At 38.5% G+C, this 72,089-nt stretch overlaps 1 protein-coding gene across 2 annotated transcripts; it reads left to right on the forward strand.

Annotated features, from left to right (window-relative positions):
* The first annotated feature begins 1,078 nt into the window (after nt 1-1,078).
* On the forward strand, nt 1,079-57,241 carry ST8SIA4 (ST8 alpha-N-acetyl-neuraminide alpha-2,8-sialyltransferase 4). 2 transcript variants are annotated; one of them, XM_064736394.1, is made up of 5 exons: nt 1,079-1,540; nt 6,008-6,139; nt 15,044-15,301; nt 29,435-29,728; nt 52,531-57,241. In XM_064736394.1, the coding sequence occupies exons 1-5, from the start codon at nt 1,428-1,430 to the stop codon at nt 52,811-52,813; spliced, it is 1,080 nt and encodes a 359-aa protein (XP_064592464.1). In that variant the 5' UTR covers nt 1,079-1,427; the 3' UTR covers nt 52,814-57,241. The 2 variants fall into 2 exon arrangements, with proteins under 2 accessions (XP_064592464.1, XP_064592465.1); XM_064736395.1 differs by lacking the exons at nt 1,079-1,540; nt 6,008-6,139 and adding an exon at nt 8,234-8,337.
* The last annotated feature ends 14,848 nt before the right edge of the window (nt 57,242-72,089 follow it).

Genomic DNA, 72,089 nt, shown 5'->3' on the forward strand with positions numbered 1-72,089 from the left:
TCGTGCCTGTGAGGGAGAACTCTCCTAGAAAGGAAGAATGTATACTTCCAAATTTCTCTGCATCTGCCTGTGAAATGTCTGTTACGGATCAGTTCTGGACACAAGATAGCAGACCAAATAGCCCCAGGGAAGGTTCTGTCATCCCATGAGCTCTTGCTTGTAATTTAAGCTGGAAAAGAGAAGTCACACTAAATTTACCATCAAAGCCTTCCTGGATCCCTGTGGGAGGTGTGTCATATTGGCCTTACTTGTTCCGTAAGAGCAAACTTAAGGGCTGTGGGCAGTCACACAGAATCAGCATAGTTCCAGTTCACTCACTTTGAAAAAGGCAAAACACTACTGAGAAAAGCTGATTTAGCCAATAATTTAATCTTCATGTGATGTGGAATTATCCATCTCAAAGGTTTGGGGGTTTTTGTTTCGTTTACGGGTTTCGTGGGTGGGGTTCTTGGGGGTTTTTTTGCGTTTTTGGTTTTTTTTTTTTTTTTTTTTTTTTTTTCTCCTGCATTTCAGAGAAACTGCCACAGCAGAAATTAGGAAAATAACGGCCGTGTTGAGGCGGTGTGGATGAAACAAGACCCTGGAGAGCGCGGCATGGGCGGTGGATTTGGCCGGACTCCAAGCCGGTCTATGCGGGGGCCACGTCGCTTCCCTTCTGCATTCCCGCCTTCTCCTGCGGCTTTGGAACAGCAAGACCGGGAAAAACCCCCAGTGCCTTGCTCGAGCCACAATCAACCATATCGGGAGCGAGGGGGAAAAAAAATAACCATTGACGAAAATCCCTCATCTTTCTCTGAAGTGTGTTCCTTTTCTGCGGCACAGCAATGGGCAGTCCTTCGCTCTCACTTTCAGACACCTAGCTGGCAACACAGACACAATGGACATGACCCAGGCGAGGAGCGCAAGCCTGCCTCAAACCCGGTGGAGCCGCCCACAGAGCACTCCCACCTCCTCTCGCCCACTCTGGCGCCGCCCGCGTCCTCAGCTCTCCTCCACGCTCCAAGGCCCCACCCGCTCTGTCCGCATTGGCCACGCTTCGCCCGCCCCCACCCCCGCCCCGGCGAGGGCGGCACCGGCCGCGCCTTCGGCCGAGGGGCGCTGCAGCGGATCTGGGTGGGCCGGGGAGCCGCGGAGCGGTCGTCGGCTCGGGCTTGTTCTTCCAGCGCCCAGGGACTCGTCTCCCCGGCCGAGGCGAGCTTGCAAGCCCAGCTGCCTGGCAGGGCGAAAGAGAGACAAACTAAACGCCAAAGAACCTCCAGCCTCTGCTTCTGCCTGGTTTTATTTTATCTCCTGTAATTATTTCGGAAAAAAATAACCAAAAAATACATCGCCGTGTTTTTAACAATTCGTGCCGCGTGTGCAGCTGTTTCCTGCACACCCCTGATAAACAAAGGAAAAGGGGGAGGGGGCCACGTTTCGCAGAAGACATGCGTTCTGTCAGGAAGAGGTGGACTGTGTGCACCATAAGTCTCCTCCTCATCTTCTATAAGACGAAGGAAATAACACGGACCGAGGAGCGCCAGGAGGCAGCTCTCGCCGGGTAACTGCGGGGCGCCGTGACGGGAGGGCGATCCGAGAGGGTGGCTGAGCCGTGTGGATTGTCAGGTGCTCCGGAGCTACTCAGGCTGTGACCCGCAGCTTGCGATACCTGCGCAGCTCGGCGCTCTCGCTGACGGGCGCTGCCGGAGGGCCCGGATGCCGCTGCGGGACGAGTGGGGAGTGGGGCTAGCTGCCGAGCCTCGGCGGCCGAGGGTGGGTGCGAGTGCACGGGAAAGGACAGGAGCTGCCCTGCTTCGGAAGTTGCGTCCCAGCGCCGTAACGGGGAACTCCTGGGAAGTTTCACCGATCCGCGGCTGCCCCGGGACGGCCCGAGGTGGCGGCGGCGGTCGGTGGAGCTCGTTGTGCCTCGGTTTCTTGCCTTTCGCAGCCAGGCGTGGTGGGATGCAGGTCTGCTTCCGGCTTTGGTGTTTGCCTGGAAGCTTTGCTTAACGTGGCTTTTTCTTAAGGATTCTTGCTCTGAGAAAAGTGTAGCTCTCTTAGCTCTCGAGCTTCCTCCACTGGAAAGTCTGGTCCCTCGCTGAGACCATTAGTTACATACTCTTTCCCTTTGCTGCCTGTGGTTGACTCAAAATGAAGCGCGAAGAGTTCCTTGCCATTTTTATCTTTGCACATCAGCTTTCTCTTTATGTATGTGAATTCATCCTGCATTCCTCATTTTTCTCCCATCTTGCAGCTGTTCTGTGGAGATGCTAGGTTTTCAGCCAAGTTGGTTTTTCCATGGTGATGTATAAGATTTTGGTTTCTCTGAGCAATGCATGAATTTATTGGTCTTTTAATGTAATCGATAAAAGCTAAGTAGGAACTCATACTTTCTGTTTGTTAGTGCATGTCGACTGTGGGTCGAATTCTTTCACAGTAGATTTTTGTCCTCTTGTGTAAGCCCTTGCCTTAATTTAAGGAGGAGGCATAAGGGGGTTGTAAGTACCCGTACAGGCCTGGGGGAAGCTGAGGCAATTACAACCTACTTGACCCCCGGAGTTAAAGACGAAGGACATCCCTCTTTCTCAGGCAGTCTGGTGAGGGAGGAGGACACAGGCAGCTGGGCTGGGCAGCTGTCGCCCCGGCACATGCTGAGGGCAGGGACTGTCCGCACCTATGTGTGCAATATTTGCTTCCTTTTTTATTCAAGATTTTTACAGCTTTCTGGTATCTCTTCCTCCTGTTCAGCCTGAGTGTAACCCGGTTTCTACCACAAACCTATCTGTATTCTTAGGAGATGAACAGAAGTTTAAAATTTGGGGTTACAGCTATGTGAAAACAGATGTGAAAATGAATGTGTGAGGTAGAATTGCCATTGATACCCGTGTTTCTTAGTATGTGCTTCTTCCTCTCAGACTAGAAGGAACTGATGAAATTGTTCAGAAATCACTTTATATAAGTTCGCAATGAAAAAACTGCTTTCGGCTCACTGCACATAGTTTGACACAACTTAAAACCTTACTTAAATGAACTGTTGTTTTAATATTAAATGGAAGGAAACAAGCGTGTTTAGTTATAAATACACATGTTCCTAACAAACACTTTAAAATACAGCTATAATACACTTCTGACTAGTCATTGTGATATCTATTTCTTTATCAGGGAGACTTCTTGTGCTGTATGGTACTACTCACTTTCACTATGGAAATATTTTTTCTCTTCACAGCCTGTTGTCCCATTCATTACTGTATGAAGCAAAAAAAATAGCCTAAAAATGTATTGCTCATCACTGCTGCCTCTATTGATGTTACACTTTCTCCTGAATTAGGGGTTTGGGATGTTGGGTTATTTTTGACTGGTCATGTGAGCAAGCAAAGTCAGTTTTCCATGGGTTATTTTACTTTCAGAAGTTATGGATGTACAAGGTGGCCTATTTTATGGTTATTAGTGGCAGCAGACAACTCAAAATGGACTGGCTATATACAATTCCAAGTTACATGAGAACTTCTAAACCAGCTGTGCACTTTCATAGAGAAGTGTGCTAGGACAATTACTGTGAAGTGCACCCTACTTCACATAGACAGTAATGTCCCTTTCAAGGTTAAGCAAGTAATGAAACATGCATGTTATGCGCAGAGTAGTGTTGCTTAGACAGTGTCATCTTCTACTGAAATGGAATACACTTGAAGTCAGTTACTTTATTTGATGAACTATCTTCATGAGAAGAGAGTCTTGTTATATAGGTCTGATTGGTCACCAACACAAGGTAATCCAAAGTGAAGGCTGACACTGTCAGTTGTAAGTTGCTGCCACAGTGTGGCAGTTCTTTCAATTATATCAGAGAGGATTTGCAATGATTCTAGAAGATACAAAATAATCCACATTACTTTCGTTTATTTACACAATAAAGAATTACCTGGAGAAAGTTTGGATTTTTATGTATTAGTTTATTTAATATTGCTTTAAGTGAAAATTAATCTAATAAAAGGGAGAGGATCATCTAAATGAGCCCAACTGTATTCATAGTAATAACTTTAACACAAAGTGCTTAGGATCTTCTTTCATAAGAACATAATTTAACATTTTTTCAGTGTACAATCTGTGTAATTCACTGCAGTTGTAAATTGTGACTATGGAAATCAGCCATGTATCGATGCTATGGTTTAAGTGTTGGCAGTGCATTTTGTTACTAAGTTTTGTCACTTGTTTCACTGTTCAAGTGTGTACTAAATAATATTTAATCTAGAATAAACTAGAGACATCTCTGAAGTGTTCTTAGACTGAGAGCTTTACCTGGATGTAATTTGGTCATTTGCCTTTAGATGCATGCACTCAATGCATGTAGAAAATATATGCAGGAATATATATGTAATTAATATTATTACAACGATTTTGGAAAAGTTTTAGAGAATAAAAAATGTTAATATAGCAAAAGGTATTGGTTGGATACTGGCTATTGGATTTAGGGACTTCTGCAGCATCTTCCCATGCATTCAAGTTCGCAGGATTTGGGTAATTTGCATACAGGTCATGAACCTAAAGTTGTAGGTTTTTGGTAGATGGCAGCCTTACCTCTGCACCAGTGTGATGTCTGGGCTGCAGGGTGTTGGCATGAGGGTGAGGGAGAAAGGGAGCTGCAAGTAATGCAGGATGGTTTTGGTGAGGAGTATGGTAATAGTTTGTTAGTTAATGGGGCTTTTGCAATGACAGCACATTTTCAGAAATTGCTGCATATTACCAGTTTTGTTAATTTAGCTTAATTAGTGTCCTGTTATCCTTAATTAATTTTCTATTGCTTGTGTTTAGTCTGTTGTGTATTTTACTACGTATTATTGCTTTATATACAGCCAGTAATGTTGCTGTGTTTCTTACTAAGGGCTCTGATACCATTGTTATCAAAGCTTACAGCCGCAGAAAAACAAGTATCAGCAATTCTGGAAAGCTTTCAGGCTCACATCTTTACCGTTTTGTTCATTGAAGGGACTGGGTCAGATATTCTGTTTCCAAGTTATTGTTATTGGCAGTATTTCAGAGCATGCTTATTTAACAGAAAAACAGATTTCTATGTATCATTGTCCTGTGCACACCTGAGTTACAAGACATTTTTTTGTGTCCTGTGAGCACCTGAGTTACAAGACATTTTTTTGTGGTGGACTTTTGCCTCCAACAACTTTGATATATTTGTGGTGAACGGCCATGTTTAAACTCAACTGAACATTGCTCTGGCATCTAAAAGACTGTGGATGATACACTATAGATGATAATGGAAAGATGTGGAGATAAAAATGAGTTTTAGTTGTAACACCTTAAGTTGTGCTTGTAGTGTTTGGCTTCTTTGCCTCATTTATGTTATCCTTTTGGCTAATATCACTGCAGCTTGTGCTAGCTCACCAGGTGTTCAGTGGTCATCACTCAAAGCTTACTGTACTTATTTCTTTTAAGGTTACCTTGCCAAAAAATTACAATCATATGACTGATGGACAGGATAAGACAATTGGAATGTTTTGGATGTGTGCAAGCAAAAGTTTCATGAAATGTTAGGAAAATTTTGTATTTTGTATGTCCTTAAGCTCCAGAATTCCATACTTAAAAATCTTTAGCGTTTTTAAGCAGAAGGCCAAAAATATCTGTTAAACCAGTATTGCAGATTATGAGCTGGGCAAAGGCTTGAAATGTAATACTTGATTCTTAGTTTAGTACTAGAAATTTGGAACCTAGAAGTGCAGAATCTGCCTTACAATCATAATGAAGTTTTGTCCAGATTCACAATTTGGAGTTTATTGTAGTTCTTGTTATGGCTATTCCATTACAAGTATAAACAAATTTAAGCTCCTAATTTGCGTATTCAGCTATTACAGAAACTGTGTCATAGATTTTTTTCTGTTACAGTTTATTTTCTTTAGAAAGCTAAGAGATAGTTGCTTATTTTTTTGTGAATAAAAGGATATATTGCTGGGGCTTGGGATGTAAATTACTTAAGCTGGAGTTATCCTTGATGTAATTGTGTGCTTTCTCTATTGCATTGCAGGGATGGTGTACTGAGTGTGAGTAGATCAATCATCAATAGCTCTGATAAGATAATTCAAAAGGGTGGCTCCTCAATTTTCCAACATGCTGCAGAAGGTTGGAAAATCAATTCTTCTTTGGTAATGGAAATAAGGTGAGTTTCCTAAATAAAAAAGCAATTCATTTCACCTTGCCTATGATTATTTTAATTTATGTTGCTTTATGATTCCCTTGCTCTATAAAACAGTAATTTGATTTACATTTGCAAGTGGATGTTTTTAAAGTGTATCTATTTAGGTTTCAGTGTTAAATGCAACTGTATGACATTAGGCTTCAAAGTAAAGTCATCCTTCATAAGAATTAATAAAATGTTTTCGCCTGGCTGTGACTGTAAGACCTGTGTAATCAATCTCTATTATTCATGTCCATATTTAAGCTGGTTGTCTAGAACTCTTCCACAGTCAGTGGTGAGAAACTGGTGCTTTTAGGACATGATTTTCTCTTATGCTAAATGTTTGATATAGAACAGGTGAAAGTATCTTAAGCATACCAGCTTTTCTCCCTTGACTACAGAGGGAGCTTAGGCAAACAGCTGGGGTGCTGTCTGGAGTCAGTAGCTGGGCCATCAAGTGTTGTGAGTCCACTTGTGGCTGTGGCTGGTCCACATCACAGGGTCAGACACTGACAATAGCTGTGTCTTAAGCCGTTTCCTTTATTGATATGAGGCCAAAAAGAGCCTTAGGCTTATGCTGAGGGGGCAGCCCAGTAGCAGAGTTGAACTGTTTGATAGTTCTGATGTGTCTTTACAGTGGATCTCTGCACCTTGGGGCCTCAGAGAGTAGCAAGATGCCTCTGTGTGTGTCATGTTGTATCTTCCCCATCTTCATCAGGAAGATGGCCCATGAGAGAAACACATGATCATGGATTGGCATTGAGGAGTTCTAGGAGTGCCACATGCTATGAAAAATGAGGGAAAGTAACTATTTTTAACAACAATTGCATAGTAGATTAGACCTGATTTCTGAATATTAAGATTTTAAATAGTAATGTGTTCCAATTAAAATGTAGTTTCTATTTCCCTTTCTACTTTTATTTTTTTTTTATTTTTAATTTTTTTTAAATTAAAGGACAGTTTAGAAACCCCTAAATCATGCATTGTTTTCATGTATAAAAGCATGGCTTCTCTGAATGAGAAATATAAGAATTTTTTAAATGACTGCTATTTTATGTCTAATTCTAAAACATGCAGAAGATAAAGGTAGCTCAGAAATGTATGTATCATAAGTTATGGGTCCAAAAGTTGGGAAAAAACAGTTTTTTCTACTCGTGAAGTACGCTGATTTGGAAATGATTGACGATAAGTAGAGACAATTATTCTCAGTCATTTTACTGAAAATTTGAGTATCATATTTCAGAACCATTTAAAACCGATACGCTTTACTGCTCAAGCCAAACAATAAGCAAGAAAAAGTATTACAATAACCTTTTGGTTAAAATCAAGGGAGAAAATTAAGCTTGGGTTCTGCCAATTTTCCACCTGTTCCAAATGCAAAATATGTTATTCAGACAATGAAGTAAAACAGTGGAGAATGCTTTAGTATGTTTTCATCCTGTTAATACATGTATATCATTTCATGTGTAGTAATTTCAATCTACTAGATTAATGAGATTCAAAATCTCATTTTTTTCTTAATCAAATCAAAATCTCCTTAATCAAATCAAAATCTCTATTTTTTTCTTAATTGTTTCCAGAGAGGGAAATCTCTCTTATTTAATAAATCACTACTGTGTACTTAAGAGCCACTTTTATATGTGGGGTTTTAAAATACCGTGCAGAGAAGGGGGTCTTTTTTGTCTCATTAGTATAGTGAAGAAAGCAGTGTATCTTGTACACTGGCTTAAGTACTAGAAGTAGAGGTTCCACTGTAATTCTTCCATTGTAAGAGTGTACCATAGAGGGCATAAAGCCGAGATTATTTAGAAGTCCACATTGCCAGTCTTGTTTTCAGAGGAAATGGCTACCTTAATGAACTCTGGGGCAGACATAGAAGGTAGGTGTGAACCAGAAAATTATTTTAGATTAATGTGACTTAGGGTCAAAAGTTGACATGAACTCTATGAAAGGAGTCAGTGCTACCCACCAGGCATAATCTTTCCAGCAATCCTCTTTGCTGACATGTATAGCACATTCAGTTATGGTTCTCAGTAGTGAGAGAGGGATATCAGGCATGCTTTTCACTGAGGAAGTTGCATGCAACCCCTTGTGATGTATTTCAGTCTGATGTTGACTAAATTATGTACATTCTCTCACTTTTTCAGGTGGTTTGCTATGCACCTTTCTTCCATGTTACAGTAAGAAGCATTTTAGCTGTAGTTTTACACTTACACACCTTTGAGGACTAACTTTAAAAGTGTCTAGCAAAGTCGTACAGTATTCTTGTGGTTTAACTAACTGCTTAGCCCTCCATAATATGTTGCATGCACTGTGTAGACTATGAAGATGATTCATTGTGTATAATTGCAGCTGTTAACATGAAGAGTGGTTGGTGGTCTTGTGGTGTGATCATAGGAAGTAACAGTAAGAGATAAATAAAAAGCAAGTTAGTGCCTATTGAGTAATGTATAAAATGTTATCAGTTCTAAGTAGTGGAGACATAATTTGTGAAGCCATTAGTGTGCATCATAAAGATATTTCATAAAACTTAGAATCATCCACGAATGACAGATGTTTTTGTGTCTTACTTCAGCTTGCCACCCACATTAGCAATTTTCAAATGTAGAAAGTATTTTTTTGCTTTGTTCAAGGACAATTGGTCAGTGATGTGTCAAATCATGTTGATTGGTATCTAGAATATTGTACTTTGCTATTGCTTTCTTGACTTAGTGGTCATCGTCTCTCACCATTTTATTTTTGCTCAAGTTAGTGATGTGTCTGTCAGCCTCAAAGGCCTTAGGAATTCTTGGCAAAGCCAAGCTCAGATAGGAGTCAATGAGTGGTAAATCTTCTTCATCAGGACCCCATGGAAGGATGGAAAGCTTTCAGTGGGTTTCTGGTGCTCTGGAACTTTACAGCCAGAAAAGGCAGTCTGTGGAGTGTAGCAGCCTTCTTGGGAAGGCACCAGCCTTTTGGAGATACTAAGCAGGCTTAAGAAGAAAGTGCTAGACTTTCTGTGATTGAGGTGAAAATTATGGGTATTACTGATTAGTATTACTATTTACTTGGGGCTGTGTGAAATGTTCTGCCTTTACAGTGATTGATTTAGTAGGAGACTGGTTTTTGCAACTGATGTTGCTTTCTCATTGCTGGCAACTTCTTTGAAGAAGAATTGATCATTCCTGTGACAAAGGGATGAAAGGGAAGAAGACTGCTTTCTTGGCTCCCTTTTCTTTCTGTGTTATTTCAGTCATGAAGAGGAGTCCAACATCTGCTAAGGTTTTATGTCTTATGTCCTTTCTACTCTCTGTAGCAATGTGAAAGTTTTCCTCATGCTTATAGAAATAAGGAGACTTCATTTGTAATGAAGGCTATAGTTTCAGAAAGTAGGAATGTGTCTGCAATGGTACAAACCTGTTTGAAAAGGCCTTCCACACAGGACTGATGACAGCACATCTGTGACCTGTGTGAAATGAACTACAATTTCCTGTCTGCGACTTTTTTCTACTTACTTTTAAGTAAATATGGTAGTTTATGCTGAAAGGAGCAAAATAAGGTTATGAATTGCAGGAAGGCAAATTTTTGAATTACTACATTGGCAATGTATTTATCTCTACAATGTAACAGAGACTATTTCCTGTCCAAAAAGTGTGACAATTTGTATGATGTCAGCAGCATCTAAAAAAAAAAAAAGCATCTTCCTCCTTCAAAAGGTTCCAATTATTATCAATTTTTGTCTTACAAGTTAGTGTGAAACAGCTCTGATAAGTCCCTGAAGTGCTAGCAGTAAATACAGAGCCAGCAAAGGAGCACTACAATTGCTATGTAGTAAATACAACTCAGCAATGGAGCACTACAATTGCTCTGAAGCTTTTGGAGCAATGTTCCGAAGCCATTTGCACTGTTTCTTTCTGATTGTTTTTGTGTCAAAGACATAGAATCCAGGGTTCTCTGGTCTGGTTTAGTCATATTAATCCTCAGGAGATTTTTGCTTGCCAATCTATCTTACTCTACCTTGCTTATCTGCTTCAAAAGCTGGTGTATGGACAACCTTCCTTTTGCATGCCCACTCTCTTGAATTAAAGTGTTTCTGTTTGTGTGACATCCATCAGCTGGGAATTCTTTAAAGCCCTTCCAGGGTTATTTGCAGCTAGGTATGTTTTTAACAAATCCAAATTAGTGGTTGAACTAGATGATCTTTCAAGTCCTCTTCCAACACAAACTATCCTATGATTCTAAAGACTGCTTTTCTTGAAGAGCTTTTCTTGAAACCCTTTCAGACTCAAGTAAAACCTAGCACAGGTGCTGTGGTCCTCACTGCTTCCTCAAGAAACCAGCAGGAGCTGGAACTCTAGTCATGTAAGAGTAAGCTGTGACCACAGAGTTTGTTCTTTCATGTTGTTTTTAATTAAAATAATTTACCTGGCAAAAAAATCATGTTTTATCTAGGTTGCAATCCCTGGTGATTCTAAAGGCTGAGCGCCACCTTCTACTTTCCAGCTGTGGAGTGCAAAGCAGAGTTAGGATTTGATAGATTGAAAAGTGGGGTTGTTCATGAAGGCCTGTCAGAGACAGTCTGCAGGAAATCAAGAGGAGGGAGTAGAAATCTACAGCATAAAAGTTTTTAAAAAAAAGTTGAGTGGTTTTTTATTCCCAGGTAAATGAAGGATATTGCTAAGAATAAGGTGTAGGCCTAAGCAAGACATAAGGAACAAGAGCAGCCTCAGCTTCTGTGGAAAAGATCTGAGGAATACTATGCTTCCAGTAAGGCCAGGGAAGCACTGACAGAGGTGCCTGGGGAGGTTGTCAAGTCCCCACCACACGGGATTATTAGGAACATATTAGATAAACATGGGCTTGGGGACATGTAGGCAAAGGCATATCTTCAGTGGGCACAGAGAGGATCAAGTCCATCTCTGTTCCATAATGTGATTGCTGGTGAAACTTCCTGGGCACTTAGGATGCACTCTAGAGGCTTCTCCTCACACCTGGGGGGGTCTACTCAAGTCCAGGCGCAATGAATTATGGCACTGCCTTCCTTTACAAAAGTGACTTTCCCCAGAAAAATCATTGACAGTCATATTTCCATTTTCTTAAGAATGTCTAAAAATATACATGGTTTTGTAATCTTCAAATTGTCTAGTGGTCTATTTTCTTTTGTTCATTCACACAGTTCTGTGGCAGGTGAAGAACAGTTTGAGATTGTATAATAGTTTTGTGGTACAAAGACAACAATACAAAATGAAACTAGAAAAATGTGTGAAATGAGAAAAATGCCATCGTGCTGCCCCAGAGCAGTACATAGTCTTAACATATGGAAAGCAGTTCAGAGATATTACTGTTGCATGAACTCATCAGAGAACCCGGAGTTTCTGTTGGTACTTAAATGTTATGGAGATCTCTTTCTGCTTATCAAAGAAAAACCGTAGGTCAGTCACAGATTATGACACTGTGGTTTTTTGAGTCGTGTAAACATGTTCCAAGCAGCTGCTTTACTGTAATTAGGGGTGAGTCACATCAGTCTCACCTGACCACAAAATGGCTCAGGTCACACCCTGACACAGTTTTATTTGTCATAAAAAAACTTGAAAACCACCTTAAATGAAACTGTTTACACAGTTTAGCTTAAGGCTGCAGAACATTGTTTCTTCAAGGTTTGCTAAAAACACTGCTCTTTTTTCCCTTACAGTTGAGCTTACTTTTGAGTTTAGTATGCAGTTTGAGGTAGATTAGTGCTTACTTGTGAAAATCGGAAGTACTGTTATTACCATGGTATCAGTGAGTCAGTAGCACAGAGGAACTTAAAATAATAGCATGGACTCTGCATTATTTATCATATTACTGTCAGTATCAGAAGATACATGGATACAGTCAGATGAATCAATAAAAAATATTTTAATGTTAACATGATTTAATGTTAACATAATGACAGCCTCAGATAAGAAAATATTTTTGAATATGTGAGAAGATACTAAGATTAGACATTTCTGACTATCTCAGCATTTTATTGAAAAATAAATTCTGTAGACATTTTGGAAATTTTGGCTGTGTTAAATGAGTGGTTGATTATCTGATTCTAATTCAGGTCTACATGAAAATCTTTGGAGGACTTTTATAAGCATATAGATAAATGAGTTTTGAATGTAAGCACCCAAATGAATAATGGAAGCCAATGTGCTTTTACTTTTTTGACACTGTTTGCGTAACTTCAGTGCCTTCCTCTTTTAAAAATAATACAGAAGATACTGCATTCATGCGCAAATGTTGTTATTTTTTTGCTAGCATGGGCAGTTTAAGGCCAATTTTTTATAGATAACAGGAACTAAAGCAAATCTTCTGGTGATCATGTGACTTTTTGTAGTTGGAAATCTAGTTCCTGTGAATTGCAGTTAATTTTTTGAGGTTTTGACATTCATCAGTGGTTATCCCTTCTCACATCAAAGTTGATGTAAAATGAGTTTCTTGATAGCTTGGCCGATGATGTTTGTAGGTTTTGATGGAATCATATTATCTTTTACAGCTCCAGCGGTAGTAGACCTCTTCCTATGTGATGAATAATTGCAGTAATTTTTAATACTTCTAGATTAGGCAATTCTTTCTTTCCTTTTCTTTTTTGTTTTGTATCAGTTGATCTATCTGTTGCAGAGCGCCCACAAAGTTAAGCTGTCAAAACCAAGGAGATTTAAAGTCCATTCAATTTAAAGGCCAAATTGGAGTCTTCATCTTCCTTTTTACAGAAATACCTTGCCTGGCCTTAGCAAAGGCTAAACTAAGGATTTTAAGATTGTTTATCCTGCTTTTCTGAGTCCCTCATATGCCTCAGCATGTTGCCTTTACTGTGAGGCTGCTTGCTTCATGTGTGACAGCTGTAACAGCCCAACATATTCCAGATATTCTTTCCTTTTTTTTTTTTTTGGCCAAGTTTAGGAAATGAGAGGAATTACTTAAAAACACTTTATATTATGTTTCACTTTTCCTATGGCTTTTAAGATCTGAATCCATGCAAGATTCAGACATACTCTTCTTTCTTGAGGCAGCAACACAAGAGCTGGCTAGTGAGTATGGGTGTTTCTATTGTTCATCTCTTTTAATTTGTGGGGGATTGTTTCACCTTTATGGCTGTGACTAAGTGTTACAACTGCTAGCATAACATTTCTAGTCATCTTTTCCTGATTGGTTGTGCTCTATGGAAGTTTTTCTTTAGAAGCTTAATATGTAAAAAACATTCTTTTAGTTAACAAAATATCAATTTTTTTTTTAAATTCCACCTTACCTACTGACAACAGTGAAAAATACTAAGTTTTTGTTTTTCTTCTTATCTTCGTAGATGCAGAGGTTTCTAGTAGAAAATATGTACTAAACACCCTGACTGTTTCAGCACTCCTTGTCTTTTCCATAAGAGGGTTGTACTTGGTTCAGATGTGATTTTTCTTCACAAACATACCTGCTTCACAGGTGGACACAAGCTTGTAAAGCTTCACTCATGTCTTAGTTTGAAAAGACAGGTGTCTGTTAAGGAAGGCAGGAGCTTCTCTTGAAATGCAAAATGTAAACCCCCTCCCTCTGAATTATTATAATTTTGAAATTAAGGAGCTCTTAGGCAAAGATATGGGAATAGGAATAACAGTTCTTTATTAGGAAAAGTAAAAATAAAGATGCAGTAATAAAAAATAGCACTGACAGAGTCAGAATACAACTTGACACCCTGTGGGTCAGGGTGGTGGTAGCAGTCTGATTAAATGGTGGCTGCAGTCCTCCCAAAGTGACAGATGTATTTCTGTTGAAACAATGACTCTGTAGAAAGGGTGTAGGTTTTCTCTGAAGGTACAGTGGTGTTGTAGATGGGTCTGGTCTTTTTCTGGGAATCTAGCAGGAAAAGGCTGATCTTCTTGGATTCTAGTGGGAAAAAGCTGCCTGTGGTGTTCTAAATGGCAGATTATATCCAGGTAGGAATGCTTGGCTCCTCCCCCTGGATGGAGCATCTCACAGTGGGATGATGTAATTTTATCAGTCATGCTGTGAGACTCAATGGCCCATTAACAGAAGATATATCCCCAGAGGGAGGATTGGTTGTTGAAGAGATAAAGAAAATCATCCCACCTGGTTTTAACAGATAGCAATTGAAAACACATCTCTGGCCACATCTTGCATTTGCAACCTAAGACAGCTGACTTGCAATCCTGAGCCATCAGTAGCTCCTCCATCTCTGGCCTAGGAATTTTTTCAGCTTTTTATGTCAAGGGCGTACTGAAGACTGCCCTACTCTGCCAGTTAAGCGTCAGTCATTGCATACATTAGTCATAACTTTGCAGTCATTATGTATCTATTTTGAATCTATGTTTTGAACATGTGCCAATTTTTAGACCCTTATTTCTACCGTTCTATTGGGGACAGAATCGAAGCTTTGGACAGAGTTTATTAGACAATCTCTCCCACTGAGTTACGAGGTATAGAACTTGTTTTCTAAATCCCTTGCATGTTAAACCCCTTCTCAGAGAGGAGTCAAGGTGTGATTTTAAATTTGTTTTTATGAAAACAAACTGCCACAGTTCTTTTTAAAAATGTCTTAATTCCAAAATTTTGTGAATTGTGAAGATAGTCAAACACAGTATGCCTTCAAATTTTCAGTTATCTTTCCTTCATCTCTTTTGTCTTTGTGCGTAGAAGGCATTAAGCACTCGTTCTGTAGTATTTGTGTGTTACATTGTAACCACAGTGTTAACTCCATCCTAAAAGCTTTGCTCTAACTCAATCCTAGAGCATGGGAAATTACCCTGGCAGGACTGACACTGTTTGCCCTCTGCTTTATGATGTATGGTTTGTGCAGTCTATACTGCTGCTAGATAAAATTCCATTTGAGCAGGGAGTGTTGGGTTTTGTCTCTACATTTTTCTGTCAATGCAGGAAGAATATTCTCCAGTTCTTGGATGCCGAAAGAGATGTCTCAGTGGTCAAAAGCAGCTTCAAGCCTGGAGATGTAATTCATTATGTACTGGATAGACATCGCACTCTAAATATTTCTCAGGATTTGCACAGCCTTCTCCCTGAAGTTTCCCCAATGAAAAATCGCCGATTTAAAACCTGTGCAGTTGTTGGGAATTCTGGCGTCCTTCTGAAGAGTGGTTGTGGAAAAGAGATTGACGGCCATGACTTTGTAATAAGGTAAGTTTTTATCTGCTGTTGAAGATGCAGGGTACTATGTTTCTTGCAGAAAATCTGGGAGAAATGTTTTAATCTGACATACATATTACTGGCATTAGCTAAATTAATCTGAAACATTATCCACCAACATGTGGTTCCCCAAATTTAAATTCATGCTTATATTATTGATAAGAAGATTATTGTGAAAATAAAACAAGGGAGAGAGGTTTGCATTACTTAATTTTGGTTTTTGCTGTGCTTATTCCAGACAAAATGATTCTTACAGAGGTCTTGGTTGAAGAAATGCAAAATGGTTTCTTTTTAAGAATACTCTTTTTTAGCTTTTGGTCAGCATAGATGGCCTTTTGTAAATTACTGCATTACTTTTGAGTAGCATGTAGTAAAATTTCAGTGTAGTATATTGACGTTAAACGAGGATGCCCCTGAGGTAGTGGGAAGTCACCCTAATATATTCCTTCACATTGGTTTAAGAATCTATTCTTGCAGTTTGGAGGAAAATGATATGTTTCTCTTTTTATTTGTTCTTCAGACACACAGAGTAGAGGGCCTTTGGATTTCATGTATCATGTCAAAGCTGGCCTCATTTGACATGTTGGCATTATGTAGAAAATGCTGAGCAAGAGATGGGTACTTCTGCTTTTGAAGCAGAAGTTTCAATTGATTTGGTTTGAGAAGGGTGAAAGGACAGAAAAAAAAAAAAAAAGGAAGACTGTGACAGAAAGCCATATAGAAATATATTAGTCATTACAAGTTATTTGCTTTTTCCTTTTTTCACCTTAAAGAGTGATGAGGACAATAAATAGTGAAAGGACATGGAAAAGAAAAATAATGGTTTTGCAGTACATAAATAAAATAATATACATGAGTTTTATATTTAATTTGAAAGTTATTTTAACAAGTTGCAACTGAAGTAATAACACACTTCTCTTTCATTTTCCTTGTTAGTCATACTTGTACCACTAGTTATTGAAATTAGCATCCTTACTTACTGCAGAGGAAATCTAAAATTAATTATCATGGTTTTAAACTGCATGTAGCCTATGGCATGCTTTTGTATTTTCTCTGGGATTAAGTGTGATTCATTTAACAGGATGTCGTGGTTTTGGACAAATTTAGGAGGAAGTGCTCTGAAAGGAAATGTTCCGTATCCTTTATACTGAAGAGTAGGTTTTAGCAACTTTTTTTTCACGAGTTCTTACAGGTTTGAAAGTATTTTTCTTGGAGAAAGTGAAAAAATTGTTTATTTAACAAGCAAGTTGTTTACAGGTATGGAAAGAATGAATAATGTTAAATAATAAAACTTTTTGCTGCTTGAAATAAACAGGGCCAGGAGACTTCTTCTCCTTTTTAATGCCTTTATTAAAAGTGATCAGCTCAGGATTGGGCGGCTTGGCAGGGCTGCAGTCCCCATCGCGTCTCCCAGGGCGACTCAGAGGAGGAGGATATGCGCAGCTCTGTCCACTAGGGGCAGAGCCGGGGAATCCAGGCCTCGTGGGAGCCTTTAGGGCATGGTGTCCCCTGTCAGATCTTACTTTCCCTGGCTCTGTCCCGCCTGGTGCCGGCGTCGGGACGACTCTCTGCTCAGGGCGAGAGGGGCTCTACATCTCTGCAGGCTCAGCAATCGGCTCCTCATGTCCAGACATCACTTTAGTCTCTCAATTCTTATTTGGCTCGTTGTTTTTGGGGTTTTCTCTGTGGGTTTGGAGTCAGGGTCCCACAAAGCATTCTGGTCTTTGGAGTCACTTTGCATAACCCCCCCACCCTCTCAGGTGTCTTCCCTATGTTGGAAGAGCGCACTGCCTCGGGGAAGGGCCATCACCCCACCCAGCCAGGCCTTTTACTAATACAAAAGAGGAGATAAGCTACAACGACCCGTGATTCCCATGACAAAACACCAAGAACCCTGGCAGAGACAGAGACCTGGCTGCGTCCCTGTAACTCTTTCTCACAAAAAAAATTTTAACCGAATTTTTGTTCATAACACTGCTTTGAAGAGATTCAGAATTTTTTCTGTAGTGTGGTTCAGTCTTTTACTGAGTCTGGAGCTGGTCTCTGGACCAGCATGCAATGTCGGGGGGGCCCTGGACAATGTTTTGCTTTTTGGATTGGAGAAAAGCTGCATAGTTCTAGAAGACAAAGCTACTGATCAGGAAAATCTTCTGCTTCAATTAACAAATGAAAAGCTAACTTAAAAAGGAAAGAAACTACTCCATCTGTTTTTCTCTAGAGAGAAAAAGCCACTAGTTGAGAAAAAGCAAGAGTCTTATCTCTGTGTTTTAAAACACAGGTGGCAAAAAAATGTTATCACTTCTCTTTCCTCTTTCTCTCTCTCTGGGTTTAGCTTAAAGCTATAGGATGCATTTTTGGGCACAAAGCAGGCGAACAAATCACGCCAGGACACAAGACTACAGAAAAAATTAGATGCTAAATTTTCTAGATTTAAATTTTCATAGGGAAGGCAAGATACATACTTCATTTTAAATCATGTGCTGAATTTCTTTGCAGTCATCCCTATGCTCTTCTGCACATTTTAACTAGCCATGAAGCTAGGTGATGATATCTGATAGGAGGTTTTAACTAGTTCAATTACATGGAGGAAAGATAATATTCTAGAGACTTGGTGGAGCTTAATAAAATCAGTAGGAAGTTACTGTTGCTAATCAGGAGTTTAGACTGGTGAGAGAGGCGCATGTTCTGTAAAGATGATGAGGAAATGGAACAGGTTGCCCGAGGAAGCTCTGCATGTCCCATCCCTGGGCGTGTTCAGGGCCACTTGGTCTAGTGAAAGTTCTCCGTGACGATGGTGGAGGATTTAGAACTAGATAATCTTTAAGGCCCCCTTTCAACCTAAACCATTCTATGATTCCATGAAACATCTCTCATATGGTGTATGACAACTAAGTGGTCTGTATAACAACTAGTGAGTCTGACAATATTCTGATTAATAATCTCTGATGTTTTGAGAATAACGTGCTTGGCCCTCCTGCCTATAGGGAGTTTAAATGCCGTGGGTTTTTTTTAATTTACAAATGAAATTTAAGATTTTTTAGAATTTACATATTATAATTTAAACTATGGGATATTTATTTATTTACATCTCAATGGATGTATAGTTATATAGCATCTGTTTAAATAACAAGGAATTTGTTTGTAACTGAAGTTAAAGTAAAAAACAAATCAGTCATCAGAGTTAGTTTCCTACATTCCTCATCTTCCCTTTAGAAAAATTGTACATCACTTGGTATGTAATCACATGGTGTAATTATGAAATTCTGGAGTGCTTCATAAACCCTTACCAGTATTGCTGTTAGGACTCTGGTATTAAAATGTACCATGACAGTCTGGTAATCTTTTTACTTTTATCTGATCTCTCTAGAAGTAAAATGTCCTCACTTATGTGTTGCCTGATGGTATACTTGAAAGGAGTTTCTGAATGGATCCAAATGTATAGGCTGGTGAAGTTTTGTAGAATCTTCTGATACTAAGTGCCTTATGTCTATGTGCTATGACAAGTATGTCATACTATTCTGGTTAAATATATTCCATTGATTTTGATTGTATTTTATTGGAGGGGGGAGGGGGGTGAAATCTGAAGGAAAATTTTGTCTCTGAGAGTTGTTTCTTAGAGGAGCAGTTCTTAGGTTAGAGTTAACACCAACATTACCATTAATTTAATAATCAAACTGAGAGTGAAAGTCTGTGACAATGAAGAGGACACAACAGATATCCAACAATATTTTCACTATTGATTAACTCAAGATCCTATACATGGAGTGAAAGTGTTAATAATAATGGACAAACATGCAGAAATTTCACAAGTTTAGTGAAGTCATGCCTATTTTGACAGTAGAAAATATGGTCCGTCAAATTAAAATCGGAAGAGAGGAGACTCTGTTTGTAAAAGAATCCCAAACTGTGATGACTGTGAACTGTTTTCTGATTCCCATATACTTTTCCTTTTTATCTCTCATGTCTTTATACTCCATAAGGAGCTATTGATCTGTGTGTCCCTGCTACTCTCTTCTAGTGCTGTCATGGTTTGAGCCTGGCACAGAGCCAGTGCCCCCCATGAAAATGCCCTCACCCTGGTGTCTGCTGTGAGATGTGACCAGGAATAAGCAAAACAGGCTTTAGCTTAAACATAAAGAACACTTTATTACCTAAACTACAGGAAAATAGGGAAAAACTATAAGGAAAAGAAGGAAAAAAAAATTGAAAACCTTACAAAAACCACTTTCCTCCTCCCCACTACCTGACTTTCCCAATCCGATACATTCTCCCAAATCACCAACTGCCCAGCCTTGGCACCACACTTTAGTATACTCAAACTGCAGTTCATGAAGAGGAAAGGAGTCCTTCTTGTTCCATAGGCTTCCCCTGGAAACACACTGAAACCTCGTGTGCTTCCCTGTCACTTCGGCACCGCCCGGAAAAAAGTCCTTTTGCCACTTGTGACATCTTCCTTCCATGCCCAGTGCTCTCACCACTGACGCATGGACCAGAGCTGCTTTTAGGGTTGTCTTTCAAGGATGCCTTGTCTCACTCCAAAAAGGCACAGTCTCTGCTTTGGGACATCTGTCCCCCCCATATTTTTCCAACCCCCTGGGGCCGGGGGGTCCTCACGATGAACCCTCCTGGTTCTGAGCCACTGCTTCCCCCTAAGTGCAGTCTCTGTGTCACAGGAACAACTGAGTCCATGGCCACAAGAAAAGTCCAGCCAAAAGGCCACTCCAAATCATCTCTCCCCATTCAATCATCTCCACGTTCTTCGGGTCAGGTCCTTGTCTCATCTCATCTCTCATCTCCCTTCTTATTCAGCTTCGAGGAGGATTAGCATTTTTGCAAGGCCCCAGTCATGAAAGAAAGGGGTTAAAACTTTCAGTCTCTGTCTGTCCCGGAGCGGCACTCCCACACACGCTGCCGCTCCGGCTGGGCACTCTTCCCCCCCCCCTTCTCCTCCTGGGCCGGCTGCTATCACATTCGGTGTCGCCGGCTCTCTCTCTCTCCCTCCTGGGGGGGGGGGGGGGGAATGGCTGCCTGAGGGCTGACTCCCTGGGATCTTCCACCCTTCCATCCTCGAAGCCTCCTCACCTCCCATCTCTGTCCAGGCCCAGGGCCTACCACGTGGCTGCCCCTCCCCCGCCCAGCAGCAGCGGCTGGACGGGGGGGGAGATCTGACCTCTTCGCCGCGACGTCCCAAGAGAGCCTCCCAAGGCCAAAGCCCTGCTTTTAACCACTGTGTATTCTCGGAGGTGTGTCCAAACCCCACTGGCTACACCAGCTGCCAGTTTCAAACTCAAAACCTTCATTGGTTTGACCACAGCTTCCCAGAATTCCCACTTCTTCCTGGTCAAACCACCACAAGTGCCGAGCTTCAGTGTCCTGCATTTTGATCTATAACCAGACACAGTCTGAAGCACTCCAAAATATCTGATTACCTGAATAAGTACATCTTGTTCCCATATTTATGCACTTTCTCATGCTGAAATTACCAGCCCAGGGGTGAGTTAACTGTTGCATCTTACAGAGCAGATGAACTTCTTATAATAAGTGGTATATTTTGAAATGCAGTGGTTATGTAGGAGTTTCTGAGAAATGAAGCTGTATTTTGGGCCAGTGGAAAATAACAATGCCAAGTATTGCCAAGTAATAATTTGGAATTACTTTTGGAAACCAATATGTACCAAACAGTTCAGCTTTGGGTTCAGAATTTGAACAATATCAAAAATCAGAGTAAGTAGTTATATATATATATTTTTAAATAATTTGATTGGACGTTAGTGACGAGACCTACACAAAAGCAGAGGCCAAGTTCAGTTTTGGAGTAATTTGGTTAAAACCAACCAGTCAAACAAACCCTAGTAAATGTATTGTGTTTTTTTTCTTGTGGTAACCCCACTTCTAGAAAAGTCCCTTTCATTTCAGTTGGACAGTATGGAGAAGAGGCCTGTTGAGTGAAACTTTTTCAGTAGATTAGGGCTGCTTTGACAAGGAACAGCCTTGAGAAGATATTAGTTCCTTCTTTCTTTGGATTGAAGTGCCTAGTTTATATGTTACAACTCTGCTTTTCTCACCGTAGTTTTTCCTGGTGGCTCTGCCAGCATTTAGGAACCAAATGGATGTTTTTGCCATCACTAGTGATAAAATTTTACTGGGCAAATGCAGCTCTATTTTTCCAGAATACTTTGACTTTTGTTTTTTAACTTTACCATCCATGTGATAAGTGAAGTTGACATGAAAAAGCTTGTAGTCCTTTTTTTTTTTTCCTTTTGAGAGGAAAGAATACATCCTTTAACAGATGTCTTGGTTTGCCCTGTACATAAGTGAGGATAATCTGATTTGACTTTCTCCCTAGTGTATTGATTTTTGTGGGCTATAGGTGAATATTTCTGTGATATGCAGAAGCAAGCATCGTATATGGTACAAGCAGAAGACTGCAGATAGGGTCTGGCAGAAGAAATTAGTAGTAGCTTCATTAATGTATGTTGTTCTTTCAGACCCTAGGAAAAAAAGCATCATAAATTTGTCAGAATAAAGGTATTAAGAATATTAATTTGCCTATATCCTGGAACTTGGTTTTTGTAATTCATATCAGCTTTTATCTTCAATTTTTTTTTTTAGTACACCTTGCTTGGACCATGGCCATCATGCCAAGTAGAGTTTGGACCCAGCAGATCTGTTGAAAACAAAGTTGCCAATTTAACACATATCTTTTAAAGCATGAGTCTTCCTCTAAAAATAACATCTGAATACATCATGACTAGATCATTAGAACTTTTTCAGAACTCAAATGTGGCAGCTCTATTTTTGCCTTCTGTTTCTTCCTTGAACTTGTCACACTACATTGAAAAATTAAATTAAAGCAGAGGAAAGCCATCATCTTCCAATGTTCTCACTCAGGGATTTGAGTGTCTTAGAAAAGGGGAGCTCTGGTGGAGTTGTTCCAGTCAGCCAGGTGTGAGTGGTCTCCACCTCAGGAGAGCCTTGGAGAAGGCTTGACTCATTGTAGCCACATTTTAAGATTATTGTGTTTTTTTATTTTTTAAAAGATGTTAGTCCTTAAGTAGGTGATTTAGGAGGATATTTAAGGACAGAAGTCTAGAATGCTCAAGAAATACCAGTAGAAAGTGACTTCTCTACAACTATATACAAATGATCATGGGTTCTAAAGAGGCTGCTTGAATAATTACATATCCTATAAGCATTCAAATGTAGAGGCAGACAGGATTAGTCTGAATCTTCCTTGAATCTTCTTGTAACTATTCTGAGAAAAAAGGATACTAATTTTTTTAAGTCACCTACTCCTATTGTTGATAATACATAGCTTTTCATTTATTAGTTTTCTAAACGGTTGGAAACTCAGGAGCACTGTGCTGGTTCCCCCCCCCCCCCCCCCCACTGATTGTTTTGTAAGAGGTGAAAAGGTTCAGAAGAGTCTTAATCTAAATAGGTGAAAAGGTTCAGAAGAGTCTTAATCTAAATATCTGGCTTTTTAGCTGTTCTCCATTTTGGAAAGTTCAAACTGCTGCTGCTTTCTGTATTCTATTTTAACAGCCCCCAAGTGCTTATGCAAAACAATGAAAATCATAGTTTTTTTCTGAATTTATTGCAAGGGTAATAATTTTTAACCCTTTCTGTCCTGATAATGTTGTAATTTTTTTTTTAAATTTTTTGTATCAGAGTTGTATCAATTATGTGGATCTTCATAATTGCCCTACAGAATATGCTCTTTGTAGATAGTAATGTGTGATGGCATTTTCACATAAAAAGGCTAAGGCACAGGTGTTCATGATACTGCTAAGTTCCGTTTCGTAGTTTTTCATGCAGTAAAATATTATTTTTAATATTTCACTGGTGTAGTTTTTGTAGGATTTTTTAAATAATTTTTTTATACACGCAAAAAACTTTTAGTGATAGAAATTTATTGCTTTATTTTCTTGTCAAAGGAATAGTATTGGGAAGAACAGCAAATCTAATCCATGTGTAATTTTGCAGCAGGACACACAATAAAGATGTAAATAATGTGTTTTGCAGCTCTTTCTAAAATGCCTTCTGAAGTGGAGTGTTCTTCTGACACTCCACTTTCTGTGTCAGTTGATAACTTGGATTTCAGTCACTGATGTTCAGGGAGATGCTCGGAAGAATGAATTTGTTGATTAGCAGCTGAAGTTCTAATCTGGGCAGCAGGAATTAATGAAGTTTTTTTGCAGGTCATGTTACAAAAACCATCTTCATACTGAAGTCATAGATTAAGTATTTTTGTGAACTTGTGTTGTGAAAGGGTGTATCAGGTTAATATTTTATATGGCACATACTAAAACCCCCTCATGATTGTTGTATGTGAATAGAATCTGCCCTTCTTTACCTTAGCCTCTAACCTTGCAGTTCTCATGAAACATCCTCTGTCGTACCATGGATAAGAACAGAGATGAAATGGGTATGTTAGAGGATTCACTATTTATTTCAGATTCCTATGGTTAATTTGAAGCAATTTTAGTTTTTGTCAGTAGCCACAGAAGTATGCAGAACATGTGAGAATCATACACTTACTAATAATTGTATTTGTTGGGGGAAATAGGAAATTGGTGCATGTTGTTTTTTGTAAATTCCACTTTTTTTGGGCTTGTGTGAAAGTTACCACAGCACTGCTGCACGCCTTTATTTAGAGAACTGTGTCAAAAGATGTGCTATATGCACCCAAATATTAGGGCAGTGTGCTTCTTGCATGTAGATTGAGTGTAGTCCAGCTGTGAGGTTCTCTTCAGTCTTGAACTCTTTTTTTCCTCTTCTGCTTGCTCAAGCCCTTAATTTTTCTTTCATGTCCAATTATTTCCCAAAAATGGCATGAACCACTGAACTCAAGATTACTATTTTGATTCGTACAAGAATTTGGATATGAATCTTGCAGACTACTCAGGAAGGAGTATATGTTATTGACACTTGTCTTGTGTAATGCCTTATGTTTCAGAAAGGTTTAATACATCTGCCAGCAACAATCTGATTTTCATTTTTTGTCTACTCGGAACGTATGTGTTTATTTCTGTGCAAGGGATATTTTTGGCTTAGGTCTACAAAGAGAAGATATTAATGAAACAAAGCATTGGTATAAAGCACTTCTCCCCATTGCTTTATAGTGTTTTAAAGTACTTATTTCAACTTGTAATCCTCAAGTCCACAAATTGTTAGAGGATTAAGAAGTCTACAGATTCATGGCCATTTCTTGCATTATTCCACTGTAGGTAAAGTATTCTTGTGGTTCTCAATGTCAGATGAAATGGAAATGTTAGCCATTTTACTCAATGAAATTTTAGTGGCTTTTATTTGAAACTAACTTGAAATATGGCCTATGAATACTATGTGCTGGACCTTTGTATTGATATAAATGATCTATATACTTATTAATGACAAAGCAAGTTGAACTGAATCTCTGAAGAATAACTGACTTCTCATTTGAGCATATTTTTATGATTTTGATTGCATTATTTTCTTGAGCTGTGCTTTCTAAAAGACTGTGATGTTATGGATGTTTGGGCCATAAAGATGTCACAGTAAACCCAGGGACGATCACCCACTTTGGTGAAAGTGTGGTATAGGAGCACCTACTCCCTTCTTCCTTTTTTTTTCATGGCATACAAGTTCAGCCATTAGCAGTTTTTTCTCCACTTTTTTTACTTAACTTATCCTACTGTAACTAATATATTCTGCAGGTGTTTGTGGAAGAAGCATACAATCACAGACTTTTTGGTCTGTGTGTCTTAGTATCTCAGTTGTTTTATGCATGCTCAAATACTACATAATATTTCAAACATGATCTAATTTTTCTTTTTTATCCCAGAGCTCTTTTTAGTGATAGCATTGCAGTGCATTTTTCAGTTGAAAATCTTCTGTTATCACACTGAAAGCTCATGTGTGGGAACTCCTGTATTTTCACGGGGAATGCTTTATAGGTGTATTTGCCTTTTAGTGGTATGGTTGTACACAGTATTTTTGTGAGTTAGGTGCCTCTGTAAGCATAGGAATTTCTTAAATAATATAATTGATGCTTAATACTACACTTAGAATAGCCACCTTGTTGAAATAGCTGTGCAGAGGTTTTGTCTATGGTCTGGTCTGATGTCATGGGAAGAGCAGGCACTACTGCATTAATTTGAGGTACGATGGATATTAGTGCCTATAATACTAGCAATCACATGAATTATGAATGTTTCCCATACATTTAGGTCTTTTTCTAACTCCCTCTCTAAAATGTATCAATCTTTATCTCATTAGACCATTTTCTAAATACTTCTGCCGTAGATAGTGCTTAGAAGATGTAAGGTGTCCTAGGGTGATGCTTGTATCCCCAATCATGTGTTCTGTTTATGCTGGATATTATATTCTGTGCCTTCAAGACTGGCTCTGAAGAGTGAAGGTTTGTTTTGTTTTTTTGTCAGCCTGCTCACTCCCCCAGCAGTCGGCGGGACACAGAGACAGGGGCAATATATAGGGCAGCTTTTGCTTATTGCTTTGCTTTCGCTTTGCTCTTGCTCCTGCTTTGCTCTTGCTTTTGCTTCTGCTCATTAGTTAGTTTAGCTAAGCAGTCCAGATTTTTCTCTGGACTGTTTTTCTTTCCCTTTCTTGGAACCACTCAAGCTTGCTCTGGACTGGGACCTGGGAAACGCCGAGAGTTTGTGGCTGCAGCAGCCACCCCAGTGCTGGAGGGACTAATAACAGAGCAGCCACTCCCAGGGGAGACTTTCTGAATTTGTCATCTTTTTCAGAGTGATGAGAGAGTGTTGTCATCTGGTGTTGTTTCTTTTGTGCGCTGGGGGGTGTTTTGCCTGTTAAATAAACAGGTTCTTTCTACTTGTCTCTGAGGAATCCTTCCCAAACTGGCTGGGAGGAGGGGCTGTGTGGGTTTGTTTCCTGGATGGGCCCTCTTTGGAGATTTTCTTCCAAGTTTGCCCTGAACTGGGACATAAGGGAACAAATAATAACTAATTATTTGCTGGTTTTGTGCAAGGGAAAGAAGTAGTAGGTAGAGCTTCTGATTAAATGCCTTTATACTGAAAAAAATACCCATGAGATTCTTTGTTTCAAATGCTATACTGTTTTTATGGGAACAACTAGCAAAGGAACCCACGAAAACCATTATTTTAGACAATTATTTTTTCTGGCAGAATACTCATCCCACCTTTTTTGTCTGAAAACGGTCAGGAGATCTAGGAGATTTACAAACCTTTTTATAATGTGATATATTATCAATACTGAAATTTTTAGCTATTTGCTTAATTAAGTCAATCTTCAGTGCTCAATCTGAGTCTTTGTTACTGTTCTTTTATTCTCAGTAAAAGTAACATAGCAAGTGTGTCTTGCTCAGCTTTCACCTGTTGCCTGCTTACTTGCATGCTAACATAAGGACAGCACAGAGATTGTTTTTAGAATGAATGGAAAATGATGGTATGTTGCAAGGAGTTTGTGCAGATGCATTCATATGTTACATGGTACTAATAATGTGGCATATGAGAAAGAGCAAATGCAGTAAATTACAATCTTTTATATATTCTTCCTTAAAAAACCTCAGTAAAAGTATGATTTCTTATATGGTGAGTAAATCCCTAGGCATGTAATGCTTTTGGTGCAGAAACACTTTCACTACCTCATCTCTGTTGTGATTATATTTACCATCTGTGCCTTATGACAAATTAGCTAGAATTAAAAAAATACAACAAGGGAAGAATATTGCTTTGATTATTTAAAAGTTGTTCAGTTAATAGGTTTCTTCATTTTACTTAAAGGAAATTCATTTCACTTAAAAAACATTAATATATGTATGTTTGCCTCTTCATGTGAAGTTTTCTTGAAAGAATCATGAGAATTCATGGGAGGTCATTGACATCTTCTAATAAAATGAATTTAAAAATTCCAACAGCAGTATGAAACTATGGCATAGTGTAAAGATGTATTAGAGGCTAAGATAAAAGTTCCAAAACAGGTAAAAGCTATATGCATACACTCATGTCTATATACAAATACACAATAGCCAGTTTTATTAACCGTGAAGCATATAAGAAGTATAGGGATAAACTTTTTAGCCCAGTCTGTTGCACCAGGACAAGGTGCAATAATTTTAAAGTGAAGGAACATAGATTCAGACTAGTTATAAGCAAGAAATTTTACTCTAAGCATGGTAAAGAGTTTGCAGTTCTATTGTTACTGAGTGTATTTGGATTGCTCAATATTTTCTGAAGTCATACTTGAAAAGTGAGTGTGGTAAGTTACAAATTTATATTGCTTCCACTGTCCACCTTTCTAAAATACACATTTGAGTTACTGATGTAGCAGTAATTACATACAATGTATGCATATGGCTTTTTAGACATGGTGATGTTGGTACCTACATGGTCTGTTTCCTAAAGTTGGACTCAGAGAGAACAGGATTTGCAATGTCAAGATCTGTCTTACATTTTTCATATGTTATATGTGACTACTAAAACAAACCCACTATACAAATCCCTCATTTGTTGTGCAATCTGCCCTTAAAAGAGGTATTTTCAAGAGCAGCGGTAATTCAGTCAGTTTGATCGGTTGGTTTTAAGTACTTGGTTTGATTATTTTATCACATTTATTTTTAGATTTTAAAAAACTTTTAACAGTAGCAGGTTGTAAGTTCATTTATTAAGGTTTTCAGAAGAAATTTACAAAGCCAGTGTTAAATTCAGTGGGAGTTTTTCTTATGCCCTAACAATTTTCTAGAAAATACAACTCTTAGCAGTCTGAAATGTATGCAGATGGTTTATGGAATAGATATATAAAGATAATGAAGAATGTAAATCTATTTCCTTAGCCTACATCTGCCCACATGTTATCAGAAACCTTGAATTCTTTATCTCCTAGGAATAGTCTTTATATAGTTGCTTTATAGTCTTCAGAACATCTTTCTGAAGAATGTAGGACCACTTCTTAACCTGATAATTACATAATGAAAATTTGTTTGCTGGGTAATTAGTATTATCAGACAGCACTAGGTCATCAGTTGGTGTTAAGTAATGCTGACTTATTTTAGTGTCATTGGACATCTGGCATTAGAAGAAACTAGTTTATAAAAAATTGCAAAATTAATGTAATACTGTTTATATTAGGATTGTGATAATGTGCACATGTTTTGGAGGAGCCTGTTCCAACATTGCTTCTTACCATTCTTTGCCGCAAACAGAGCAGTCTGTTAAGTTATTAAAATATTGTTATGTTAGGGTATATTTTTGGGGCATACCAGCTACAGGCTAATTCATTGAGGGTATTGTGGAAATGATTTGTTTCTGACACAGTATATTGGTTGCTGAAGTCACAGCTAATTTCTGAATTTTGTCACCTGCATTCAACACGTATGTGGGATTACATATATATGTATTTATTTAATTGAGGTAAAAATCTGCTGAACCAAAGGCATAATGAGAACTTTTCAACCCCAGGAAAAACGCACAATGCTAGTGAAAAATTAAAGAAGATTTGAAAATGAGATATGAATGAAAAACTGACAGTTCAATACTTCATTCCAAAAATTGCAGTTCTAAGTCAAATAAAAATACTAAATTTCTAAACATCTTCCCAACTGCAGTGATAATACCAAAACCAAAAGTACCAAAAATACATTTAAAGATGGGGTAAAGGTTGTTTGTAAATAATATATAAATAGTGTGTTGTAAATAAAGTAAAATAAAAATGCATGGACTAAATTGTTTTAAATATGCCTTATTTTGTTAGCATGGCTTTCTTTGTGTGAGAGCTGTTGGCAACAGGATGATAAACAAATAATGAAAGATAATAGGTTTAAGAAAGCATATTACTCACAAGTGCTGCTTTAGATGTTGATGCATTCTAGAGCATAATGATATGGTTTCCAGATGATTCCAAAGAGGAGTATTTTTTTGTCACAGCATTCTGTACACTTAATGTTTTTAAAAATTTGTCTGATCCTTGTCCAACTTGAATAAAATACTATGTATTACCACACCTTCTATATTGGTATTTGTTTCTCACATTGAATTGAATTGGGCTTTCATGTTCCTTTTTAGATTTCCCTTCATGCACACATTTTTCTGAGTTAATATTTCATATTTGTTTTCATTTTTTCATTAATTTCTTCCTCTTCAGGTGCAATCTAGCTCCTGTGGTGGAGTATGCTGCCGATGTGGGAACTAAATCTGATTTTATTACCATGAACCCATCAGTTGTACAAAGAGCTTTTGGAGGCTTTCGGAATGAGAGTGACAGAGAAAAATTTGTGCATAGACTGTCCATGCTGAATGACAGTGTCCTTTGGATCCCAGCTTTCATGGTCAAAGGTGGAGAGAAGCATGTGGAATGGGTTAATGCATTAATCCTTAAGAATAAATTGAAAGTGCGAACTGCCTATCCATCACTGAGACTTATTCATGCTGTCAGAGGGTAAGTGTATGGAAAAGACTGGTCTGTCCTCAGCACAATGAAATCATAACTAGAATTCCTAGCGGCAGAAAAAAAAGATGAATGTCAAAAGGAGTATGGTATTTCTCATATTGATGTAATGGATTGCATTTATGGCAGGTTTGGTTGGTAATAAATGCTGGCCACTCGTTTAGCCAGCTCTACTGCAAACGACTGAAATGCATTTGTGCAATAACTTTTCCAATTGCACAAAGTATCATCATTTTGTGATAAACTAATCTTAAAAATAGTCTGAATTCAGTGCATAATGAAAGTGCTACATGTCTTCTTTGGGAAACAATTGTGAAGATAAAAAATACAATCTAAACAGCATCAGGGTAAGGAAGCAACCCTGTAAATAATGAAGCTTGGCAGATTTGAAAGTACTGAGTTCCTTCATAAAGTATCTAGGATTTGGAGCAATCTTTCTCCTTTTGAATTTGGCAAGATGCTTTGGCAATTCAAAAACATTGATAAGAATCAGTGAAGATGCTAATGAAACCACTTATTAGAAAAAAGATGTATCCATGCTTTAAGCGGCTATTTTTCTTTTTAACCCCATAATTAAAAAAAACTGTCAGATGAAGTCTCCAATGTCTTTGTAACTACTATGTGTAGGTCTTTGCCTAAAAGTATATTGTTCTATGGCTGAAAATTATTCAAAAGATGATGATAATGCAATGTGTTTGTACATCAAAATATGGCAGTAGGGTAACATTCAACTTGAGTTCCTTGAAATGTGCTGTTTGTGGGGTGTAGGAATTTGCCTTAAAGTACTTGTAAGTACTTGTATACATAAAGTAAAGCCTATTGGCTTGTACACCAGTTACTAATTGTGTAGCTGTTCTTACTGTTACAGCAGCAGAGATAAATCTAGAAGGGATATTTGAACTGTTATCCCAGTGTAGTATGAGTGTAAAGCTTAGGCATAAATTATTCTTCAGGATATTTTGCTATGTCTCATAGATTAACTGCTGCATTCCCTCTGTGATGCACTTCTGGCACTGGAAAAAAAACTCTATTGCCTGTGAAATTAAGGAATCCTTCAGAAAACTGTTACATTATTACTGAGTTACTCCATTTCATTAGACATTTAGACTTTAGCTATTTATGGGCCATGATTGTGTTGAATTTTCAAGTATTCAAAGTGTCTTTAGTACATAGTTATGGTCATTTGTATGTGTATATAAACCTGTCTGAGATTGCTTCCAGTTTATAAACAACATTTTTAATTTCCATCTGCTAAAATCTGGGTAAAATTATCCAATGTGAATGCTAATTCAGAATGTCCAGTCTTTAACTGGCCAAATTCAAGGTCCTTTAGGGGCCGTTGTCTTAAAAAAGTATTAGTACCTACATTGTCTCTCTGAATGAGGCAACAAAAGGTTTGCCATCTGAATTGCTGAAAATTTGGATTAAGTGTATTTTAGTTTATACCTAGCAGTGTCATCTGATATGACTACACAGATTTGTGCAATTGTTGAATCTAGGGTTTACACTCACAGTAAATTTAAATTGATATCAAGAGCTCCTTGATTTAATGAACCTAAAATTGTATTAAAATATGGAGATATGGTGAATTTTGGGTGAAACCTTTTCATATCTAATAATCAATAAGATTAATTATTTCAACCTGACATGTTAAATACAAATAGAGAACATCCTATGCTGAACAGTGCCGGCTCAAGGTTTGAAAAGTGTTGTCCGTATTCCTTTTAATATGCATCAAACTGTCAAATTTTTCCTTCATTAACCTTTAAAGCATATGGTGTTAGGCACTTTCTAAGGGCAGAAGACAAATTTTCTTTGACTTCTGATCTAAGGAGGCCAAATTCTTTATTTCTAATGCAGTATAAAGTTATATTAGAGTTTTGTCTAGTAACAGGTCAGTTTGGCTACAATCACAGCCCTGCACTGAAATTTTTGCTCCTGTTCTTCCTTCTCTTTTAATCAAAGAAACGTTATGAGCTGTACATAGTGTTCTATAGTTGCTATTGATCAGGTAGTCTCTATTGATCAGTTGACTGCATTCTGAGATAATTTTTTAAACTTTTTTCTGTCTATTATGCACTTTTTGGATTAAAAAGAAGGTAGTGTGGTATTGGAAAAAGAAGCTACTGTTTTGCTGATTTAATGCTTTATAAAGCTGCTTTGAGTGATGGATGCTCCTCTAGAATCTGAGAAGGATTTTAGGTTTTAAAACCAGATTATATACATACAAGGTCCAGCACGATAACTATTTTTGAAATTAGTAGTATCATAAATGGCCATTGTATTCAGATATTTTTTTTCTTCAGTAGATTTAGTTCAAGTGGTTACCTGTGATCATTTCTCTCTATTTTGCTTTTTCACTTTTTGATCAGTAAGTTTCGAATATGAGATTTTGAGAGTGATCTGGGAGCCATTGCATGATTTTTTTCCCAAAGTGTTTCTAAAAGTTAGTTTATAGAACTTTTAATGTCACTGTGCACATATTGACCAAATAAATGAGGCAGTCAATACGTGATGGAGTTCAAGATGAAACTAAGATCTTTAAACTAACATCTTAACTGATTAAAAACATTTACTTGCTCTCTAATGTCACTGCCAGGAAGTTTAATTATAAAGTAATTATAATGAACAAACCACATAACTTCTTTTTATTGACTTCAATGACTAATTTTGGAAACTTTATTAAGAAGGCTGAGATTTAATGCTGAATGGTTTCATTAGGATTATTTGTAGTAATATTTTCCAAATTAAATTATACTCTGTGAGGTGTGGAAAGTGTCTGTATAGAGGCTTGTCTCAGTAGCAGAGCTGTAATTGAATGTGGATTAAATAGTAGGCAAACAGGAACTGAGGCTGCTGGGGTTAGATCATACTTCTACTGGTGGCAGACAACCAAACTCAAAAGCAGGATCAGCAGGATATTTTGCTATGGATCCGACCTCATGGATGTGTGGAGGGATTAGAAGGATTCCTGACACTGAACATGTAGTTGGTACATTAAGCAGAGGTCAGTTAACTCCCAGAGCCTTGCACAGCTTTTTTTTTTTTTGTGCTTCTGCTGGTGAATATTTGAAGACGTCTGTTGAAGAGGCTGAACACCACCACCCCTTGCCCTGACAAGCAATACAGATTCAAAATGCACTCGTTTTCTGTGAAGTTTTTTCTTGTATTTCCTCTCCTAAATCCACAAAACAGAAGTTCTCACGCTCATCTTGATGTGTAAGAATGTTTTCTTGGCTGCTCTTCCAAGTGGAGCCAGTAGGGAACTGTATATTTAGAACTATTAGTCATTCACCAGCAATATCACTGAAACTGCTTCACATTAGATTCCTTCTCATCATTCGGGTATGGAACAATTGTGTGGACATCCTGTGGGATTTGCCTGCGCTCTATTTATTTCCTCCTTGATTTTGCCTGTGAAAGAGCAGTATTATTCTGCATTAAACATGGCAGAACTCCCACTGAAATCTCTGAGTTTTGTCTCTATGAGGAGTATGCTGTACCGATTTATGGTCACTTCACAGTGCAGGATCTCCTTTTCTTATTAGTCAAAACAAACAGCTGTTCTTTGGATGTAGTCACCTTTTGCATATCATTACCACATCTTCAGAGTTCTTTACTCTGGGAGTTACAGAAAAAATGCTTTCAGAAACTGAAACGTGCAGAAATCGAGTAGTTTTCCAGCAGCTCTGTACTGAGAAACAGCTGCTGTGAGCAATCTATAAATACTTCTGTTTATTTTCTTCTTCCTAACAGACTTCCCTTCCTAACAGACTTTTCAGTTAACTGCTAAAATGTATTTATTAAGAAAAGATGTTTTGAAATACATGGATGAATAAATCACCTGAGGAAAAAAAAAGGCCTTTACACTAAAAGCAGAATTCTAAATATAAAATGACTGTGTCTTTTGCATCATATATATAAATATTCAAAATATTGGGAAAAAAATTCACACTAGCTACTCTTCAGTGGAATATGATCCTGTTTTTTATATATGTGGATGTTAAAAAGAAGCGTTTTACACTCTAAGTGCCCTTGTGTCCTAGCCTAAGGTGTCCTTTGTTTAAGTTATACAAACAAATAGGAAGCCAGTTAGTTTGGATTTTAAGAACCTAATGTATTGTATAATGTTGGTAATCCCAATATGCTGTCCTATGCAGAGAGCAGGAAGTGATGTTCCTGTTCTTGAACTGGCGACATTCCAGGGTTGACTTTTCAGTCTATCACCTGCTTTCCAGACAGCAACACCTTGCGTCTCTTAAAGATATTCCCTAATCTTGTTTTAAAGTTTCACAGGATTCCTTTTATTTCCTTTGCACAAGTTCTTCTGTTTTATCACATTTCTGAAAGATTTAGCAAGGTCTGTCAATATCTTACTTTTTGAGAGTTTTCACTGGAGGCAAGCACAGTTGAAGTAGAGAACATGAAAGCAGAACTGACAGTACATTAAACTGTTTTTCTGTATTTTTCACTTCCTGGTCCATTCCACCAGGTAAACCAAGATAAGTTTATCATGGTAATAGGAGTATTTCTATCCAATTTTTAAATTCTTATTTACCTTTTGACAATACACTCCTGTAAGTTTTTGTTTTTGGAGAGCAGTTTCATCTCTTACTGAGGCAACTGTTTTGTTCCTTATCAGCAATGTTTATATACCTAACACTTATAAAACTTACTCCTCCCAGATTGAATTTCAGGTTTCAACTAGTGGAGAGCAACAGAATTAGTCATAGGAAGGAATAGGAATGAAATTTTCTGTTTCCAAGTTTTGTTGTTTAGGTTATCTACCATGAGCAATAGTACTCTAACTAATGCTAATGACTCACAGGAGCTAAGCAGGGGGTAACAAATTGTTATTCACACAGAGTATCTGCAAATTTATATTTATTTGAAAACTATTTTGGAACTTACTATATTATTTTTTGGTGTTAGGTTGTTTTTATTTATTTTCCCTTACATAAAACTTGTGTTTCTGAAAACAATAAAATGTGTGATAACTCCCATATGATCATGTCATACTCCTGTAAAAAACCTGTAGCTGTGCAATGGAGAATCAAACTAAAAACATTTTTCGTAGTCTGTTTTTGATGAACCAGTAACAGGACGAGAATCTACAGAGAATTATGTTGGCCATATAGTATTAATAGAATTGAGAATAGCTTCTCTTGGGATTTTTTTTTGACACATGAGATGAATTTTCTGTAAATTCTGGCTAGAACATGTATGCATAAGAAAATTACTAGGTATCCTTCCTTCTTTTTTTAAAACGGTGTTTCCAAGATAAGGCAATAATAAAAATTCTGCTTTATTTTGATTGTAATGTCTTCCAAGTGTTTTTAAAGATGTGTGCACTTAGTTTTATCCTTACTGATTTTCTGTGATGAGGAGAGGTTGTATTAAGCATCCTGCCAGTAACAGATTTCTTCAAATGTTTAGTTAACTACTGACGTGATGTGGAAATAAGCGGACAAAGCTATAGCTATATACACTATATCATTTGGCCTTTTGCTTCTGTCACTTCAAGTCATTGGGCTGTTAACATGAGAAGTGCTTCAATGAAATAATACACTGGCACAAATGTAAACGGTGGTGTCAGCATAGGAACGAGCAGTTTGGCTTAGTGTCTTCTGTAGCCTTGCTTTTTAATGATATAAGTTCCTTCAAGAATGTTTGAATGGTTTTGTTTGAATTCTCTAAATTCTTGATGGTATACAGGGAGAGTTTTAAGTGTTTCAGATCAGAAGCACTGAGAAGTATGTGAGGATGTTTTGTCTGGAATTACTGTGTGCGAAGACTAATGGCTACTACCTTCTTCCTGAACATTTGTACCAAAATGTAGGTGATGTGTGTTCTTTTTGTGGGTAAAAAGTTGTTAATAACACACCAGTGTTTTGGCTGCACCTGAATGGCACTTGCACAGCCTCAAAACTTCCCTGTTACTAAAGGAAATGCCATGCAGTCCAGCGTCATGCTCAGCAAGCAATCCAACTGTGGTAGCAGAATAAGAAGGTGAGGGGTGGTTCTTTCATTCACCTAGTAAGCTGTCTTTATCTTGATTCCTGACTTTACTTGGTTTTGCTCTTCCTGTTGTTTTACCCCCCACTGAGGAGTGGGGAGGGGAGTGAGAGCATCTGGGCAGTGTCAGGCCCCCATATGAGGGAAGGAATTTTTTTATTTGATACACAAGTCATGTACAGGCTTTTCAGAGGCTAAGGGAAGCCTGTCAGCCTGTTTCAGTTTACATCAAAGAATTAGAACGTGAGAAGAAGGGTGAGCATTGGTTCTGTTTCACACCCTTGTGAGGGTTAGGTCAGTGCTGACATGCATGGTGTGGTGTTTTAAGAACAGAACACGTTTTTAAGAAAATAACTGATTCTTTAGGTGATGTCTGGATTGTGCTCCTTTGCTGTTGGAAGGCTCACTGTAGTTGAGGTAGATGCTAGTAATGCATGTGTTTTGGATGGAATGAGATTTGAAGTTTCTTACCAGTACTCATTTCCTTCCCATTCTAGACAGAAGTGTCTGTCCCTCTTTATTGTGCCTTGTGTGTCTCTTTCAGCAGAAGTTGCTCCTGTGAATCCTGTTCTTAGGTATTACGCTTATTCTTATCCTCATTTGTAGCCATGAGGGCCTATCTATACATGCTTGGGAGGTTAGTGCTATTTGGATTCACATTAGGATCCAATACTATAACACTGCTGTATTGAGGTCCTTTTCTGAGCTCTGTCCTTCTGTCTTCAACAGATGAAAGGCCATAAGAAAAATTAGGAAAATAATAGTTACTTCTGTAATGTGTAAAAGAGAATTACTTTTATTTCTAACTTTTTAAAGCAATATTTTTAATAGAAATATTATAATTTCTATATTTCATGAGCACTGCAGAAACAGCTTATTGATGTTTTCTGGTCTATATTTAGTGGAAGCAAGTGTCATAATTTGCACTTTTGTATCATATCTTTAGTGAAGTAGTCAAAGAAAATGGACTTAGCAAAAGTTCCTGCTAGAACTTGCTTTTTCATTTCACATTTATTTGTACTTTATTGTCTACCTCTGGGATACAGGGGACTTTCCAAAAAAATGAGTAATCATTTTCTTTTGCAAGAAAAGAAGACCCATAAAAGAATTTGAGATAGGGCCGTACTGAAAACAAGTACAGCCCCTGGTTTCAAAACATTTTGGAGGCTTACAAAGTTGTTTCCTTTTTTTTTTCATTTTAGTATATGTGTAGGCACACTCACTTGCAGAATTGGCAGAGGGGAAGTAAATGGGTGTTTCACAGTCATACTGAAACCAACAGGTGTCACAGCTTATGCTTGTATCAAATTATTTAGTCTCAGATGAAATGTTATATACAGATGGGCTAACGGGGCCATAAAAAGATTCGTGTGTGGCACGAACTTTACAGGTGAGGCCTTGCCTTTTTCACCTTTTAGTCTATAATGGATGGAGCATTGAAACACAATAGGAAAAAGGTGGTTTACATGAGCTCTTAATGACAAGAAGATTTCAGAAAATAATCTCAGTGATATCTTCCTTTGGAAAGCTAGCAGTCATTTAAAAATCACTGCAGAGAAATCCTGAGGTCTGATAAAGACAATGTCGAAGAGAGAAGCCCTCCCTCCATGCTGCAGTATGTTCTCATCTCTAAAAGGCATCCAATGGACGCTGTGTTGGGTGTGTGAACCCTTGGAGGCACAGCTGTGCTGTTGAAAGATGAGTAACAAGCAGATAGGACAGCTCTGCCTGCTGCAGGAGTATTGCTGCATGCTGGTACTGGAAACAAAATACAGGCCTGATCCATAGAGCACTGGTGGCAATTGGGGTTTCTGCTGCTTACAAGGGGTTTGTCGAGAGTTTCCAGAGAAGAGTTTATTTGCTGTAGTTGGTGGGTTTCCCCCAGGGGTGTTTCACAGTGGAAGCAGATCCAGAGGGATGATGCTTGCTGGACCTGGAGTCTATTAGAAAATGAACTGAATAAATTCAGGAGAGAGAGAACAGGTTTGAGAACATATGGATAGAGGAAGATTTGATTCATGCATGTGTTAATGTCAGCTCTCTGAAGATGTTAGTAGCAAGCATCTTTTCCAAATGAATTTGTTAAAAAACCAGTAGGCTTCTCACAAGCAAGGATAATACATAAAGACTGGTGAGGAGCACAAAATTATGCCTCAGATCTCCTTGTTTTAACTAATGAGATTGCTAAGCCGTCATTGCTATTTTGGTATGATGATCATTCTCTGAAGCAGAGGTGAAAGAGAACAGGAAATCTGTCTTTCTGGTTTTGTTTTCAAATTCTATAAATTTGTTCATAATATGCAAAGCAAGTTCCGGGCACAGAATATCTGGGGAATGTGCCAATGTGTAAACACATTTTGTTTCTATAGCATTAATGACTTAAAGTTGAGTAGCTTGAATTCACTAGCTTGAAGTTGAGTAGCTTGAATTCAGTAGATCTCGCTTCAAATGACTGTTGGTTACATGGTTGATGGTAACTTAGTAAAGCCACTGACAATATACAAAGATAGCATTGTAAGTAGTAGTAAGACAGCTAAGATTTTGTTTAAAGGCTTTAATCCATTATGTGATAACTTTTTCCTTTTAAAATCATTCTAAATACATTTGCACAACTTTTTTTTTTCCTATTTCTGAATTTGCTTTTTTTAAATCTTTCAGTCTAGTGAAGTGGGTATATGGTTCAGGATTCCTTTTCTTCTTTATTTGATATATAACAGCAGTAATAAAGTGCAAAACAATAGGTACCTACCTACAGTGTGCCTCTATTGATGCAGTGCAGATTTGAAGTGCATAAAACCCACATAAAGAAAATAAAGCAAGTTGTACAATACAGAGGACATGTTTCTATTTTTTTTTTTAATACTAGACAATTATGCAAAGTCTTTTGTCATTTTTCTCTTTACTCCTCTTGTATATAGTCGGAAGAGAAAATGATGCAGAAGGCTGTCAGATCAGAAAGCAAGCTAAAGACAGAAAATCTTTGGGGAGTAAAAACATTCATTAATCTTCCTACTTTTGAAATTTCTCCTTGGAAGTTACTGCTTGTAAAATCAGTAATGGGATCTGAAGCCTTACACATAGGTGTGATATTTGTTTCTGATGGAATGTACAAGTGACTAAAACCAATTTTTTCCTTTGTATATTGCATGTTCTTGTGAAACCAGTTGATGGGTTTGACAGAACTCCCATCACATCCCATAGCTATTTAACAGGCATTTTGGTTGGTATTGTTTGCAATGAGCTAGAATTCAAAAGGATGTGAACAGTGAGCATTCATTCATTCTTTAAAGACAGAGGTCCTTTGGTGTCTGGACTCCTGTATTGTTTAGGTGTGCTTTTCGTATTTAATGGATTTTGTAAGGCAGTCTGCCACTTTGAGTTCCACTTAAGTTGTGATGCAGCAAATTGTTTCTGTTCAAACATGCTTCAACACACGCTTGTGGATGGTTCAGGGAATGTTTTTGACTGGTCAAAGGTTTTGTCTAACCTTTGGAGGTAAAGGAGTAACTTCTGCCTCCTCCATTTACTGAAGTAGTATACTTCTATTTATACAAAGCCTGCCTCAATCAGTTGGTTAATTCAATGAGAACCATGGGGCTTATGATGATGTCTCATTTCTGAGACAAATTTAAGAGAGGACACACTGTAATGAGTTGTCTCCTCTAAAGAGTTTCAACAATGCCCCTGCACCAGTATAAAATTAATACTAGAGGAAAGTGAAAAAAAAAACCAAGCAGTGGTGTATTAATAACAAAATCCCTCCAATGCAATGAAGAAAAACAACACTGAACCATCAGAACTCGTGTTCTGCCCCACACTCACAGAGGAATAAAAACCCAAAAATGCCTGAAAAATGGGGAAAATATTGGAGAAATACCTCTTCCCTACACATGGTTCAAGGTAGCACCAGCTTTCATTCTGAGGGAAGTGGAGCTTCCATGAGGAGTTTCAGCAGGTGGCAAAAACCTGGTGGTTCTCTGGTATTGACCTCTATACAGCAGTCACGGCAGGCAAAAAAACTGGTCCAGGCAAAAAAACTGGTGCTTTCTCTCCCTTGACTCCCTGAGGCATGAGGCTGGAACAGGGCAGCCCTGCTCCTGTCAGTCCCACTGTTCTCAGACCTGCAGCTGTTGAGTTCACCTCAGGGCAGATGAAAGATTTCTACTGCAGCTTCTTCAAGCCAGGAAAGGGAAAATCTTTTGCCTGCACCAACAAAACCGAGCTAGCCAGCAGAAACAAACCTCACAGAGACATGGAACATGTGTGCAATGAGTCCTTGAAATTGCCCACCAAAACCCCCATAAGCTCCCCTCTCCCCAGCCCTGCAGTCCCTGGCCTTAAAGATACAGCAATCAATTTTGGGCATAAAGCAGAGGATCATCATAAATTGCTCCAATACAGAAAGTAAAATCAGTAGCTTTTATATCTGATTTTTTTTTTCTGGTTCATTTCACTGATCAAATTTAAGGTCCTGTAATGCATATTTTCTGTAATAATCTCTAAATAGGAGACTTCTGTTAAATTAAACTAATATTATAATTATTAAATTATTTTTTATTTAATCAAAACAAACCATATTTTATTCTATATAACTGAAGTTATATAGAGCTTCAATATATTTGATATATATTTATATATAGAGAGAACTTCAGGAACTTCAAAATGTCTAACAAGTAGCGTAGCAATGAACATGTGGTTTTACTGTATCCAGACCTGGTGTTAGACATTATTCAGTTCATCTCTAAAAGGCAGTTTGGCACAAGCTGAAAGCAGTTTAAAACTGTTTCTAGTCCTGTGAGCAAAGAGCATCCTGAACATATTCTCAAATTTTTAGGCTGCACTTATCAACATTACTTTCAGTATCAGTGCCATTAATGAAATACTTTCAGATGAGGGCAGAGTACTTATCCTGGGATCATCTTTGTTTTGTAACCCTACTTAAAGTGGAGTTGTTTTCTTTTGCCTACATTTATAACTGTTTTGTTAGGATTGGGCCCAGAATGGAAATTCAACACAACTTTTCCTACCTTCTTTTTCCTACCTTCTTTTCTTTTTCCTACAAGCTTTTTCTTGTTTTAGGGTAGATTGAACAGGTGATGTAAGTGGTGATATTTTTTAGAAAATGGGCTTTCAAGAATACAGACCTGTGGAATGGATGTTCTAGGCAACAGATAAATTATTCTGAAGCGATCAAAGGCAGAATTTAACAAATTGAGTGAGTGCTTCCCTTATTATCTTCCTGATTCCCTACTATGCATTGTGGATACTGCATTTTATTCCTGTTCTTCATATATTAGAATATGTACCCTAACCCTAACCCTAACCCTAAAAATTTTATGGGGGGGGGGGGCGGGTTAGGGTTAACCCGCCCTTCTGAATGTGACTGGTCATGCATGTCTTGTCTGAACAGTCTTTTCAGAACTATTTGCATTGTTTTGAAAAGAGAGAAAATTAGTTAGATAGGATTTTTTCTGTTACAGAAATATATTAATTGTCCATTAGTATAAAAACAGATATTCACTCACTAAGAAAGACTGGATCTAATGGTGAAAGGTAGAATTAAGGCATGTTACTAATTTTAATTACAGTCCTCAGTCATATTCTGTTAATATTTTCATAGGAAAAATGCTAATCAATTTTAAGTTGTTCTAATGTCTTCATAAAATATGAAGAATTAATGCTTTATATTATTCATTTTATGTCATAAAATGTTTAAAATTAATGTAAGTTTTTGAAGTCCATATTTTATGAATTTAGTCCGAAGTTACCTGTGTGTTTCAAAGCATCTAGCAATGTCACTCTGGTACAGATTGCTGTTATAACTTTGCACTAAGGTTTGCATAGTTCTTTTTTAGTCTACCATCCTTAAACTGAATTTGTTGTTTTGAATAGCTTTGCTCTGACTGAAAGTTTTTCTATGTTCTTAATTTGACGTGGCTTACCCAGACAAGCTTTCACGAATACAGTTGAAGAATTTTAACTCTGCAAGAAACAGACGCATTCTTTTTACAAACCAAATTCCTCTTTCATTCCATTTGCCTATCTTTGGCATGGGGGATAGATTTTTAGTGGTAATTTTTAATGGAATATAACATAATTTTTGTTATGCCCTCGCCAACTCCCAGAAAAAGTCAGAACAGCAGGACACATTTTGACAAAGCACAGAAGTTCAAGATTAGTATGGACATTTGGTTTTACATACCCAGCAACACTGGTTCTGCATAACCAAGTCACTGTGCAGAACATGAGTCAAATTCACTTCTTGGTACCTTTGCTGACCTAAGCCATTATCAAGGTTTCCTGTCAAGGGACTGCTTCAATGGTCTTTTTGAGGCTTGAATAGCTATTCTGAGTATAGTAAGGGTGCTTTCAGGAAGGGAATAAGGCCAGTAGAAAATAGGCTGTTTATTTATCATACTGCCTGATCTCTGCCTATTAGAATTGCCCCTGTGGGTCAGATGGGTTATACTCTTGGGTTCAGATTTCTCAATTTAGCTCCAGAAGAGGTCACAGAGTGGGCTTGTGTTACTGTCATTCAGCTTGAGGATGGCTGCTAATAACAACCTTCCTGATGCCACAGAAAAAATCCCTGCCACATCCATCACAGCTGCTCTGGATCAACCTCTAGGTCCATAAAATTTGCCATTAGTAGGGAACAGCAACCATGTGCCACACCTAGGTGAAAAAGGAGCCCTAGAAAATGAGTGGAGTGCAAAGTAATTCTAGCAGTTGTTACCACTCACAGCCAAACTTTTTCTTCAGTGGAAGAGTCTGCTTCTAAAACAGACCCAGCGCAACATGAGTGAAAATAAAAGCTTAGGCTATAAATTTCCTAAAACCTGAAAATATCCCTTTCCTGTGACTGCCTTCTCATGTTGCTGTTAGGAAATGCTGGAGCTTTTCTGTACAGTACACATTTGGGGGATTTTGCCTGACACTTTTTCCTACTTTCAAGCTTATCCCTCCCACCTTTTCATAAGTTTCTGTTTGTGGAATGGTGGTAGGTAATCCTTTTTTACTGAGGAGAAAATTAGGTTTTTAAGGTAAAAAAGATACTGTTGTGCCATCTTCAATCTCAGTATGAATCATCCCTTAGCTTCATTGTTTCTGTTTAATCCAAACTAATACCAGTACCCGTTCTAGAGAAGAAAATAAATATTTCAACCTATACAAGAGAGAAAAAAGCCACTGACACCCTCTGAAACCATTTGTAGCCCTATTTATTTAAAATACAGTTCTATTAATTTCTTAGAATTTTCTCAGGTTTCTATTCTAAGGATTGGGCCTGGTGTGCTTTCTAGATTGGCAATCCCACACAACTTTCCCATACAAGGTTTTTTCTTTTGTAGCTGAGCTTTATAATTACAGACATGGGTAAGTAGTTTATCTTCTGATGTTTCATGCAGAAGGAATGAAACAAAGGAGAAAGGAGGACTGTAAAATTATGGCAAATAGCTGCTTAGATTTGCTATTCAACCTAATGGTTCTATGTCTTGCTAGTTTATCAGATACTCTTTTGTGTTTTATCATTGCTAGTGTATGTTCCATACAGATATTGTATGTCACTTAGATTTGACTGTTTATCTTAGATTTGACTGTACCATCTAAAAACATCTCCTGACATTTCAAGTCCTCATAAAGTCATGCATCCTTCTTGATCACCATTTTTACATCTACCAGTCACACTGTTCAAATGTTCTCCAATGTTTTTAAGGTTTTAAAACATTAAAAACCTTTTAAACCTTAGTCCTTAATATTTCCATAATTTTAAATGGTTCCATGGAACAAGATAAAAATATTCAAAATAATAAATAGTTGGTAAAACTATTAGAACTGTAAAGGGAATTTTAAAAAGCCCAGAAGTGCTAGCAGTTTTTAACAAATGTGGAACAAAAAGTAGTTTATTTGATGCAGGTTCAGTCTGTATTAAACAAAACCAGGTTGATTTTAAATTACACACTGGCACATTGACTTTCATTTTATAATTATGAAGGTAATTCATTAATTTATAATGTCTGTGTGGGGAGTAAAAGAAAAAATTGTTGCAACACTGCAAGTTTATGACTGTTGGATTCTATTTTATGGCTACAAATTGAATTTAGAAAATGTCTTTTGAGTGATTAGGATTTCTTAATCTGAAGGAAACATTAACATTTCTTCATATGTATATGAGCTGGAAATACACACTCACAGCCCAGAAAGCCAGTTGTATCCTTGGCTGCTTCAAAAGGAGCATGGCCAGCAAGTCGAGGGAGTTCATTCTGTCCAATTTTGCTCTGCTGAAACCCCACCTGGAGTCTTGCATCTAGTTCTGGAGTCTTCAACAGAAAGCAGACAGGGACCTGCTGCAGTGGGTATAAAGCAGGGACACAGAAATGATCATAGGGCTGGAGCATCCCTCCTCTGAGGAAGGGCAGAAAGAGATGGGCTTGCTGAGCCTTGAGAAGAGAGCACTCCAGGGACACCTTACTTTGGCCCTCCAGTACTTGAAGGGAGCCTACAAGAAAGCTGGAAAGGGAGAGACTTTTTACCGATCTCTCCACCACAGCGTAAAGAACAGTGGTTTTGAGGTAAAAGAAGGTAGGTTTGGATTAGACAGGAGGCAGAAATGTTTTATCATGAGGGTGTTAAGACTTGTTGTTCAGGGAGGTTGTGGCTGTTCCATCACTGTAATTGCTGAAGGCCAGGTTGGATGGAGCTTTGAGCAACCTGGTCTAGTGAAGTATGTCCATGCCCAGAACAGGGGAAGAGCACTAATTGATCTTTAAAGGTCTCACCCAACTGAATCAATTCTGTGATTCTCTAATTCATAGAATTCTGTATTTTGCTCCATTATCTGCACAGTAGGCATATGTTATTGTCCAAGTATGTCACAGAAATAAGATAGCCATGGAACACCTCACTGGAAGATCTGTCTCTTTCCATCATATTCCAGTGAGGAGCTCATCGGTCAGAAAGGAAAATCTTTTCTCCAGAAGTTTCTCTCTTAGAGTATATTCTAAAATATGCTCTAGATCTGTTTTCCTGCACCTTTGCTATATGTCTGTGTGCACATCTAGTGCAACTGTAATCTCAAATTAGTTATGGATGAGTTCTTCTAAAGCTATGTTTCACACTTGAAAATGGTTTTGTGAGTTGAGTGAGCAGCACTTCTTAGCAGAGGCATGTACTGTGCTAGAGTGTCAGTTGATGACTTTCATGACTCTGAAGCAAGGGTAGACAATTCAGTCTCTACGCAGTAGAAAACTAACCATATTTACTGGCAAAGGTTCAGGTCTGTTTTTAATCTAAATGGATTCCTTAAATAATTTTTAAATAATTATTAATAATAATAATTAAATAAATTATTATAGGGCTTAAATAATTTTTAAAACATATTGATGGATATTCTTGGCAAGTTTCATAGAAATATAAGTCAGTAGCCTTTACTTTCCCTTGTTGTCCTGTAGTGTGATATATTCAGCTCAAAACAGTTTCTAACATTTCTATCTACTAAAGAGGCAGATCAGGACAGAATTTGACATTTTGGTAGAGCTTTGGTGGAGTTTCAGATCTTCATAAAGTGCATTATTGCTTTTAATGAAAGAGTTTTTCTATGTATGCTCTTTGAAAATATTGTACACTGAAAACTTTCAAGTAGATATTGTGCACTCAGCAATGCTTTTGTGCTGGCTGTCATATTTTCTGTATTGTTGTTCACACTTTAATTCTTTCACACTTTAGATTTCTTGTGTGCAGCATTCTGCACAAAGCATATCTCAGTAAGAAAAAGAAAAATAGTGCATTTTTAATTAAAATGTTCACATAAATTGAGAGGGTAAATTGAAGAGTTGTTCCTGTCATTGGTGTGATTAATCTCACTGAAGACAAGAAAGTGCAAGGAAAGGATTTGTTCTTTGAATTTGAGGAAGATACGTGCCCTAAAACTTTCTTTATCAAACAGATGTTGGATTCAAGAACAAAAAAGTGGGTTTTTAAGAGATCCTTTCTAGTCTGTAGTCCTACCAGTGCCAGGTGTCAACACAGAAACATAGAAGAAACGTTAGAAACAGAGGAAAAATTACCCTGTGATATATGCATCACCAGCAGCTGAGCAAACCTTTGAGGTGTTTCATCTGCACCACTGGGTTTATGAAATTGACAAGTTGTGGGTTTTTTAGTCAGTTGGTCAATGGCATCCAAACATCCTATTGCCTGGAATTCCCAGTTCAGTGTTGTATTGTGTAAAAAGTACTTTCATCTGTTTATTTCACACCTTATTTCAGACCTAATAAATGTTTTTACTGAGTCAGTTACTTTTTATGTTACAGTGCTTGTGTTAAAGTAGTAATTAAATTCCTATTTGCCACCTTCACCACTTCATAATTTTGGAGTGTTTTGCTTCTTCCCATCTGATTGTCTCTTTTTCCAGCTATTCTCTCCTCATAAAGAAGTTACTTTATTCTTCTAATAGCATATCTTGCTTTACTCTGTATCTTGTCCTGTTCTGAAGTATTTTTTGAAGTGTAATCAAGACAATATACATCTTCTAACTTCTCACACAGACACTCTTGAATAACACTGAAATGTTTTGTCATCTTTCAAAATCTTTTTTCCCCTAGCTTCCTATTGATGTTAATATTTTAACTTCACAAATATGATTTCTCAGAAAGCTCTTTTTAAAAATATTCTCTCTGTCTGGAAAAGGAACAGAATTTCAGTGACAGCCAGGTATATTAAGTATGTTTGCTTGGAGATCAGCTTGGATATCTCAAGAAACAGAGCTCAGTACATAGTCTTTTGAACTCTTCAGAGTTTAGGTATATATATTTCCTCAGATTCACCCCTGTCCAGAACAAGGAATTCAAAATCCATTGAAATATAAACAACCAGATTCTGAATGACTTTGTGCTATGACATCTTATGGAATTTGTAAATAGGGCAAATAAAGATGCTAAGTACACTAAATTATCTGGTATTTGAATGTAACCCATCATATCTGATTTTCTGTGTCTGAGACAACACTTCACTCTGAGTACAGCCATGAGAAAGCACATCTCATGTTTTTAGTCACAATTCATCTATTCCACAGTAACAGGATAAACAATTGTAATTTGAATTCCCCATATATATTTCCATTGATATAATGTAATGATGATTGGAATCAATTGTTTCATGTATGTCATTGTAATAGAGTCTCCTCAGAACATCATTTTAACATTAACTATTTTTAAAACAGATGTCTGTGGGTTTATGTGTTTATTTTAATTTAATTTTTGTCAATAGCTGCAAGAAATCATTGTCAGCTATTAACATGCTATTCAATTGACATTCCTCCGGCAGTCATGCTGATAGTAGAACATTCCATTTTCATAAATATGAGGATATCTTGCTAGATATAGGTGAAAGTCTGGTGGATTTGACTGTATATTTAACTATAGGTGATATTTTAATCTGGTAGAAACAGGTTTAGTATTTTTAAAGGCCAAAATATTGAAGTTCCGTAAACTCAAATGGATCAAAGTGATCTTTTAATGGTGCTTATGGTTGTAAATAATTTATTTATATCATATTCACCAGGGCAGACTTTCACTTGTTTAATTGCTTTTTTTAAATGTAGACAGAGTTTCCCATTTCAAGCACCTTTGAGCCTCTTAAAGCACAAAAAGTATTTGCCAACTGAAGCAAGCTAAACAGTGAGCTGTTTAGAGGTGGTTGGGCTGGTGTCACGATACACTAGTACAGACAGGGGTCATGATGGTTTGTTAATTGATCTCAGAGTGGAGAAACAACACAGAGGGGATTTCAATATTAATCAAGACAAATACATCTTTTATTGAATGACCACAGCAAATGTGATAGAGGGATTTAGAAAGGAAAAAAAGAGATGAGAGAGGGAGAGACCGGGGGGAACGGGTGTAGCTACCAATGCAGGGACGAAATCCTTTGATGGTTTGACGCAGGGAGAATTGTTACATCAGTGAGAAACTCAAAGTGCAGGTTAATTTAGAGATCTATTATAATCTTTTGCTGGCGGAGGAAACAGATATTGAAATCATGAAGGGATAACAGATACAATAAAGAATAAGTCTATTGAAATTGCTGAGGGGGAACAGGTATTGAGAACAGATACAGATAGTCCATGTTCTCAGCGGTGAGCGAGACCCACTGTTTTCTTGGTCCAGAGAACACACCTGAGCTCACTTCGCTCAGGCCAGTACCACCCCTTCACCGTGTTAGGATTACAGGGGTCTCAGTCCTTGGGAGGGGGCCTCAGTTTCTATCCATCACAGTGGTTGTGAAGCAGATGAAGGGTTTTCTCTGAGGGACCACCAAAATTACCCCTGAAAGTCATTTGGCCAAGAGGTGGGGAAATTCCTAGGCCATTGTCATGAAACAGGTGCAAGCTCCTTGACAGGCCCTGCTAGAAGCAGTAAACCATGGTGGCACTGTAAACACAGCTGTGAACAATCACTTGGCCGGGCATCCACCTCAACTAGGCCAGAACTCTGAATAGGGTCTTCAGTGGTCCCAGTCTCTGTTCTTGTGACAGTCATGAGGCAAAAATGAGGGAAACTTCAGACTATCTCTTTCAGCTGGAGCACAGGCCCAGCCAGCAGTGGCTGAGGAGCCCTCCTTGGAGAAAGACGTTGGACTGAGATCTGTGAGATGTCTGCTGACATTCCTTCCAATACAAATAATGTCATGATACTTCTAAAGATCATTATTACTAAGAAGTTTAGGTTTTGAACCAATGCCTCAATTTAAAAAATCTATTCTTTAGATAATTTTTAAGTCTTCTTGTAGTATCTTAGTGGAGACAAATAAGGATCTTTGACAAATAATACATTTTTACATACAAAATTGTAAAACATGTATTTTATTTATGGTGTGGAACTGCGTATAGGTACTATGTTTCATTAAGGTAGTAATAAAAAGGAGGGTAAAAACATGCATGTTTAAAGCATCAAAAAGTATTTTTTTCATCTGAAATATAATGCTGGCAGAAATCCGTTATTGACAGTATTTCTTTCTGGTAGTAGCAGAAATACTAAAAATGTCTTTGATTATTTTCATTTTTTAATGTAAAATGCAGTGAAACATGCAAGAGATCATTGTTCAGATTTTAAAAACATGTGAAATCTATTTGAAATGTGTATGCTCTGTAAAAAGAATGGATTGTAGAAGACAGATGCATATTGGACTGTGTGAAAGTGTTCTTGGATGTGTGGCCATGACTCACTACCTAATATGTCTGAAGTGGGTAAGAAGTTTTGAAGGCAGAGATGCTTAGGTTTGGGATGAGGAGCTGAGGTGAAAATAGACAGAATGATAGTAGGAGCAAAAGGACTTTTTACAGGAACCAGTACCTGCTCAAATACCCTTTCTGTTCATGGAAGAGGCATTTTTAGTAGTCCTCTGCTGTCAGCAGAGTAACCCTTACTGTTACAGTGTATTATGGGGCTTTTTAGTTACCTGTTGCAAACATGGTATTTATTAACAGCAATTTTATAAAATGCAAGTACATGGACCTAAGTACAGATCTGACCTTCCTTTCATTGCAGATGGTTCAGCATACTCTCTGTTTGTGCTGTTTTTCACTTACCCTAGAGATTCTTTTAACTTTTGAGCATAAATTGAAATTCATGGTATCTTGCCAGTGTCTTTACTATATTACCATCAGCCATATATTTTAAAGTAATTTGAAGTGAGATCTCTTTAAATTCAAGCTACTCAACTTCAAGTCACAGGAATTATAGGATTAAAGAGTGTTTATGCATTGGCACATTCACTAATCTTCAATAAATTCAGGCTTCAGGCCCCACAAAAGAGTTGTTTTAGCATGAGACATCAAGAAAATGAGTAGTGGTGCACTGTGTGGCCAGTTACAGACTTCATAGTGATGACTGCTTTTTCACATGGTGAGATCCATCCAGTCCTGTCAGTTAAGCTGATGCTGTGTCCACCTGAAAAATCAGGAATTGGTCATGGTTGAAAATCTAGAGATATGAGAAACAATTCAATTCTATAGTTAGTTGCTTCCTTCATGATGTAATCTTAGTTAAACAGAAAATGAGTGCCTCTGAGAAAAGTATATGGGGAGAATATCTTTATGCTTTAAACTAAAGCTGTAATAAAACTCCAGAAACTAAAAACAGGTACTAAGATGCTTATCGCTTAAAGCATCTGTAGCATCGATCACCCCTAATCAGCCTTAACTCAGAGGTTAGAATAGGTACCTGAGCGACTGAAAAGTTGGCACATATCTTTCAGATCAAAAAGACTACTGGATTGTGTCACCACTTGATAATTCTATGCATTCAAGGAGACATTGGGAGCCAGGAATTTGCAGAGATAAATGACCTTTAGGAAGCATCAGCCTAGCGCACTGAGTGCTCCAACTCTTTCATTTGTTGCATTTCTTTTTTTTTTTTTTTTAATCTGAAGTATAATTGATCCCAAGTTACAAAATTGTTATAGTAATTACATCAAGGACTATATCTTCAGTATATACATAGAGAGACATTTTGGGTACCTTTTAGATTTTAAGAAATACCAAATAGTTAAACTTCTGGTTTGTATAATACCTGAATATAAGAAACAGAAGAGTATATGTTTTTATACTCTTAAATTGTAAGAGGGTCTTCATTGCATCTTATTCCTTCATTACATACTTATTCTGCACAGAAATGATTAAGATATAATGTCCTTTCCTGTTTACTAATTTAATTTTCTGCCGTGAGCATTCTATTCCTGGAAGGTTGAAATTCAGCTGCAAAGATAGTGGTACTGTGTAGTACCAGATGCATCAGTTTTGATTGCTCTTTGGCCAAAAACACTAATGTTAGATGGATGACTGCATAGACTAAAGTACCGACTTCTCAAGAGACAGCTACTTTTAGCACTATGAAGTGCTAAAACTGTTCCAATTTCTTTCTCCAGCAACTTTTCCATAAATAAGCATTTATTTTCTAGAATGGAGTCTCTCCTTTCATTTCTCTTGTCTTAGAGTTGCAGTTTATTAGAGTGAAAACTGCTTAGCATGTTATGTCTAAAAAATGGCGTTTATGAAGACAATAGAAGATTATATATGCATGTGTCATTTGTAGATGTACGCATTCCCAATTGCATTCACCCCTTAAATATGCTTTTTACCGTCCTGTTTTTACAGTTTTTACAGTGAAATTCTCCCAGTGGTGGCTTTGGAGAAGCAGTTACTCAGCTCAGAACTGTTTTCTGCTTGCAGGGTCCTTCAGCTTTCCAAAACTAAACTTCAGTATAATGCAAACAAACAAACAAACCAACCACATTTTTAAAAAGCCTACAGCAACAGAACAAAGAAAATCAAAGAACCCACCAAAAATACTAAACTAGCTTTCACATGCATTCCTATCTATGATTCAAAGCTATGGTTTTGGCAAAGAGTGAAACTGAAAAGGCCAGTTTCAATGGGATGGTTAATTTAAATGTTGCATATTTACTGTTGCTTTTAGCATACTTTGAGCTTTGATTAAAGACATAGTTTTGCTGTCCTGTCTCATACTGGTGGGGTGGGACATTCCTTCTACTATATCATTAATGCCTTTATAGCACTCTGGATGTATAATTTAAAGTTTCAGGCTTATTGAAATCCCATTGAAAACAAGGCTAATTCTGGTCTGGTGAGGCTTTTCTCACTTGACCTTTTTCCTATACTGTGGTAGAAGCAATTCACAGCCTATAACTAAGAGTACAGTGCCACACTGCAATGGTTTTACATTTGTGTGGTAATGCTAAGTCATACTTACTTCCCTTACTTGCAGTCACACAATTCCACAGTCCAATCAGTACAGCTGTGTGCATTGCTGTTGTTTGTCCGAGTTAAAAGAATGACCAGGTTTAAGAATCTAAGTAACCTTTTTCATTTTCATTAAGGACTAGTGTACTTTCTGTTGAATTAGACCTGGGAGAAGTGTTTTGCCAGCACTAGCTGGCACTATTTTAATAACGTTCTGATTTTAAAGGTTAGAGGTGTAGAACAGTGTTGGTGACAGACTTTGAGGGTACTAACATGAGCTATATGCTGGAATCCAGCTAAGTTGCCATTTGTGTCTCTGAAAACGCTCTTCTGCTTTTAAAGCCATAAGCAGACTTCTTGGTACTGGCTCAGGAAAACTGTCCTGTAGCCTCAGTCAGACCACTGAATGTTTGAGTACAAAACAAAACCTTTTAAAAATCAGTAGTGTTAAGGTTTTGCTTATCTGGAGACTGCCTTTCACAACAGGTAGTTTTATATGTTTAATCACAAGGAAGTAAATTGAGCTTCTCTTTTACTGACGGCTGAAAGTTGCATTCTTAACTTAGGTGTATCATTTCCATTTGCTTTCTGTTTAGACAAGCAATCTATGAAGTGACCACCAGACCAATCAAATATTCAGCATAGGGCTCACTTGATCGCATGAACTGGATACCACAACAGGTCAGATTTTATATAGCAAGAGACTGTTCCCTGATCCAGCTGAGGAGGGTAACTACAGTGTTCTAGCTTCTGCAGACATGATGTTGTGTTGGAATTAAAGCCTGAACTAAGTTGCTTAGTTGACCAGGTTTTTTCCAGCACTGTGCTAAGGTTTCCCTTTACCTCTTCTAGGAGGAATAAAGGTGCACCAGAACAGTGTCATTGTGATCTCAGTTTAGAGAAAAGGAGACTTTCATCTTTTCATAGTGTAAAATGAATGCATAGTAGATAAAATAAGTTCACAGAATTTATTCACATGAAGTTGTATGAGTTTGTTAATGCACTTTTTCTTTCTTTGCAGGTATTGGCTGACAAACAAGGTGCACATTAAACGACCCAGCACTGGTCTTCTCATGTATACGCTTGCCACCAGATTTTGTGATGAAATTCACCTGTACGGATTTTGGCCATTCCCAAAGGATTTACTTGGAAAACCAGTCAAGTATCACTATTATGATGATCTGAAGTATAGGTACTTTTCTAATGCCAGTCCTCATAGGATGCCATTAGAGTTTAAAACATTGTATGTGTTACATAATAGAGGAGCACTTAAATTAACAACAGGGAAATGCATACAGCAATAAAGCACTAGTATTGTACAATAAATACAGAATACACACCTCATCATAAAGATCATAAAGATGATGTGAAATGGCAATGGGACCACAGTGGGGATTTGTTTCAATACCCACTAGGTCACTGGAAGAATGTGTTATATCAGAAGTACATAATCAGCTATTATACCTGTAAAGTGCTATATAACTAAGCTATCCTGACTGCAAGGGTTCAAGTGCCACTTTCACTAAAAAGAAGGCTTGAATGTATGCTCAGTAGTGTTTACAGGATGCAGTGACACATTCATCATGAATTAAAGAAGAAAAAGAGCCTGCCAATTTGCAGCTGTGGTCAGACAGCCCACACAGGAATACCCAGTGGATGGAATATTTACTTGAGTAAATAAATCAGGCTTTGGGAGAAAATATCATAACGGATTTGAGTAGAGAAAGTGAAGTCTGTAAGATCAAAAAAATCAGTAAATGCCTTCAATCAGAGAACTGTTTCTGATACTGTATTATAACCTCAGCTTTTGTTGCTGTTTTTATTGCTGTTGGTTGGGTTTTGTTTTTAAGTCTTGGAGCCCTTACAAGATTTCAAGGATGTTATGAGTAATTACATTTTTTATCTTATGGAATTGTCTTAAGGAAAAAAGATTAGTAAACATAGGAGGGTGGAGTGGAACATCAAATATTTTACCAAGTGTTATTGTGTTGCATCCTGCTGTCATACAGTCCTCAACATCCCAATTGTTCTTCTAGATACTGTTGTCAGTACCCATTACATGAAATCACACAGATACCATTTTGATCTGACTTACAAGTTTTTCTCTCCTGTACATGTTGGAGGCATTCAAGAGGGTGCCCATGTTTTCAGTGCCAAAGATTACTTTTATACACTTTTTTCCCTTATCTTGGAGAAATGGTGTGGATTTATGTTTCTTTGCTGCTTAAAGGAGCATATTCTTTGTTATTTATATTTTTTAAGCACCTCAAATCAAAGCTTTTTTATAGACTTCACATATAGAATTCTTCAGAAAAATCTGCAGGAGTAAGGAAATTACTTCATGTATTCAAATACCTATGTGTGTGTGTATATATATATATATATGTACATGTATGTATGTATATAGTTTTATTCTTGGTGGAAAGAAAAAGTCTAAAGAAACTCAGGTGACAGTGGAACTAAAGGGAAAAAACACCTAGCCAATTAATGGGAAAATATGTAGATCATACAGTTCTTTTAAACTTCCAATGCTGTTAAATGATCTCTTTATTTAAGATAATTTAGATGTTCTGATGTGTAACTGACTGAAATAACACATTATCTCACAGCTGGTTTTTTGATCATCAGTCTTGTTTATCCAAAAAACCAAGAGTTCTTTCACTTCCTTTTTTCCAAAAAAAGAAAACAAGAAATTACAGGAGTATAGGAGAGGGTGGAGTGTCAGTACAGCATACATTTAGAAACAAAACTTGCTATCCTATCATGTATTTTAGTGCTAAAGGAGCACATAAATAGGTAGCATCATGGTTTCATATCTTTCCTGTTATGCTTGGCTAAGGAGTAGGCCTGCAGGTATAATGTATGGATATTTTCTTGTTATATTTTCAGAGCTACATTAGGTCCTGATCTCCAGATACGATATTCAGCATGTCTACTGAATTTTTAGTTTGAGCAATTTCATATGTTTTACCATTCTCACAGATATTTAGTAGCTGTAAATGCTCTTTATTACCCATTTTCTTAAGTTCATGTATTTATGCATGATTGGAGATCTGTGATTATTGGTAGCTAAATCAGTGCCTTGCAGTCAAATATTACAGAAAGTTGAAAGTCAGTTTTGTTATATGTAAGAGACCATAATATCTTTCCCTATTCACCAGACTCTTGTACTTAGGGCAGTTTACTCTGGCCACATGCTAATGTGCAGTAAGTGGTCCTACCATGAAACTCACTGAAACCAAGGCATCATGAGGAAGTAAAGAGCCATGCAGACTGCAGTGTGTTTAATTTGATGTTTATAAACCAGAGGGTGCTATTTGTTCACTATTGTACACCTTCATTTTAATACAAGGTTATTTCTTCAGTTAAGGGTAAGCATATTCTTGTTTTTGCTGTTAGGGTTTTGCTACTGTTGATCTTCTAAAGCATATTTCATATACATTGACAAAAAAAATATTTCATTGCTATTGAAATAAAGAATTCACAGACTGCCAGTCTCTCAGAAGCTCAGAGAAACATCTGCTCAACTTTATCTTCTGGGAGTGTATTTTCTTCTCTCTAGTGTCAGGCCATTGACAAACCTCATGCTCAAGTAGTCTAAAATGTTAACTGACAGGTGATTTTGTTCACCCGTGGAATGTTTGAGTGTGCCAGTTGGTTATGTGTACCCGTTATGACAGCAAAATGGGTACTCTTGCATTCCTTGTCAGTAAAAAAAATATTTTTGCAAATGAATACATGAAAAGAGTATCATGTAAATAGAAAGATAGGTGAGAAAATTTGCATTTAAAAGACAGCAGAGAAATTAAATCTTGGCCTAAGCCTTGGTTTTGCATGCTTCACATTTGATTTTCTGCAAGTGAAGTTAACTTTAGTACAAAAGCCATGGAGTCCAGATTTTTACCCTATCACTAAATTTCTCTGACTTGGTTTGGCACAAGATGTGACAGTAGTACCTGCTTCAAAGACAACAGAGTTTTCCCATACCTCCTTAAAACTGGGCCTTAACCTCATGTTCTGCAGGCTTTCTACCTTCAGTACTGCACTCTTGGACACTGTGAGCCATAGGATTAGGGCACTCAGTTGTCATCTACACTCATACTTCTCACAGCACTCTCCCCTTAAACCAGCACCTAGGTGTATCTCCTTTCCAAAACCGTGGTACTCCACACCAGTACACCTCTTCTCTCACCTGCCTCACTTTATCCTGAGCTGAGGTGTGATGTACTGAGGGGTGGGTCTCAAACTATTCTCTGAGGTAGTTGTCATCTGACTGTGTTGGTTTTTACGAAAACTAGGGGTCATTTTACGCTTGTTCTTGTATAAGACCTGTGTCCATGTGGAGCCCAAAGATTCTGGGTGGCTTTTTGGTGTGTGGTTTGATGTTTCAAAAACAAATTGTTTTGAGACGGTTTGTGACCACCAGCTACTGTTTGGTCTAAGGTGACCTGAGGTGAGACATGCCCAGGACTTTCCTTGTTCTTTGCATTCTACATCTGGGAAGCTGTAGCAATGGATTCATTGCAGACACCCTTCTTATCTTTCCCTTATACATCCTGGGCTCTTAGAGCATTTCTGTTAAGGCACCCCAGAACCTAAATAGAAAAACAGATTACTTCCCTAAAGGTGACCCAGGACATTGCAGCAAAATCTTAACTGCTCTTTAGAGACATTGAGGTGGAATGGATTTCACTTTGCAGTCCTTTACTGGTTAGCAGTCAACAGCTTAAGCCTTCATAGTTGCCTTGGGTGATTTATGTTGTTTTATCTATATTCACATCTCTGCTGCCAGCAGCACAGAGCAGGTAATCAATTTATATTATAATTACCACTTTTATAATCCAATACTATCAACAACTAAAACAAAGTAGTAGGATAAAAAGAAAGATCCCTCATGTATCTGCCCTGGTGAGGAACAATTGAAATGCCAATCAGTTGTGTTCAGAGTGTTCCTCAAATTTATCCTCTCATCAGTTATATAAGTTTCCTGCTGTAGTTCCTAAATGTACATTAAAAACAAGAACTGGAAACTAAATCAAGAAGCAGACTGCATCTGTTTTTCCAAAGGTTATGGCAGCTTTGCATTAAACAACTTGATTTTGTTCGGATAAATTGATTGTAAATTGTTTGTTAGATACATGTTAATGTTTCTGTGACAGTCCTTCTTATTTCATACAAATAATAAGTAAGTGTTTGATTGTTAACTTTCCAGCTTTGGAACAGTTCTCTTTCACAGCTCTGAGACACTCTCCAGTATAAGATCTACTGAACCTTTCAAATCTGAGTCTGATGTGTAGTAACGACTGTATCATTGTTTGGTTAGACAATATAAGCAACATGTTTGAGGTCAGTACTTTAATTGCAATTTGAAGAAAAACAGGTGCAGGTTCAGTACCTTTTTAAGTGATTGATCTAGCAAAGTGCTAAGCACTCTTTGGAGTGACTTTTCCTGGGAGAAACATGTCCAGGATTTACATGGGGATCTAGATTAACATATTTCGGGATAGAACTCTGAAATTGCACATTATTTATTTTTAAGAGCACTGTTACTTTGTGCAAGGAAAAGCACAATTGTTATAAATGTAGATAAAGGAGAGTACTATTGCTACTGAGTGTATGTCATACAATTTCTGTGGTTTAAAGTATTGATACATATTCTTTCAGAATTGCCATTTATGACACTGTTGGTTCTTATTTCAAGTACAGCTATGGGGATTGTTTCTTATTTGTATAACTGAAAAATAAAAAATTTCCTTTCATGTTTTCTGCTATATTCTGTTTCATATTTCATTGTAACACAGTTATGGTAATTTAATCAATCTTGTGCTAATTGTAAGAATCTGTGGAAGAAGAATGTCTGTTCCTTAAGGTGTCTGATCAGGGACTTTCTCAACACAAAAGGGGATATTAAGAAAAGGAGGAAGCCATAAACAGGAACAGAGAGACAAAAACCTGTCTGACCAATAACAAGGAGGCAGAGATGAGAACTAAAACTGTTGAGCCACACAAAATAGTACGGGTCAAGTGTAGGATTTTTTATTCCAGTATGATTTTCTGATCAAGGACTTTGTCATATGGGATTCTAAGGAGAAGGGGGAACCAAAGTATATGGAGACCCAAACCTGACAGGCAAATCATAATGGAGACAACAAGAAGAAGCCAACCTCATCAGTCACACTGAACAGCTGTCAATAAACTCTGGGCAAATGGTACTTTGCAACTGATAAGAATGCAGTCCTGGGGGTTCAGAATGTTGTAGGGGAGTTACTCGGTCTTCATAAATTGGGCAGTGTTCAAGGGAGGAAGAAAAGAAAGAGGAACAGACAGAAAAGGGGACAGTCACTCAGTCACTTGTAAAATCAACAAGGTCAGTACGCTTGTCTGGCAGACTCCTAAGGCCGATTGCCCCAGTCTATCTGAAGTCCATTAAATCTTCTCTTACCTCCTTCTCTGTGTCATCTGTCTGTCCTATGCATGTGCATTTAAAGCCTATTAAATCCATCCCTACAAATAACAGATTTCTAAACCTTTACCAGACATTTTGCAAAAGGAAATACATGCCTCCATTCTGGTTAGAGATACTAGAAAATATCCCCAATTTTTTCTGTAATGAGTTGGATATTTCCATGCAGTAATTGCAGTTTCTGTTTTCATACACTGTTGGAGCTTATGTATCTTTAAAAATCCTATGACTGTGTTCTTTTTCATTACGTGGGCATAAAAGAGGCCAAATTTTGCTGAATTATGCTTAAGGCTCTGTAATATTAATTAGATTATTTTAAATTGCTATCCATTCTTACTGGTCTTTTGGGTGCTTACTACAGCAAAAATACAAGCATATAATTGTCATGGCAGGTGGTTGCCCAGAGTGCCACAACATTCCCAAAGAAGCATCTTGAAAAAGCCACCTTGGGAGCACAGGCAGATCTGTGCTCACATCAAGTGATTTCAGCTCTTCTGTGATCTGGGCGTCATAGAAGGAGAAACAGGGTCTGTGTGTGGGGTTCCAAGGAGAGCCTTTATTCAGCTCCTTCCTCGAAGAGTCCAGTGACATAAGAGCCACTCAGAGCAAGGAAAGCAGGGGTTTATATAGGGATCTCAGGGGGTAGGACAAAATACCAGGGCCAGTGGGATGAGGGCACAGGGGTGGAGTGAGGGGGAAGTGCCAGTGGGGAAGAGGAAATCAACATACAGTTGCAAAGGGCTCTGAGGGCAATTTTCTTGCTCTCCCTAACCAAAGGGTTGTAGCTCAGGTGTTGGCCCTCCAGGGGACTGCAGCAGGCTTTCCCTTTGCCAGTTCTCCGGCCCTTACATATAATTGATAGTAAGTAATTGCATTCATGAAAAATTACTGCACTGTAATGAAGACCTGCTCACACTGGCACTGTTCAGTCCTACTTTCTTCTGCCACTTTGCAAGTGGCTTTGTGAACCTCTCCTTTCTGTATTCATTTTATGCCTTATCTCCTTCTTGTTCCTTATATCCCCAAATAAAGACATAAATCAATGAGAAGTTTTCACCCTTTTTTTACTGCAAAACTTTAAAGATTTTTTTATGAGATTCAAGTGCTGCCTTAAGGAACCTGATTGATAAGATGAAAAACTGCTTTTCAGAGGAGTCCTCCCGGAAGGAGTAATGAAAAAGCAGATAATTTCCACTTCTGGTTAAGTTGTCCCATTATGGTGCTCAGGTGGTAACAGAGCTAGCCAAATGCACATGTAGCTGGTCACCAGAGTAGCACTAAACAACTGGTTGGAAGGAGACCTCTGAAGATCCCTTAGTCCAACCCCATTGCCAGAACAGGTTCACCCAACAATCAGGTGACTTTGGAATCTCCAGAGATGGATCCTCTGCAGCCTCTCTGTGCAGTTCATTCCAATGCTCTATCAACCTCAAAGTTAAAGCTTTTCCTCATACTGAGATGGAACTTCTGTGTTTAAGTTTATTCTGTTTCCCCTTGCAGAGGCTTTGGTCCCAAACCAAAAGAATACTTTTTTCCTGGAAACTAAAATATTTTCCAAGGGAAGTGCAATGAGAAACATAAAATGACAAAAAGGAACAAGAAGGAGATGTTGTTTGAGTCTCAGTGCTCTTATAGTGTTTTTGAGCAAACAGCTGCAAGATCAGAAGCCAACATGGATATTTCCATGGTTCTTCTTTTGGTGCTTCTGACTTGATTTTCCTCTGTATATTTCATCTATGTTGTAAGCAAAAGAGTGAGCCTTGCCATCCAACTCTCTTTTCTGCCTATTTACATCAAATCTGCTTTTGCTAATAAGTTTGATGGTGATTCTTTAGGCAACCTAATCTACTCATTGACAACATACTGTGACAATTATGGTAATCTGTAAATAACATACAGTGAATAATCATGAGTATACTGAAGTAAAAATTCAACTCCTGGCTTTAAGCACAGTCTCCATCTAAGGGACAATAAAAGACATTGCTGGAATGCCCCTGCCAAAAAAAAAAAAAAAAAACCCTGTTGACTCACAAGGATACTATCAAGGAATGAGAACCCAGACATATGTAAAGCAGGAGAAGTTATTAGTTCCAGTGGCAGAATGGGCATGGACAGTCAGCCAAGGCTGCCTGAGAATATGTTCTGTACATGAAACAAACCCTTCCAAATATTCACCATCCTTATGTGATATGTACCTCCAAAATACTTTTAAGAGATGTAGGATTTTTGTAGTAGGTCTTCTTGCCTCAAATTAGTAAGCAATCAGTCAACTTCTGAAGTTTTGATAAAGTGGATTCATGCTCACAAAGTGTTTTGCTAATACAGAAGTGATGAAATGGGCTACTTCCCTGGATGGCAGGAAATGGTCAAATGCAAGCATCTTTTCTCAAAAAGTACATACTAAAAAAAAACTTTTTGATGAATTAGCTGTGCTGTTCAGATAGTATTCCTAGAACTTTTGCTTCTTTATTAGCTCATGAATATTATTCTCAGTAGCTTCTTTTCCTTTTAGAGATTGACAGCTGCTATTAAAGAAAGTAATTAGGCAACTTGCCTGCCTCCAGTCAGTATCACATTTCTCAGGCTTACTTTCATGACTCAATAGCTGTTCTGGGTCATTCAGATCCTTTTTCCAGTGCTTCCACATTGCACTAACAAGAAAATACTTCAGGTCTTATATGTTCAAGAACAGTGTCTGAGCAGCACATTCACATGTTTTGCCATATAATCCTCTGACTTCAGAAAAGCAAAGTGAAAGTTAACGACGTTATAAGAGTATGAAAATAGCAAGAAAAAGAAAAAAAGGTAACAAAATAAAAACAGACACTTTCAAATATCTCTCCTGAATCTCCAGCTGCATGGCTTTCACCCTTTCCTCTCCAGGGCTGCCCACTTGTTCTCAAAGCTCTCTGATCTTCCTTCTGCTGAAACATTAGCAAATGCAAGCTGAGTCCTAAATCTGTGTGTGGAGGGAGACTTCGAAGCCTGAGGCAGTGTTATGTAGCAATGCACCAACCTGGAGGAAGAACAGATATTGTGGTAAGGTGCTCCACATGGATGAATTGCTTCTTTAAGAAGAATGAAGGAGTTGTCTGGGAAATGGATTATGGTAATGCTTTTTGCTCTGCTTCTATAGCACACAGAAAAGGTTGTGTGATGCAAGCAACATTCAATGGCTCTAATTGTTTATCAGGCAAGTCAGTGTGTAAAGCCTGATTTTACAGTTATGTTCTGAAGAAACCTCAGCTCCTCTCATGCCTGCTGTATCACTGCTTTTCCACCTTCCATCTTTTCACTTCCAGTGTCCTCTAGAGCTCTCTCACTGAGCTGCTTGCTCTTCCAATGATCCCATATCCCTGCTGCATCCACTGTCGTAGAAAGGGAAAGAAGGACCTGTTCCACAAAGACAGGAGAAGCTCATAAGCCAGGCAGCCATGCAAGCACTAATATGCCCATGCTAATAAATCTAAATCCCATTTAGGGGACTGTTGCTGCTGAGGGAGTGCAGAATGCTAATTGTCTGTTCTGCAGAAGTAGAAATTGAGTTCTCTCTTTCTCTCCTCCTTATAACTTACTTATTTCCAAAATCTCCTAAGAATTTAAAATGTTTAAGTCAGCTACTTTTCTAACAAATAAGGCTGAATTTGATCAATGGATATGGAATCAGAGAATAATTTAACTTGGAAGGGGTCTTTTGACATCATCAAGTCGATCTCCTGCTGCTTGAGCTGATTCAGATAGAGCAGTTTGCCCAGGACCATTTTATGTTTTGAAAGCCTCCAATGATGAAGTTGCCACAACCTCCCTGGACAGCCTGGTCCTTTATTCACCACTCTCACAGTAAAAAAAACCAAAAAAACCCCAAAAAAACCCCAAAAAAACCCACCAAAAAAACCCACCAAACCAAAAAACCCCAAAACAAAACAAAAAAACCCCCAAAATATTATCTTCTGTTTATATGGTATTTCCAGTTTTTAATCTGCACCTTTTCCCTCTTGTGTTGTCAAAGTGCACTACTGAGAAGAATGTGGCTCCCTGAGGAGCCTTCTGCAGAATGAACAGTTCCAGTTCTTTCACACAAAAAATGTATGAAATTTTCCTCATGCAAAAAATGCTTTGGACCCTTAAATTTCTTCATGGACCTGTGCAGAACTCATTTGCTAAGTTATTAGGATGGACTGACAGTTTAATTTAAAGTTTATTGTCTTAGAAAACAAAGATGAAGTTAGCTGTACCTAAAGACAAAAGTATGTGACTGTAAATAGAAAGAAAGATGCCTGGACAGAATTGTTTATGTTGTCACTAAGATAAACCCTATTTCCTGGTCTTGCTACTACTGCTAGTATTTGAACACCCTCACTGGTGTATTGGTTGAGATATAAAGGCAGATGAGTAGTAATCCAGACCATATTCTCCCCCTTTCATTTTCAGTAGCTTCTTGCTGGAGCATGTAATGAACATTTGGAAAGATAATGTGTAATTCTGATAGGGAAAGTAACTTGCTTCACAGGAACAATATGAAAGTTACCATGGAACCAGGAATTTTTTTTTCTTAAATTCTTGTGACTGACTTGGGTCATATTATATTTTATAGCTTTAACATGGCTTCTGTCTTGAGCAGATCTCTAGGTAACTATGATGAAGTAAGTGATTCCAGATACACTTGCATATTGTTTATTTTCGTACTTTGGACAAGATTTCAATTAATGGAAAATATATTTAAAATATACATCCATATGTCTTTGAGCTTAATTTTTAGAGCTAAATAGACTAATATGTCTGGAAGCTGGCTTGAAGGCAATTGCTTATACTGAAAAAATATAATGATCTGAATTTTATTCAATGTGCTGTTGAAACCAGTTATATGGAGAAGATAAATTTTTGGTTTAGACACCAGCGGTTCTCTAAATATTGGTAAGAAAAAAATCTATACTCTCTTTATCTGAGTAGCATGTAGAACTTGCATATGCGTCTGAAATTATTTTGCATAGAAATAGGTATGAGGTATATTTCTTTTTAGTTGCTTGACTTATTCTTAACTACTTGTCTTGGTTTGAAAGAGGTGTCTGCCAAGGAAGGCAGGAAACCTCTCTTGGAATGGAGAATATGACCCCCTTTCCTCCAAATTTTTATAACTTTAAAATTAAGGGGTTTTCAGGCAAAAATATGAAAAAAGGAAATAACCATTCTTTACTAGAATATATATGTATGTATACAAGGCAAACAAACAACAACAGCAGCAGCAACAACAAACAGAAAAATCAGAGACCCAACAACAGCCTTCTGTCGACTGTCAGGCGATTTCCCCCTTGGTGCAGTTCCGCTCACAGCCGGCAGGGGCGCTGGTGGCTGCCCAGCTAGGCCAGGCGGGTGCGGTAATTCCCCCGCGGCTGCAGGTGGCGCTGTACCGTGAGTTTCAAACGTCTCTCACATGGTAATGGCCGACACAGCTGGCAGAAGGGATGGAGAAGGAGCTTCCTTTAAGAACCCCAAGGGGCAGCTGACCATGGTACCCATCTGGATAGCAAAAAGAGCTGTAGCAGGGAAGCAGGAAGCTGTAATGGCAGGGAGGAGCAAAGTCCCGAAGTGGTAGATGAGCCGTATCAGAAACTCTGCAGCTGTAGCTGGAGCCGTGATAGGCAGGCGGGGGTGAAGGGTACAGTGAAATGAAAAAACCCCGGCACAGTGGCAGAGGTACAGGGCTGACTAGCAGCAGCAGCCTGGCTCCTACACACGACAGGGAGAGGCTCCCTGGGAGGGGGAAAGGGCTAGGGGAGCCCAGGGTTTCCCCTGAGGCACCTGAGCAGAATGTGAAGGGTCCTTTGTTTGGTGAGGCAGGGTGTTAATAAGGTCCCAGTGCAAAGGCCACTCTTGAAATAAATAGGGCAGGACATCTGTCATGGTTTGACACTGGCACAATGCCAGTGCCACCATGAAAATACACTCTCCCTGGTTTCTGCTGTGAGATATGACCAAGAATAAGCAAAGCAGGATCCCACTTAGAAATAAAGAAAACTTTATTAACTTCTCTACAAGTAAAAAGAAACACATAGGGAAAATGAAAACCTTACAAATACATTTTCCTCCTCCCCCCACCAAATTTCCAATATGTCTATCCTCCAAATCACCGACTCTCGGTCCATCACCACTCTGCAGATAATCAATTCTCAATTCGTCAAGAGGAGAGGAGTCCTTCTTGTGCCATAGGGATCTCTTCTGTTCATGTCCAGTGCTCTCACAACTGAACATGGACCAGAGCTGCTTCTAGGGTCGTCTTTTAAGGATGCTTTGTCTTTTCCTAAAAGACCACAGTCTCAATTTTGGGACACCTGTCCCCCCCAGATTTCACCCCCTGGGGCTAAGGGGTACCAGTACCAGCACTGAGCCCTCTTGGTTCTGAGCCATCACCTCCCCCTGGATGCAGTCTCTCTATCACAGGAAACATGGTTCTGTTATAGGTTAGTTGCGGTGGGGAATCAATCACCGACTAGTAATTCCAAATGAAATTAATTTATTGGTGGACAATCATCACTGACTAGTGAGTCCAATTTAAAATGAATTTATTAATTGTTAGAGCAAGCGATAATAGGCAAAGTCAGCGCTGGGTGAAACCAACAAAAGGCTTGCACCCACCCGGGAGCGCTGGGTGTGGCCGCGGAGTCATCGCTCCACCAACGGCCCACACTCTTCTGATATTTCATGGAGTTTTTATACAGTCCTGCTTCTGGGTTGGTCTGTCTTTTCAGGGTAGTACTCTGCTATTCTTCTCCTGCTGCTAGGTGGTCATAGTCCGCCTCCCAGAGGTCTGAAGATGAAGGCCGATATTTTCCTTATTTGATAGGTTTATCTGATTCCTGGAATTTTAGGCTCAATCTGCGGAGTTCCTGGAATCTCAGGTTTACTGAGCAGATAAGCTAATACTGTGCTATCAATCATAGCAAGCCCATCACCCATGTTAACAGTTTACTAAGCAGATAAACAAATGTTTGTGAAACCCATTGTCTTTGGTTTCGCCTTCCTTATCCTTTTAAGTCTGGAAATTAATTAGGCAAACAAATGGAGGTGGTGCAACAGTCTTATTGGAATAGCTTTGTCAGCTTTGATGAACAAACTTGAAGTTTTAACCCATTACAGTTCTGTCCATGGTTATATAAGAAGAGTCCAGCAAGCCACTCCATCATCTCTTCCCACCTAAAATTCTTCTCTATTCTTCCAACATCTCTCACTGGCCAAGACCTTCATCACACTTGCCCATTTCCTTCTTCATCTTCCACTCTATCTCTCTTCTAGGAAAGGTTAATGTTCTGTAAAGTTTTCATTGTCCAAAAAGGGGTTAAAAGCTCCCACAAGCGGCTGGACACCTTCTCCCTGCAAAACCTCCCCCCCTTCTCCACAGGCTAGGCTGTGCTGCCAGCACATGATATCAAATTTCAAGGTAACAGTCCCAGGTACCATCTCTCTACCTCTCTCTCTCTCTCTCTGTCTCCCCGAGGGGGGGTGGGGAGGGGGGTGGTCCGGATGGCTCCCGATGTCTCTCTCTTCCACCCTTGGGCCAGGCCTACCTCCCATCTTTGTCCAAGGCCCAGCCTACCTCATGGCCACATGGCTTTCCCTTCCCCCATCCCAGCTGGCAGCTGGATTGGGGTGGGGGGAGAGATCCAAACTTTTCCTACCTGAAACTCAAGAGAGCTTCCCAGGGGAGTGCTCTTCTTTTTAACCTCTGTGTTCTCAGAGGGGTATCCAATGCCCCCAGTGGCCACACCAGGTGCCAATATCCAAATCTGAACCCCATTAGTGTGACCACAGCATATCCCAGAAAACATACTTCCTCTCAAACCACATCAACATCTTTCTCCTTTTTAATGCCTTTATTAAAAATCAGCTTGGGTGAAAAGAACCAATGGGTCGCGTTCACGCTGTGGCTGCTTCCGGGAGTGGCACGGAGGAGAAGTGCAGCTTTGTCTGCTGGTCTGCAGGCAGAGCTGGGTCTTCCGTCCTCATGAGAGCACCAAGAGATTCCCCCTTTTACAGTTTGCCATTCGAGGTCTTCTTTCTAGCTGATGTCTTTTGTGAAAGGTAAAAAGGGTCTCAGCAGACACTGGATTCTGTTCCTCATGTCTAGACATCACTTCGATCTCTTAATTCTGTGTTGGCTCATTGTTTTCAGGGGTTTTTGCTAGGTTTGGTGAGGGGTTTCTTCATTTGCATACCAACCCCGATGTCCCCTCCTCTTCACCATCCGGGGTGTCATCCTCCAGGAAGCAGCAGGGTGTTACTCGACAAAAAAGGGAATTCTTAACCATCAACAACAGGTAGTTAATGAAAAACTATTAACAACAGGTGATTACAACAACAAACAGTTAGAACTCCACCCTGGCACAACTGGCTCAACCTGTGAACTCTGCAACCTTTTAAAAAATGGGCAACTTTTCTACTCATAACAACTCTTATGAACAGAGCTTCACTCATGGTAGAAGAAAGGCAGCAGGAGACAGAATCCCACGATGATGAAGAATTCTTCCCACAGCAACTGCTGCCCCTTTCCCCCTCCAAATGCCGAGAGTGCAAGAGAGCAAAGAGCTGCACCCAGTTCTTTTCCCCAGCCCAGTTTTCACAATATCTCTGCCCACTATCTCTGCCCCTCCACAAGAAACTGCCCTGTGGGAGTGAACCACAGGGGGGAAGGGGCAGAGATGCCCTGGGAGGAGACTTCAGCCTGACTGTCAATCAACCGTGGCCCACTCCCCAATTCTAGAAGATTCTCCGCTCTTCCTTTCCCGGTTGGGTTTCCTCATAGGACCACCCTTGACACCCTCTCTCATTGCTGTACCCCTTGTCACCACACCTCAACTCCTCCCCTGATTCCTCTTACCATTGGATACATGTATCCTGGCCCCGCCTACCTTCCTCCAGTTATAAACCCTGGCCCCACCCTTGTTCTGGGCTCTGCCACTGGCCTCCCTTCAGCAGTGGTTGTGTTCCTGCCCCTCTCCTTGCCCTCGCTTTACCTGGACCCTCCCACCTTCTTGCAATAAACCCTGTTGGACCTATTGAGCCGTGTTCAGAGCCCTCCTCCATCGTCCCTGCGTGTCTATGTCTTGTCTTCCGGCCCTGAGGGAAAGGTGAGCTGGGGGAGCTGGTCACCCAGACCATGAGGAGACAGCTCTCAACCACACCTGCCCAGGAACAACGTATGATCCCGCACTGCCCTAGCTAAGAGAATAGCCAGCTGCACCCTTCCTGTGGCAACATCTTTTGTCTTTCTTGAGTATCCAGTTGTTATTGTCTCTTAGCAACAAAATGGGAAAAAAATTCCCTAAGAGAAACAAAAAAAAAGGAAAAAGTCCTAAACCCCAACACTAGAATACCTCATAGTTTTGGTAGATTTCAATTTTGGTAATTTCAGTTTCAGTTAACGTACTGCTGTAAGGAAAGTTAACTGGAAGTCATCAAAGAGTTAATGCAAACATCCTTCTGTTTTTATATAGTGCACATCTAAAGGTGATCACTAAGCAGAGGATCTAATCTGCTATAACAACAGTAATAGTTAATTTAAATTTATAATGGAAATTTTTAAGATGGTACTCATGGTGCTCTTATTTCATTATGTAGTTTGTTTTGTTGTTTGGTTCTTTTTTAAGAAAATACAGTACTGTTTTAATGAAGGTGTTCTCTTTGTTTGCTAGCTGTTAAAAATAGGTTAGAAACTTGTAAAATAGCTGATAATTGTTAAGCATGTACTGTTAGTTTGGTTATGGTAAAGGGGGTTTAAAGGGGTAATTGTAAGAAATATGGTACTCAACGTACCATATTGCATCTAAGCAAAGTGCACCACCCCCAAACAAAATGAGCCAGCCTGGACAGAACTGTAATGGGCCAATCAAGCACCTTAAACCTTCATGCAAATGAAGGATCCAAAAAGAAACCAATCCAAACAGACAAAAAAACAGGATAAAAAGGGGACTTCTGACTCACTGAACCTGTGCTGCTCCATCTGGGACATCGGGAACATCGCTACATCACAGCCCTAGAGACCCAGCACCGGCATTGCAGCACCCTCAACTGGAATGCTCCTGCTCAGCCCGCGGGTCCCCGTGCTTTAGGCCTTCCTTTTTCTCATAATAAATGCTGAAATCACTTTAGTACTGGGAGTATGCTCTCATTTTTAACACTATATTTCTTTGGTAATTGTTGTAGAACAAGATTTATATCCTATGCATACCTACCAACAATTGCCAGAAAATTTCTAAGCTGGGAAAACACCTGTGCTCAGCAAACCTTCTGCCACAAGGCAGTCATTCCATCTTCACTAGGTCACCTATCCACCTCACTAGGCAGGAGAACATAGAAACAAAACCTGTGTAACCTGGGGGCAGGAAGTCAGTAACTGTAAGAAATGCATCATTAGTTATAGTATGTATATAGTTTCCTTTTTGCAGGCCAAAATCCTGAAAAGAAAGGTCAAACAGGCAGGCAATGTGGAAGAACTACTAGAAGGTCTACAAAAAATGATTCAGCTATATTTGTCACAGTCTTTGGACTTCACAGGAGGTGCTGTTACTCTCTGGCTGAGCACAGTATAGCAGGAATATCTGGAAAGTCTCTGACTTGCAGTGGCATTGTTCTGCTTGGCTGTTGAAGAGAAGAATACAGGTTCTAATTGAAGCCAATTCTTCTCGAGCTGCCCTGACAAAGTAGTAAATATTTTACAGAACAGAGCAAATAAATCATACAGATAGGTATTTACTTAATTTATTAAGTATAGTTAAATTTCTGACCACCCAAAGTAGCTTAAAGCACTTCATGCAATGAAGTTGATCATTAAGGTTTTAAAGCAAGCTTCTAATTTGACAATGGCCAAAACTCTTATTTTTGAATGTTGAATAACTTATAAATTAGGAATGATCCATAATACATGTGACTTCAGACCAAGCTCATTAATAATGTGGGTAAATATCAGAACAAAGGATTTTTCCCTTGCCTGTGGTTGATGTCACGCTGTGGCTGATGATGCAACTGACAAAAAACTCTTCTGAATGCCTTTTCTTCTCCTTCTCTTATGATGGAGACACAATTTAAAGCGAAAAGGACTCCAAATGGAAAATAGGTGAGTATTACACAGACAACAGAGCAAGAACCTCATTGGGTAAATGTATTTAGTTTTGTCTATGCGTGAGACCAGCTTACTTTCTCAGAATGGTACCAAGCAGTGATATTTGACATGGGACATGAGTAGCTACACATATTTACAACACTTTTAGTAGAAGAATAAAGCCTCTGTTTCCTTAGAAAAGGAATTCTGAAATAATGACTGAAACCACTGGTAGAAATAAGTATATGAAGGGAAACTTAGTCCAGGAGAGTGATGAGTGGTAATGTTGTGATGGACAAATTACATGGACCATAAACACAGCAAGAGGGAAAAGAAAAAGTTTAGAGAGCTGATGTTAAGCGTGTGATGCTGCTGCTCTTGCCATGTAAGTAAAGTGCACTCAGTTGTGCCCATGTCCCCTTTCAGCACCTGGGACAGGTGCTATTGCTATTGCTTGAGTCTCCTTTCATTGATAGGACAAGGACCACTTTTGTAACTGCTGGTGGTAAGTTTTGGTCTGAATAGATTTGGGGGGGGCAGAGGAAAGTGAAAGAGGACTGGCTTTTTTAAGTAGTTCTGGGGAAATACCATCTGGGTGAGTTTGTTTCAGAGTAGCAGCACAATAAAGCCATTAACTTTATTGGAGCCACTCAAGTTGTTTGAATCTTAAAATGTTAGAATGAGATTCATCACTTCTGAATCCTTGTAAGCATGTATTTTATAAGCATTTATAAGCATTTAACCTTCAGTTTACTGATCCTTGAAAGCTTATGCCAGTTAGATCTCATAATGTCACACAGATCTATTGAAAGGGAAGAGTGAGAAAACCACTTTCTTTCACTATGCTCTGTCTAACATTGACAAAGTACGTGGATTATTCGTTTAATCTATTTCTTACATTGTCACATGTTGTCAGACATTACTTTTTTTTTTTTCTTTTCATTTTTTCCGTGTAATATACCATTTAGGCTTAATCAACCTCCGGAATTAAAACTAAGTGAGTTCTTGAGAAGACACCTCTGGGTCATTGCTAATTGCTAATCAGACTCTCCTCCTACTTTCAAGGCTTTCCTGCAGCAGGCCAGAAATTACAATTTAGAGATAACTGACAGTTAGATTGGGTTCTTATGCTGTGTAGGTTAAACTGCAAAAAAAAAAAAAAACGTGGAAGTACTTCTGCTTTCTACCAATAAGAAAAGACAGCAGGATGCAGAAATAATCAAGAGATGGTAACATCTCATATATATACATGCATGGGAAAAGTGTCAGGAGTTAAAGGTGCCAAAAAAGTCTTTGAAAGGAACCAGTGGCCAGAACTGAAGACTGACAAATGTTAGGAAATGAGTGATGCCATTTTAGCTGTGAGGTTGGTTAAGTAGTCTGACATGCACTACAAATTAATAATTGTGGTAGGTGGGAAAACAAAACCTTTCTAGAGAAAGTACCCTCCCAAATATAGTAGAAAGAAAAAAAGAAAGCAGAGTCTGAAAGCCCAAAAGTCTTTGCCTTAACTTTTTTATACTTATTTTTTTTTCAGAAATGAGTCCACTTCTTCCTTAGTTTAAAGAGGTAAAAAGTTTCTGCTTGGAGTGCTGTATGAATGTGTGAGTTGATTAAGGTATGCCTTAGATAGCTGAGTCTGGAGAAAAAGGCATTATGAAGAAAGAATTAACTTTGGGAGATTATTGTTTGCAAAAGAACCAGGTAAGCCATCAGCACTGCTCCCACCCTTGCCAGCACAGGCAGGATCTGTGTGGAATCTTTGTACACTGGCGTGAAGAACAGGAGATGATGTGCTGAGCTCTTTATATTACCAGAATACAGACAAGACCTTTGAGCTGAAAAGAAGCTCTTATTCTTGAGGAAAATTTGTATTTCTGTGGCAGTTTGATAGGAAATAAATGCGTCAGAAAATCTGTCTTACTCCTCTAGGTACTTTCTAAGCAGATCCTGTATACCATGAAATAATGATGATAGGTAGGTCTCACTTCTACAAGGTATCCTGAATTGATATTTTACAAGATCTTCTACAGTGCTTAAAAACTTTCAGCACCAAGGGGGTTAAATTTGTGATATGGAAAAGGTTCATGACAGGAATGAACTGCCCTAATACACAGTCTGGAAATACAGGACACTTGAAGCATGTCATAATTGCAGCCCACTTTTTGTGTACCCAGAATCCAAGCCAAATTCCAGCCTAAACATATTTGATTACATCATTTATTGCAGCTTAAATCCATTGCTACACCAATATCTTCTGTCTTTTAGGAGAATTCATTAACTTTGCATTGACATGCTAACAGAATAAAGATATTATAGATGAGTAATGAGATGATTGGCTTGCACAATTAAGGGATGAATATAATGTGTATGTTAAGATAAGTTTTATTGATATATGGCTATGTTATTGTGATTTTTTTGTTTGGATCTTGTTTGTTCTCCCCAACAGTTCTCTTCCCCCCACCCTGCTCCTTCATATGGTTGCCAAGAGACAGCCTTGGTAGTCGGGACATGTAGAAGGATATACCTGTGCTTCTTGCATGGGGCATCTGGGAGGAGGGAAGACTTATTACTAGGAGGCGTGGCGTGACAACACCTGATCTCCAATCAGATTGCAAGAAAGTAGCCTCCACCAATAAACAGTAAAGAAGAGTTGTCTGGCAGACTTCGGGAGGGGCCAGGGTTGGCTGAGGCAAGCCTCAGGGGTATAAAGGGTGGAGCAGCCATTTTGTAAATGAGCTTGTAGCTGCTGTGTCACCAAATCCCAGTGCATGTTGTCCTTTTTCCTTATTCAGTCATGGTTGCATTTTGTCAAGATTTTTAATAAACCTTTGAAATTTTTAAAAGTGAGTGTCTTTTCTCATGAAACATATTTTGATCTTCTGCAAACTCCTATTTAGCTCAAAATATGGGCAAGACAATCTTTCATAGGTCTGCGTTCTCAGGCAATGTGTCACACAAGAAGTCTGATGAAAGTTTCAGTACAAACCAACTGTAGATGAAGAAAAGATTCTCCAAAAAGAGG

Source organism: Zonotrichia leucophrys, chromosome Z (assembly GCF_028769735.1).
Source record: "Zonotrichia leucophrys gambelii isolate GWCS_2022_RI chromosome Z, RI_Zleu_2.0, whole genome shotgun sequence".
Classification (NCBI taxonomy): Eukaryota; Metazoa; Chordata; class Aves; order Passeriformes; family Passerellidae; genus Zonotrichia; species Zonotrichia leucophrys.

Excerpts from the sequence above, each read along its gene's own strand:
- ST8SIA4 (XM_064736394.1), top strand. The coding sequence starts at position 1,428 with ATGCGTTCTGTCAGGAAGAGGTGGACTGTGTGCACCATAAGTCTCCTC. Across the intron at positions 1,541-6,007 it reads CAGGAGGCAGCTCTCGCCGG|GGATGGTGTACTGAGTGTGA; the intron begins GTAACTGCGGGG and ends ATTGCATTGCAG. Across the intron at positions 29,729-52,530 it reads CTTATTCATGCTGTCAGAGG|GTATTGGCTGACAAACAAGG; the intron begins GTAAGTGTATGG and ends CTTTCTTTGCAG.